Source organism: Natrix helvetica (assembly GCF_964273705.1).
Source record: "Natrix helvetica genome assembly, chromosome: 4".
Lineage (NCBI taxonomy): Eukaryota > Metazoa > Chordata > Lepidosauria > Squamata > Natricidae > Natrix > Natrix helvetica.
Window position 1 is genome coordinate 119,313,191 of NC_138550.1, and position 72,089 is coordinate 119,385,279.

Genomic DNA, 72,089 nt, shown 5'->3' on the forward strand with positions numbered 1-72,089 from the left:
CTGAAGATGCCGACGAGTACGAGTTGCCACCAGAATAACTGCTGCTACCTCCTCCTCCTCCTCCTCCAACAGAATCACCAGATTTGCTCCTGAGCTCAGCGCTGGGTTACCTCTGTCCCCTCCGCCTCCTCCGTGCTTTTGAGGAGCCATGAGGCTATTTTTCCCCTGCTCCCCCCCCGCCTTCCTACTGGTTCCTGCAGCCTCATGGCTCCTCAAAAGCACGGCGGAGGAGGAGGGGGCAGGGGTAACCCAGCGCTGACTGAGCTCAGCTGCTCCGAGAGGAGGGGAGGTGCCGCTGCCACGCGCGGAGATGCCAGCTGGAGCTTTGGTGGCTTCATCTCAGCCGCAGCGCCGGGCGGCAAATCCTGCAGTGCTGCCTGTTAGAGGAGGATGAGGAGGAGGTGGCAGCAGTTCTTCCGGTGGCGGTGGGGGCTTTGGGGCTTCACAACTAACCTCAGTCGCCCCGTGCTCCTCAAAGCAAGTCTGGGGAAGTCCTTTGCAGGCGGCCCGTTCTAGCTGCCTGCAAAGGACCTCCCCAGCTTCCGAAAGGGAGCGCGTGATCCGAGCCACAGTATACTAAATAATGATAAGAGGCAAAGAACCTCATTTATTTTGGCCGGGAGCCGCAAGCGGCTCGCAAACCGCGTGTTCGCCACCCCTGTTCTAGTCCAACCCCCTGCCTAGGCAGGAAACACTATACCTTCTCCTGTGCGCTGCTTGGACAGTCCAAGCATGGGTTAACACAGTCTAACTGCCCTAGGACTGAGTGAGTTTTTTATTGTTGACCACGCCTCCCTTTGCCTCTGCACTTCAGTTTTAAAAACTCAGTCCGCCCGTTTGGATTGTTGCAGGGGAGTTCCTCAGTCTTATGACAGTTATACTGTACTCCCCAAAATTAATTAACGAGTAATCAAATGATAGAATAAATTCCTTACAGGTTGACACGCCAGGAGAATTAGAAGAGAAATTCTACAGCCGGAGTGACCGTCAGGAAACGTTAGTAAGGAGCGCGGGGTTCTGTGAGCTGCCCGGCGGCTGCTGGCGCTCGAGCTGAGGGCGGGAAACCTCCGCATCGATCAGCTTTGCCCCTTTCGCATTTCTAGGCTACCTGGGAGGAGCGCTGAGGCTCTCCAGAGTAGCGAAGGGATTCCCCTCGTCCAGTGGCTGCGGTGGCTACCTTAGGGGGTTTGCGCGCCTTTCGCCGCCTCCCCGAACTAGCGCCGGCCATTTTAAGGCTTTCGCGCGCTTTTTTGCTGCTTGCCTGATTCACCACTTGCATTTGCAAGGTTTCGCGCGCTTTTGGCCGCAAACCTTGCAATTTCAGGGCCGAGAGCTGCGCGCGCAGCGGCGGCCATTTTCTTTGTGAAACGGCACTCCGAGGAGAGCAGACACAACGCAAGATGTGTTTTTCACCTCAGTGACGAATACCAACGACTCGAGGGCCGCGTCTGGGAGTCCAGCTAGGCCCACCTCATCTGGCTACAGATTTCCGCCTAATCTAAAGGCGGCACCGACAGGTTAGAGGGTACTGTCCCTCGGGCTTCCCTCCTAACTCTCAGTAAATTGATAGGCGTTCTCAGGCCGACTGGCCACGCCTTGAGCCCTTCTCCACCTCCATCCCAGCCATCTTACCCTGTTTTGCCACCTCCAACCATGGCAGACAAAGGGTCAGGGGAAATGCAGGCTGGGCCTTCCTCAAAGAGGAGCAAATTAGATCTAGCTCCTAGTGGGGGCAAAGGGGGCAGGAACGGTACTAGAAGGGCCTCTCCAGATCCCCAGGGCTGTGGGGACAAGGGCAAAGAAAGCAGTTGAAAGAATAAGGCCCCACAACCTCCTAGGCCTGATAGGTCTCCAAACCGAATGGAGCCTTCACCAGACCGATCCCCAAAACAAATTAGGGAGGAAAGGCCTGCTTCCCCCCCAGGGGTCAGGTCACCCCCCTCCTCGTGGGAAATATCTAGGGACTCCTCTCCAGATGCCTCCTGGGGGTATCCCGATTCTCCCAGTTCCTCCATCAGAGAGGAATTGGGCCCAAGTCAGGCCTTCAACACTGAAGGGGACTATTACAATACCAGAAGGGGCAGGAAGCGTCCCGCTCCTACCCCAGTCCGTCCCAGGGAGGACAAAGGGTCCCATCTGTCTGCTGAAATGAGAGAAATAATCTCTCAGACCATCTCCCAAGGCATTGCGGATGGCCTACAGCAGAGGGAAGCTCCCACTTCTAGTGGAGCCAAACCAAAAACTCCAGTGACTCAGAATAGGGAGGAAAACCCCCCGTCTCCTGGCACCTCAGTGGCTACTGAGGAGTCAGGATGGGAAGAGGGTGAAATCGATGATTTTGAATTATCTGCAGATGAGGACCTTCCCCCTGATAAGCCAGCCTTCACGGGGTTGTTCAAACCCTCTTTGTTCAAATCCATCCTGCATAAGGCAAAGGCTGCAACTGAATTGGGTGCTGCTCCAAAAGGTACCACCACTTCCTCTTCGTCCTCTAAGGACCATAAAGAGGGACTATTTAACAAGCCAGCTCCCACTGTAGATGAAATCCCTGTGCCAGATTTATTTCTGGACGTGGTCCAGAGGCAATGGATTCAACCAGGCACCCTCACTAATCCCAGCGGAGGTGACAAATCACTTTACGCTGTAGAATCTAAGATGGAAGAGGTATTAAAGTTACCTGAGGTAGATGCCCCGGTCATATCCCTGACCTCATCCCAAAATCTACCAGCTGACCTGCTAGAGGGTCTCAAAGCAGAAGACAAGCGCTCTGAAAAGGCATGTCATAAGACTCACCAGGCGGCTGCCTGGGCCATCAGAGCATCCACCTCTGCTTCCTTTTTTATCAGATCCTCTCTTCTCTGGCTCCGCCAGCTGAGATCCAGACCCCCTTCTGGGGGATCTCACTGGAAACACGACATCAATAAAATCATCACGGCGGTAGAGTATTCTGCGGATGCCTCCCTGAACGCAGCAAAATTTGCGTCCAGGGCGTTGGCGTCCAACGTTACCTCCCGGCGCCTCCTGTGGCTACGCTACTGGCAGGCGGACATGAAGGCGAAGTGGAAGCTCGCTTCCGCCCCCTTCAAAGGGGGACAGCTATTTGGGGAGGCTCTGGATAAGTTTACCATTGAGACCAAAGACAAACGGAAAATACTACCAGCCACCCTTAAGAAGCATGATCGCAAAGGACCTGGTTCCTTCAGGAAACAGACCTTTAGATCTCAGGAGAATAACCAAGCTTCCACTTCAGGCACCTACCAGAGAAACTTCTCTCAGACGGGGGATAGGGGTCAGGATAGGAATTCCTACAGTACCAGGGGCAGGCAACACCAGTCGCAGTCCTTTCGGAAGCCATTTCGTGGCGGCTCCAACTCCCGCCAGTTTCGTAGAGGGAAATGACCACCAAGGGACACCTCCCATAGGGGGTCGGCTCCAGATGTACGCCGACAGGTGGGAGGAGATCACATCAGACTCCTGGGTCCTGAATACAATCAGGAAGGGCCTAGTACTAGAGTTCCTATCATTTCCACAACGGAAGTTCATCCGTTGCCCAATCCCCAAAAATCCCCAGAAAAGGATTCTCATGCAGATGGAAATCGACCATCTGCTCACAATAAAAGCCATAGAACCCGTTCCAAGGGATCAGGAGAGGCGAGGATTCTACTCCATCCTCTTCCTGGTCCCAAAGAACTCGGGGGGATGGAGGGCCATCTTGGACCTAAAGTGTCTAAATCAACACTTAGCATACAGAAGGTTCAAGATGCAGTCCCTCCAATCCATCCTAGAATGCACAAGGCAGGGAGATCTACTCACGTCAATAGATTTGAGGGAGGCTTACCTGCATGTCCCAATTCATTTGGCACACAGAAGGTTCCTGAGGTTCCACTACGACGGGAGGCATTATCAGTACAGGGCCCTGCCCTTCGGCCTCTCGTCTGCCCCCAGGACCTTCACAAAGATACTGGCAGTTCTGGCAGCCCACCTCAGGAACCGACCGATTCGTCTAGAATGCTATCTAGACGACATCATTATCCACTCGTCCAGCCTTGCTCAGGCGCGGAGAGACCTTCAGACAACCATCCAGACACTGGAGAGACACGGCTTCTCGGTGAACAAGGAGAAAAGCCATCTGGTACCGACGACCCGCATCCAGCATCTCGGCGCCGTCATAGACTCCAAGACATGCCAGGTATTCCTGTCGCCAGACAGGATGAAAAACCTCCAAAACAAACTCTTGCTGTGCAAAAGGAAAAGGTCAGTGCCGATCTTGCATCTATCCCAGCTTCTGGGAATCATGATTTCGTGCATACAAGTGGTTCCCTGGGCCAGACTTCATGCCAGGGAACTGCAGTGGTTCCTCCTGCCAATGCAGAGGGCCAAAACCAGCAACTCACTACGAAAGGTAATCCTGCCACCCAAGGTGATCCGCTCCCTTGCCTGGTGGAGAACAGCAGCAGTGCAAAAAGGGTCTCCCTTCAAGGAGCCCGAAAGACTAGTAGTGACAACCGATGCAAGCCTGTTGGGCTGGGGAGCACATTGTCAGGGCCAACTTGCTCAGGGCACGTGGACACTGAGGGAGGCGGGCCACAGCATAAACTGGCTGGAACTGAGAGCGGCCCGCCTCGCACTCCGTCAATTTGCTCCTCACATTGTGGGCCATCATGTACTGTTACTAACAATGTTGCTACAAAGGCTCACATCAACAGGCAGGGCGGCACACACTCCAGAAGCCTCATGCGAGAGGCAGAGGCACTGGGCAGATGGGCGGAGAGGCATCTGTCGTCCATCAGATCGGACCACATAGCGGGAACAAGCAATCGGGAAGCGGATTGGCTGAGTCGGCAGAGGATCGATCACTCCGAATGGAGACTGCATCCAGACATCTTCAGTCAGATCGTGGAGAAATTCGGCGAACCGCAAGTAGACCTCTTTGCCACACACAACAACACACAACTACCCCGATTCTTCTCCCGCTATTACACTCCTCTAGCAGAGGGAACGGACGCCCTGAGGAGCCGTTGGCCCCCGGGCCTTCTGTATGCCTTTCCGCCGTTGCCTCTCATTCCACACGTGGTGTCAAAGCTGTTAATGGAAAAGGCAGAACTCCTGCTTGTGGCGCCTCACTGGCCCAGGAGGCCCTGGTACGCCGACCTTGTCAGTCTCTCCATTCGCAACCCGTGGAGAATACCTCAGGAGCAAATCTCCCTCAGCCAGGGACACATCAGTCATCCGGACCCCCAGTGGCTACAACTAGCCGTCTGGCACTTGAGGGGGATCTCCTGAGGAAACAAGACTTCTCTGACAAGGTCATCCAAACTATCCAGGCGTCCAGGCGACCTTCCACCAATAGAATATATGAGGCCACGTGGAACGCATTTTCGACCTGGTGCGGCAAGAACGGTGTCCAGGACGCTTCAGCTTCAATTCCTAACCTTCTTGACTTTTTGCAGGAAGGGTTGGACAAGGGTTTAGCGCCTAACACGCTCAGAAGGCAGGTGGCGGCGCTGTCCACCATCCTGTCATGTCATTCATGCCGACCCTTGAGCCAACATCCTCAAGTCAAAAGCTTTCTGAAAGGTGCGGTGAACATCTGCCCCCAGGTAGTTCATCGTTACCCCTCCTGGAGTTTGCCCCTAGTATTAAAAGCACTCACCGGGGCTCCATTTGAACCGTTACGTAAGACTAGTCTCCGTCATTTGTCACTCAAGACGGTTTTTCTTATAGCCATCACGTCCGCACGCAGAATATCTGAACTGGCTGCGTTGTCTGTAAGGGAGGACCTTTGTATTGTTCATACAGACAGGGTCATTCTAAGGATTGATCCCACTTTCATTCCAAAGATGAATACGCACTTTCACAGATCACAAGAGGTGATCCTTCCCAATTTCTTCCCTAAAGCAGTTCATCCAACAGAAAAAACTTTGGCATAAATTGGACGTGCGGAGGGCAGTGCGCATTTACATTAAGAGGACCAAGGAATTTCGCCATTCCGAATCCTTCTTTATTTCCTTCCTGCCTGGGTCGCTCGGTCGTAAGGTGTCTTCACACACGATCAGACGCTGGTTGAGGGCCTGCATAAAACTTGCCTATGAACACCAAGGCAAGGCATCCCCTCGCAACGTGACAGCGCACTCAACAAGGAGCGCAGCGACTTCGGTGGCATGGGCGACCCAGGCTTCCATCCTTGATATCTGCAGAGCGGCCACGTGGGCTTCTCCCACAGCATTCATAAAAAACTATAAAATAGACACCTTTGCCTCGGCTGAAGCCTCCTTTGGACGTAGAGTCTTACAGAAGGTGGTTGAGGCTTCAGACTCGTTGGAATCTACCCGCCCTGGGACACAATAGCTTGGGTATGTCCCATGCTTGGACTGTCCAAGCAGCGCACAGGAGAAAGACCGTTGTCTTACCTGAACGGTCGTTCTCTGGGCGCTGCGGGACAGTCCAACCCCACCCAGGGTTTGTGATGAAGACTTGACATTGAGGAGCTACAGGCAACAGGTCTACGTTCCAAGTCGTTTTTAAAACTGAAGTGCAGAGGCAAAGGGAGGCGTGGTCAACAATAAAAAACTCACTCAGTCCTAGGGCAGTTAGACTGTGTTAACCCATGCTTGGACTGTCCCGCAGTGCCCAGAGAACGACCGTTCAGGTAAGACAACGGACTATTTCAGACAAATGGACATCCAACATCTTCTTAAAGACTTCCAGTGTTGGGGCATTCACAACTTCTGGAGGCAAGCTGTTCCACTGATTAATTGTTCTAACTGTCAGGAAGTTTCTCCTCAGTTCTAATTTGCTTCTCTCCTTGATTAGTTTCCACCCATTGCTTCTTGTTCTACCCTCAGGTGCCTTGGATAATAGTTTGACTCCCTCTTCTTTGTGGCAACCCCTGAGATATTAGAACACTGCTATCATGTCTCCCCTAGTCCTTCTCTCTCTTAAGCTAAACATACCCGGTTCCTGCAACCGTTCTTCATGTTTTAGTCTCCAGTCCCCTAATCATCTTTGTTGCTCTTCTCTGCACTCTTTCTAGAGTCTCCACATCTTTTTTACATCGTGGCGACCAGAACTGAATGCAGTATTCCAAGGCTTTACCAAGGCATTATAAAGTGGTATTAACACTTCACGTGATCTTGATTCTATCCCTCTGTTTATGCAGCCTAGAACTGTGTTGGCTTTTTTGGCAGCTGCTGCACACTGCTGGCTCATATTTAAATGGTTGTCCACTAGGACTCCAAGATCCCTTTCAGTTACTACTACTGAGCAAGGTACCACCTATACTGTACCTGTGCATTTCATTTTTGTTGCCTAAATGTAGAACCTTACTCTTTTCACCATTGAATTTCATTTTATTAGATAGTGCCCAATGTTCAAGTTTGTCAAGATCCTTCTATATCTTTAGCCTATCTTCTGGAGTGTTGGCTATTCCTGCCAGCTTGGTGTCATCTGCAAATTTGATGAGTTCTCCATTTATTCCCTCATCCAAATCATTGATGAAGATGTTGAAGAGTACTGGGCCCAAAACAGAGCCTTGGAGTACTCCACTGCATACCTCCCTCCATATAGATGCAGTTCCATTGAGGACTATACGTTGAGTATGGTTGATCAGCCAGATATGAATCCATCTAGTAGTAGGTTATGGTCTACCTTATCAAATGCCTTACTGAAGTCCAAGCAAACTATATCAACGGCATTCCTCTAGTCCAGTGTTTTTCAACCACTGTTCCGCGGCACACTAGTGTGCCGCGAGATGTTGCCTGGTGTGCCATGGGAAAAATTGAAAAATTCGAAAGATTAAAAAAAACAAAAAACCAGGAGGACCGGAGCAGGAGGAGACGGAGTAAATATAAAAGTAATAATAAAAGTAAGGGCTCGCCTCTTGCACACGGGTGTTCCGATCAGATCCGCCTGGCGGGGACAAGAAGCGAGGAGGAAGAAAAAGAAACGGAGGCTAAGGAGCTTCCCCCCCGCCTCATCCCAGCAAAAATCTAACTGGGGAGCCGGGCGGGCAGTAGCAAATTAGCCGATCACGCCGCGTGATCAGCTAATTTGCTACTGCCCGCCGGCTCCCTGATAAGATTTTTGCGGGGGGGGGGGGAGAAGCTCCTTGCCTCCGTCTCTTTTTCTCCCTCCTCGCTTCTTGGGGCTCCACCAATGGGGGAGCAAGGCCCGCCCAGCGCCAGGCTTTGGGCTAACACAGAGGTCTGCAAAGGTGGCTGTTTTAAGACTGGTGGACTTCAATTCTCAGAATTCTGGGAGTTGAAGTCCACCAGTCTTAAGAGCCAATTTTGCAGATCCCTGCCTGGGCTAATATGATTGATGACCTTGGTGGACTTCAACTCTCAGAATTCTGGGAGTTGAAGTCCACCAGTCTTAAGAGCCAATTTTGCAGATCCCTGGGCTAATATGATTGATGCCCTTGGTGGACTATAAAAACTAAATACAGAGAGAGACTGAGAGCTGTTGACGAAGAGCTACGTGTGTGTCTTTCTTCGATTCCAGCCAGAATATCAGCTTTGTGTTCAGCCAAACAGGCCCAGGTTGCGCACTGAATAAAGTATTTTATAATTTTTCATATTTCTGTTTACTTACTATTTCATAATAAAGTAATTATAAAATACTTTCTTTGTGTTTATTTGATTCCTATTCAAGAGAATTACTTTATATATAGTCAATATAGGCACAGAGTTAAATTTTTTAACATTTTCTAATGGTGGTGTGCCTCATGATTTTTTTCATGAAACAAGTGTGCCTTTGCCCAAAAAAGGTTGAAAAACACTGCTCTAGTCCACTAATTTTGTCTAAATTTAAATTTATGTAAAATGATACATAATAATATGGGATATAAAAGACTTTCATATTGTGGCAAATATGGCAAAATTATTGATCAACCCACTGTTGGTTGAAGATCAGCAATATATAATATAGGCTTATAGAACATAAGAGTTGGAAGTTACATTGGGCATCTTCTAGTCCAATCTTCTACCCAATGCAGGACTCTACTAGACTAGAGCATCCCTGACAAAGGTCATGCAGGCTGTTTAAATATCTCCCCTCTAGGAGAGCCCACCACTTGTAAGGCATTTTGTTTCATAGTTGAATAGGTTTTATTGCTAGACGTTTTCCCCTGAAGTCCACTGAAACATTTGCCCTCCTCTATCATTCACTTCAGCCTTTCTCCGGAATTCTTTAGTAATAATACATAAAGGTTTACCAGAACATTAGCTTGTTCCTTCAGTACCCTAGACAACCTGTATAAATTTAATAAATATCTGCTGTTTAAGAACATAGCCAATAAAGGTGGATTGGATGCCTGTCCAGTCTAGCCTAGTCTGTTCTCACAGTGGCCAACCAATTGCACAAGCAGACTCTTCTCTAGCAAATTGTTCAAAGGCAGTTATCCTACCAACCGCCTTTAAAAAAACAACAGCTAAGCTGGTCAATAGAATCATATTTTGTGGTAGCCAGTTGCAAAATTTAATTTACGTTTTGTAATGTTTGACCTTTTGTCTGTATAGTCTTCTAATATTCAGTTTCACCCACGATTCCAGTATTTTGAGAAAGGGAAATTAGTTTCTCATCCACATCATGCATAAGTTTGAACACTTCAATCACATCCCTTCTTGTTCACCTCCTTTCTAGACAAAAAAGCTCAAATATCATAACATTTTTGTAGATAATTGGTCCAGCCCTCCTCTTAGTTGTTCTCCTCTAGTGCTTTTGATGCTCTACTTTTTTGAGGTAGGACAACCAAAACTGCATACAATATTCCAGCTATTCTAGCACCACTTGGATAAGGGCATTATATTGGCACCTCTATTTTCAATGTTTATTATTCCCAATATGTTGTCAGTTTTTCTTTTACAGTAAATGCAGTTCACTGAATGTTTACCATCAATTTTGCTTGAAGAATCCAAATAATGTATTTTAATTGAAAACGTATTTTTCTGCTGGGATATATATATAAAACCCAAGTAGATTTTTCAGTAGGTAAAAGCAGAGTTGTGTTGTACTTTTTTCTATAAGAATTAATTTTGTCAATTTGAAAAAAAATTAGTCTTCATGACCATATTTTCTGCAATTTGCAGAACAGGGCAGCATTCAGCAGACTTCAGTCCCAGCCACTATTGTGGCAATGAGGTGAATTGTCTCACTCCACAATAAAATGTGTTTATCTTACCTCAAATCTTGCCCTGAGATCTTGTGTAATATTGACTATTTAAAACTGCGGTTTCCCCAAATTGATAATTGGTAGACAATTACAGACTTTACAATAGTGACTCAATTTTCAATCATACTGTTTGCATTTTAATTAGTATTTTCAAAAACAAAACAAGTATATATGAAATATTTAAATCCATGAGCATTTATCATTGTCTATGTACTGATACTCATAAAACAGTCAGGTTTTAAGGCCTGGTGTATTTATCCATCCAAAAAGTGAATATTGGTTTTAATAACTAAACTATTACAATAAAAAAAGAGACAGCCTCCAAATGCCATATGTTCACATGAACAGAAGTACGATTCAAAACATTATAAAACACCGCCATAGCAAATATTTTAGACCATTTTTATACTATACAGATATTTTCATTCATGTGTCTGATGTATACAGGGTACTCATCTTCTTTTTGTAATTATCTAGGATTTCTTTCAAGTTCGTCAGCGGATCTTGAGATATAAATTCATTGAATTCTCTGTCAATTTTTATATTCTGTTCAGTCAAGTATTTCTAGAAGAAAATGGTAATAGATTATATTTTAGTGCTTATAGTTTTGATTTTATAAATGCAGAACTGGCATGATAAGATTCTATAAAACCAGTACAAAATTATGAAATGTGATAAAAACAGACGTTGTATGTGAACTATACCTTGAAAACTTCCATAGGCTTGAATAACAGATTTGTAAAAATGGAAGAATTGGCAGAGAACATTACCAACCATCTTCCATCACTACCCCACAATGCAAGCATCAAAGTTTTAGGAACTCCAAATAAAATATAAACAAGGAAATGTATATACTCCATCCACTATAGAGAATGAACTTTATTCTATTTATCTACAGGTGACTCATAGTTGCTAAGGCTTAATGGAATTAATAGCCTAAACAGACCATTCTTCTTGCAGAATAAACTCTGTCTTCAATTACTGATAAAATATCAAAAGGAAAGGTAAGATTTTATCTGCATGGTAACAAGGGTATAGAAATATTTATGAAGTGATCCTGATAAGACTTAATAGATTAACAAGCAGGTATCTTTATTACTTTGACCATATCCAATCTATATCAACCTTTGTCCAAGTGGCTTAGGCTTCAATCAAAGTCATGGCAGAAACATCAAAATACAAACTATGATATAATGCACAGAATGCAAACAAGTGGCTACATAGTTAACTAAAAAGGCAGGTTAGACAGAAACTCTTTATTTGATGAAGATACGCTAGTTGGAAAGCTACATTGTGAAAAGTTATACCATATTTTTCGGAGTATAAGATGCACCTTTTCCCCTCAAAAGTGGCTGAAAATCTGTTACACACTGAATACAGCATTTTTTGTCTCCCGAAACCCCGCCCCCTTCACCAAAATGGCTATGCATAGCTTTTAGGCGGCTTTTAGAGTGCTCCTGGGGGCTGGGGAGGGCAGAAATGAGCAAAAAATTGGGTGTTTTTTGCTCAATTTGCCCTCCCAGGCCCCAGGAGCACTTTATAAGCCACTTAAAAGCTATTCATTCCCTCAAAAAGGGGGGGGGGGCGTTTTTGGGAGGTTTGCAGAGTGCAAAAACTTTTTTAAAAAATTTGCCCCTCGAAACCTTGGTGCGTCTTATACTCCGGTAAAAATGGTAGGTATACAAGAAATTCAGCCAGGCATACTGTATTTTGGTAATCTTGCACTATATAACCCAAACTTCTGCATCTGAACTGTGCACTATTCCCTCTTTTAGAACCTTTGGATATATTTTAGAAAATTGCAGAAACTTTTAAGAAAATCTTAAAATATGAACCAAAGATTAACCTACAGAATCATTAAGAACTATAGTTGAATTTACCATGAATAGTCCTGGTTAATAGCCCCCAAACAATTATCTCTTCAGGTGAAGATATGGTCAACAATATCTTCTGCCCCATAGGAAAAAAAATCCCCTTCAATATCAAGCTTGACACAAAAGATTGCTCCCCATTGCTCCTTTTGGACCCAGTGAAGATGATGAAAACATTAGAGAGCCACTTTTCCAAATACACATGGTCTATGTCACTAACATTTATAAGATATTTAATTATCTGGATCAACTTGCATTTCCTAATTCTTGGAAATTTGGGATGGCATGAATTTGTCTAAATTTTCTGTGTTATTGTACAGCACAACCTATACTGGTTGATGAAGCTGGATTACAGGCTTACTTTTTTTTGCAATTGCTTATGCATTTGGGGGCATGAAGAATCATAGGGAAAATTTCTTCTCCTGACCTTTTTGTCTTTCTAAGTTGTAGGGAAGGAGGAAGGCGTGATTTAAAGTGTTTTCTTCCCTGTTCTACTCATAATAGAAATTAGAGAAACTACAAGAAGATACATTTGAATCCAACCATCTTTAGGATGTACTTAAATATTTATGGGGAAGTGGCAGTAGGTTTGCTGTTTTTCTATGGGAATGGTTGTCTTTCCCAATAGGATTAGCTAGAACTTAGACTTTGAGGAAAGTGATAAATGGTTTTTTCTAGACAGGGCAATAATCGACTGGATTTAAGGGGAACAACTGGGTCCTTTGTGTTATGGTCTATCTATAGGAGAAGGAAAGAGAGACAGAAAGAGGCCTTGGTTAAGGAATCAAGAGAGAGGGGTCACTGTTTTGGTTCTATGTCTGATCCATTTGTTCCTTCAAATTTCTCAAGTTCTTCCATTGTTAAAGGATTGCTCTCCCTGCTCAGCTTTCCTTTTCCTTGTAACACATGAATGTTTATCTTTCCTTCCCCTGTCCATTGAATTGAGAGATGAGGAGGAAGATGTATAAAGAAGCCTAAAAATGAGACTTCCGGTTCCGGCTGCGGATCCCGACGGGCAGGCATTGCTCGCCCCGCGCACTTCTGGTGGGCCCCCCACTGATCCGGGGGGCACAGGACGCCCTGGAGGGGCTCTTGCCAAGGGGGTAGCGTAGCAGGGAATCCCCCGTGTCAGCGGCGGCCGGGGGGGGCTCCCCGCATCGCCCTAGGCACCGGGAGGCAAAAGGGGAGGCGCTGCGGCATCTTCGGGATGAGGCAGCTGGAAGAAAGCAAGATCTGAAGGACGCAGCTGCTGTGTGGTGAGGTGGAAACTTCCCCCCGTTCCTTTACTTCGCTGAAAGGGAAAAAAAAACTGCTGGCTCTTTAAAACTGACTTTCAACTTGCTTTGGAGAAGCGTCACTGGAGGGAGGGGGATTTCCCCCCCCTTGGACAAGCGGCTTTAAACGGTTTTGCTCTCTGCACCCAGAGGAGGAGGGGGGGAGCCATGCAACGAAATCATGCTCATAGCAAAGGCAGATTTTGGACTGCAATTGAGTAAATGAGGTGATGATCTGAAAACTTTGAAAACTTTTGGATTTTGCCTTCTGATCCCGGAGCTGGCAGAGCAAGATGGCATACTTCCGTCGTCTTCATGGACACTGAAACGTGACTCCACCCATAGAAACTTCAGGCATTTTGCCTTTGTCTCCGTGACACTCAGATAAGTCTCGTTACATTGGACTCTGGGCTTGGAACAAAGGACTTTACTACTCTATTGCCAGGAGCTGAATATAGAAAAGGTTCCTATCTGCTTGGACTCTCTGCCTTGCGACCTCCTCGGCGGTTTTCCTCCCTAATTGTTTCCTCTCTGTATTGACATTGTTATCTCTTTGCTCATTATAATGCCACCCAAAAGACCATCCCCGGGGAAGCCGGGTTTTGCAGTCTCCGCCCCGACATCCTCAGCGTCCAGCCCCAGCGGACAACAGACTTTAACCTCCCTGCTTCAACCCAAGCCTTCTGAGGTGGACTTTCAGCAGATGTTCCAACAGATCTTAAAGGGACAGGAGGATTTACAAAATCAATTCAAGGAGATGAATGAACAGCTTAGAGAGAACCAAGACCGGGTGATTAATAACTCACAGAGATTGGATCTTTTGGAGGAGACGGCTGAGATGAGGGGGGAGGTAGGGGGGGTGCAGAAAGGGAACAAAGAGTTAGAGAACCACCAGATTAAAATGGAATTTGAAAGAATGTCCTTTTTCCTCAGGTTTCAAAATGTGATTGAGGCAGATGATGAAGATTTAAGGGACATTATGATAAACCTTTTGGCTGAATACATTAAAAAAGACAAACAACAGATGGGGTGGGACATGGACCTGGTTTATAGAGTAAATTCAGCATATGCTAGAACACATAATGTTCCAAGGGAGGTACACATTAAATTCCTTAGAAAGACTACAAGAGATGAGATTCTGAGTGCACAAAGGGGGCAAGCATTAAAATACCAGGATAGAGAAGTAACCATTCTGAAACAGATCCCTAAGAAAGTGAGAGAGAGAAGAAAAAACTATTCGTTATTAGCGAAGAAATTATACCAGAAAGGGGTGTGGTTCAGATGGTTGATGCCTGAAGGTATGCTAATTTTCTGGGAGGACACAAGAGTTAGAATCAACACAACCATAGAGGCTCAGGCCTTTATGGAAAAAAATAAAGCCCTCCTAGACAAATCTGATGATACTACACCAGACACACAGGACACGGGAGGGGCTGGAGCTCTGCTGGCGGGGGGAGAAGGGGCAACGTCGAGAAAACTCAGATCACAGAAATGAACAATAAAATCTGTTTGATGTAAAATGATTGAAATTATTTGAAGATAAAAGTTTATATGCTGACAGAATACCATTGACTTGTAATAATCTAATGTATTAATAAATGAAATGTATGAGTACGGGGGGAGGGATCACCTCCTGTATATTGTAACTGCCAAAATTTGTAACTTATTCCACTACCCCTTTCCTTGTCTATTTTTCTTAAAAATCAATAAAATTTTGCTTAAAAAAAGAAGAAGCCTAAAATAAGTGAAAGGGATAGAGTGGAAATCAGTGTGGTAGCAGTGCTGAAGGAGCAGCAGCAGCAGTAGCAGCCAGGCAGAAGTGAAATATTCACAACTTTCCTAAATTTCACTCTCATTTTTGGAAGAAGAGGCCCAGCATTTTGTAAATTAGACCATAAGAGGTACTCTGAATTTTTTTTTTGCCCTGATACAACTTTCAGCCAGTTAAAGGGTACACTCTGAGAGTTTTAGTAGTATATAATAGCATGAGTTACCTCAACTGTCTCCAGATGAGTAAATATTAGTTCCAGAAGATACTGCATATTTTTATCCATTTTCCTTTTCTCTTTTGAAGTTGTTTGCATAACCACTTGGTATCTAAGGAGTAAATCCCAGAAGAGGGAAGAAGAGAATATTGCATTATTTATATTGAAAAACTGTCCCTCTATCTATAAATTCAAGGTTTGTATAAACAGCCTATAATAATTAACAGGCGTAGCATTCCAAAATCTAAACATGTTTCATTAAAACTTTTCTCATTTAACTAAGATTAATATTTGCATTGCATTGCTTGTATGATTATTTTAGTTTGTGAGTTTTTAAAAAAAAAATATTTACATTTTAATTGTAAACTGCCCAAAGTCACAAATTGAGATTAGTGGCGCTATAAATTGAATAAATATATGTTCAACTCAGAAAACCCTCTAAGTCAAATCTTTGTTTAAACTAACCGGCATCGGGTTTCATGCAGTTCCTTCGTGGCTTCACTGATACCCTCATTGACACCACTATAAAGCAAACTTTTATGCTTTTCCAACAACTCCAGCTCCTTCTTACTCTTTTCTTCTTCTTCGTCAATTTCCTGCAATACACATGTGGATTAATACTTCAGAACTGAATCATATGTTTATGACACGTATAGACCGTATCTCTTGCAAGAAGATAGCATTGTAAATTTAATATAGTGACATTGCTCCAGTTCTATATTTTGTTAGAAGTGCTGTATGTAATTATCTTTTAGATCATTAATTTTTATTCTAGCTAAAATACTTTTGAAAATACTTTACCCAGCTAGTTTTTTTTAAGTCAGAAAGGATTAGAACTCCAGTTCTCCCATTTCTAGTTAAGCACCTTACCCACCACACCAGCCTGTTTCTTTACATTATGCGTACAATGTTTCTTAACAGGAAAAAAACCTCTTAATAATGAATTCTATAGAGATGAACCTACAAGCATATATCATACTTAGTACAATACCTTTGCTTTTTGCTGACACAAATCTTCCAGTTTTTGCATTTCTTCACTTAACATTTTCACAATGCTTTTCTGTTCAGCTTCCATTGTATTTACCTTAAAGAATATTAGTTAATAAAGGATGTTAGTACTGAAAGTCAACGGTGCCTCCAGTTCACATCCTTTGCTTTCAAGTCTATATTTTTTGGCAATAGATGAAAACTTCCCACAGTACGCTCTTAATAATTAGAAAAATTCTGAATCCGGCCGACACTTTCACATTTGAAAATATTTTAGCTTACATACAGAACAGTTTGGAAATCTATTGTAGTATCTACTAAACATCTAGAAATTTAGATTAAATTGTCCACTGTTTTTTTTTTCATTATCATTTTTCTTTCCTAGCAAACTTATACTTGTTTTGAACACTGAATTATGATTAGAAATAAGAAAAGTATAAACAAGGATTAATATAGGTTGCATTACATTATACTATATAGCTGGTTTTCCGCTAGAACAGAGATAGTTAGAAACTAACCTGTTCTAAGGTGTCTTCCAAGCCAATTTTTCTCTTTGTTGCATTTGCAATCTCCTCTTCCGTCTTGTTTATGAGATTCAGAAGGGGAGCCTGCCATAATTATATAAACACAATAAAGAAAAAAGTACAGTTTTCCAGTAAAGTAATCCAGTTACAGGGTTCAAGAAAGAAATACTTTAAATAAATAGCACATGCATGTAATATATAAAAGATCTTCCTATAAACTGATAAGGCAATATTCTTTCCCAAGTACTCTTACATTAGTTCATATTCCAGGGAGAGGTTTTGTATTATAAAGCCACAGAAATTGCCATGCTGGATCAGACCAATGGTCTATCTGTCAAACATTCTGTTTCCCATAGAAGCCAATCAGATGCCAATAGGAAGTTGATTAGCGAAACAAAATAGCAGGAGTCTTTTCAACCAGTGATGTTCTAAGGAAGCATCCATAATCTAATGTGCAAAAAAAATTTAAGCCTCTTTTAACATATTCCAGTCTATACCTAGTACTTAAACCAATTTTTCTGCATAATAAATAAGATGTCAATCCCTCCCCGCACTCATTGTGATAAGAAAACTGAACTTCACCTTTAAGTATTATTAAAATATTATGTTCATTTATTGTAATAAAGTGATTATCTAGAACAGTGGTTTTCAACCTGTGGGTCGGGACCCCTTTGGGGGTCGAACGACACTTTCATAGGGGTTGCCTAAGACCATAGGAAAACACATATTTTTGATGGTCTTAGGAACCGAGACACCAATTTTATGGTTGGGGGTCACCACGAGGAACTGTATTAAAGGGTCGTGGCATTGGAAAGGTTGAGAACCACTAATCTAGAAGAACTTTACATGAAGTGAACTTATACTTACACGAATCTGAGTTCTGTACTTAAACAGACAATTGGGGCCTGCATCAGGATTGAATTTAATTTCAAAATTAAGACCATCAGAATTCTCTGCACTTGTAGGAATTAGTTTTAATTTTCGAGCCAATTTATGGTATTCGGTCAAATCTGCTTCAATCTATAAAGAACAAACAAAATTAAGAAGCATACTATAAGACAGCTGATAAGGTCTATGAAAACCGAATTGCTTCATAACCATAGCATTGTTTTGCATTTCTTTGCATTTTCAAAGTTTGTTTTTTCTATGCCTATATTTGAATGTTAGTACAAGCTTTTGTATCTTCCCAGCTTCTGAAAAACATTAAAATTACTCAAGACAAATTATCAAAAAAAATTGTCCCTTTTGATTTGATGGCCAATTTAAAGTTGGTTGGAGCAAGAAAATTGCAATTCAAAAGAGTGCCTACGTTTCTGAGTGAAGTAGATACTTTCAAAAATATGATTTAGATTTTTGGATTGTGACATTAAGGTATAAATATTAGCAAAGACCTTTTTGGATCTTGTGAATTTGGTTTATAGCAGGAAATCTGGTTCATTTAGATTGAGATGCAATAAAATCTTGTTACAGAAAGAAACAATGGTGGAGAAATATAAAAAGAAATTAAAATCATGTCTGAAAATAATTTAGATAAAGGTATTGATTTAAAAATGGTTTGAGATACAAGTAAAGCTTTCATTAGGTTATTTTATAAATTATATTAGTGAACTCTAAAACAAGTCACAAAAATACAAGATATTTTAGATGAGATAAAGAGAAAAGATGACCTAAGAAATTTCCAGAGAAGATAAATATTTTTCAGCAAATTAAGTTTTTACAATGAGTTATAGATGCTAATTATTTTCTAATAGCAGAATAAAATATTATTTAATTCAGTTTATGAGAAATAAAGCAGCAGCAGTAGAAATGTGTCTGCCAGATGCAAATGTCAGATGTTCAAAACTTTAGCTTTAGCTATACATACTGCTTCTTTTCCTCTTGCATATTTTAATTCCTCATTCCACAGTTGCCGCTGTTCTACTTCCAATTCCTTGGTTAATTTATTTACTGCCTGTTTCATCTCCTCTATTTCAGAATTCAGTTTCTCGATGTCTGCAGTGGAATACTTTTGGTTATCACAAACGACCTCCAGATGTGCATTTTCCTGTTTCAGTGCTTCAATTTCCATGGCTAAAATTCAAGAAAAATAAAAATCTTGTTAAGAAAACAGATAGGTTTTTTTTTTTTAAAAAAAAATTCAGTTAAGTTGAATCTTAACTACTTGGATAAAATTTCAAAATATTAGGAACTTGATCTCATAAGAATCTACTAAAAGGTATGAGAAACTTACTAATACTAAGAAAGATGTAATTAAATTCTTTACTTCTGTTTAGATCTTTTCTTTGAGCTGAGAAATACTCAATATTTTATTTTAAAATTTTATAGTGAAACACTATACTGTTATTATACATTTACTGATGTTGAGCAGCTTCTCCTTACCAGCAGCTTCTTGCTCCTCTGTAATACTCTTTGTCTTTTGACTGAGGCTGCTTGAGAGAGATTCCAAACTGGCCATATAAGACTCATATTGTTTACAATCTGCCTGTAAAGATGATTTCAGGCTCCGTAGTTGTTCTAAACGGTCCTTTTTTAATATAAAAAGATGGAAATTGTAGTTTGTTAATTAAAACCAGACTTACAAATATATCTTCCCAGAGCGATGTATACAGTTACTCACTGGTTCGCTTTCTCTTTCCTTTTCACGCTTTGCAATCTCTTCCTTCAACCTTTTTTCTTTTTCTTCTAAGACGGTTAAATGCTTTTCATGTACCTGAAACAGATTCCCTGAAAGAAAGATCAAAGTAACCCTCTAATCACTCGGATGCTCTATAACTTTAGTCATGAATCTGAATAGTAATTGAGACAATTACTGGGAAACAAGGTGACATTTTGCTTTACTAAATATCAGATTTAAGCCATTTTTAAAAACAATTGTTATAATTTCAGTGCATTTCCGTCACTAAGTAAAGCAGTCATAAAGTGCCACAACTTGCAACTGCATCACTTAGTGCTGGCAAAATGACAGACCCTGTTGTTGTTGTTAAGTGAGAACCTTACAAGACTATGACATGGGAAGAGGCATGAATCCCAGGCAAGCAGCTGATGGGCAAGAGAGCACTATGGAGTACAAGATTCCCAGGCCATCTGGGGCTTCTCAGTGGAGTGGGAATCACCTCCTGCTGGAGTTAAACACAAAAATACTTTTCTTGGGCACATGAGTTCTACCCATCAATCGACAGTAAGAGTCTTGAGAAATAGTACAGAAACTTACTAAGTCTTGTATTCGTAGATTAAGGGAGATGAGGGGGGGGGGACCTTAGCGTTTAAACAGAAATATCCTACATTAATAGCTTGGTGAGCAATGTTTTAAGAAGTTTGAGAAACTACAGAAAGCAAATGGTGAAAGATTCATAGTAATACCTACTTTTAAAAAAACATTTTACAATGTAAATTACTCACTTAACTTGGAATCTAGTTCAGCATCAAATTCTTCAAAATTGTCTTCACTCTTCATGAAATGGTCATAACATTTTATAGAGTAGTCCAAAAAAAGCTGTGGACATAATTGTAAAATCAGTTTAGTTTTAGGGATTTTTAAAAATATGCTAAACAGCATTGCATTACAGATTCTGTGTGCTTTTTCTCTCTCTGTTAAGAAAGGTTTTTACATCCCTACATCAAAAGTTAGTAAAAATGGTAACCTGTAATATATACATCAAATATATTATTATTGCTGATTTTATAAGCAACATATACTAAATGTTAATCAGGATCGCCATTGATATAAACACATTTTAATACATTAGTTGCACCTGTATTTGCAAATAAGTTAATCAACTTCTTTGCTGCTTTCAAGTTGTTGTCTTGGGTAGTTCCATATGTGAACATGCACTGTTTACAACATCATTTTATGTCAGGAAGTAATATTCATTCCACAAAATACCTTGTTATGCATAATTCCATCTTCACTCTCTACCAAAATCTGTTCTTCATCAAATGACTGTGGTTTTTCTTTCATACAAATAAACAACTGGGTAAGACACAAACAAGGACATAGTCACAATGAATAATGTTTCCTACTGTAATAGTATAGCATACTTGCTATTTCCTTTTTCTGAATTAATCAGAACACAATTTGTGCTTCCCTACCCACTTTTCTGAAGATTGTTGCCAACTAAAAAGGACACGTTATTAAATGTATTAGAATTTATATGAACACAAATATTTATTTTAGTGAAATTTATTTTGTTCTGGGTCTCATCCACATCCACTTTTGGGTGACTTCCTGGCATGTAACTCAAATGTGGCCCTTTGCCTGACTGTAAATTTGTTATCACTATTTCTTTGAAATAATTAATATGGCAACAAAAGTGCAACAACAGCTGTAATAGTACACTATATATTACAAAGAATCTGTCAAAGTCACAAGAACTTCATTAACCCAGTTATGTATTTTCAGTGTATTCTATATTATAAGCAGATCAAAATTAAATGAAAGGTCAGAAAATACCTATAAATGTGGCTAAATAAATAATTGGTTATCTATAATACCTTGTAACAATCTATCAGCCAGACCAGAGCGGCTACAATCTGAGGCCACGTATGAGGAGCACCCACAGTATACATAGAGCTTTTCGACAAAGGAAATGGATAACTGTTAAGAAAAAAAAAATCTGTTAAAAAAATTACTTTTTCAAGAAAATGCCAGATACAATTCAAGCTGCCCTCAGACCCAAAAAGGAAGCATCCTTAGATTTATTTGCTATAAAATCATTAGTTAAAATGAATGTTAAGAATCCCGCCTTTGTTATTTTCCTATGAACAACTGAAGGTTTTTCCTTTCTCTATATAGGATATAACTATATATCTGACACACAGTGGTGGGTTCTGGATCTCGGTGCAACCGGTATGGTGCAACAAGGCCCAGTATCCACCACATGAATGTGTGCAGCGCGCACACACGTGCAGTGTGCGCATGCATACTTACCGCTCCGCTCGGCGGAGCATCGTGCAGATGCCATATGCTCTGTGTATGGAAGCCCTGAAGGGCTCAAATACCGGAAAGGAGTACGGGCGGGCGGGCAGGCCCTCTGGAACACAGTACCAGAACGGTACCCGGTGCTCCTGGCAGGCACCGGCATGCCCGTACGGGGCATACCAGTCATAACCCACCACTGATGACACAGCTAGACAATGATGCCAGTATAAAAAAACAGCTTGCAAACCCAGCTGTCAATATTATACTGAAGTCAGGAATCATTTGTAGAGGACACATATAGTTATACTTGCTGTATAAAGTTGTCCCCTTTCAAACGAAGTTAAATTCCTGAGACATTCCAGGATTCTCTGGTCTATGTAGTTTTCTTGTTAACAATATAAGTAGACCTCATTTAGCCTCAGGCAGTGACCGTTTTTACAACGTGATGAAAAAGTAACTTTGTGAGCAGTGCCCACGTTTACAATCTTTGCAATGTTTGTGGCACATTCAGCTCCCCCACCCCCAATTTAGGGGTTCAGGCAAACAGCTAGGCAAACAGCTGGCACTAGGGCATTTCTTTCAATGTGTAGTCCCCATTGTGCCTGTTTACTTTCATGTAATCCAGAGCTATCAAACTCTCAGCCAGTGGGCCGGATGCGTCATGTGCTGGCCACGTCCATGCCTGTTTTAGCGAAGGGGGGATAGTCCTGAGATGCCGCCAAGATGTGAGTTTGATACCCCCGATGTAATCCCTGTGTCTCCAATGAACGTAAATATAAGTATCAATTTTCCTTTGCTAAATACTTCAGCACCAGGCTGAGCATTCCAAAGAGCAGGAAAGTTAAGAAAAAGGGCTATATTTGCCCTTTTACTCGATGGCCTTGTGAATCAAACCTTCCCTGCCATTTGGGCTCACCCAGCTTCTTTGGGGTTGCAACCTTCTGATGCTATAAAGCAAAAGAAAGCTGAAATCATAAGCATAATTGTGGTCCTATGATTTTTTATTTAGCAACCACATAACAATCAAGTTGCCTGTCCAAATTGCTAAATGAGACTACCTGTAACACATGTAGTTTAACTACTTGTAAGAACATATTGTCTAAATATTACAAAATTAAAATGAAATATAATTACGGACGTTGATAAACTCTGGAAGATAGTAATTTTCTAACATGTAATCCAGAAATGTATCATCCATAAAATATTCTTAGTTGTATTGTTTTTTATTGGTGAAATTAATTAAATGGGGCGATTGTACTTACCCAAGGTCTTTGAAAATTCTTGGGATTTCTTCTTCAAATTTGGAACCCATAAGGTCACATGAAGGGCAAAACTGTTCATAAATAAAGCTGAAAATTTTCACAAATTCCTTAGCAGAAGGAGTTTGGAGTGATTTCACAGAGACTGTAGGACTATATCCATATGTTATAAGAAACTAGGAAAAAAAATTAAAAGCATTACTTGTTTTGGGCTTTATGCCAGTTTACCGAGCAATCCAAATCTCTACATGGTCCAAATTATTGTTCAATTAGAGAATTTTGCAGATTAATCATGTATTTTACTCAACAAAGATTTGCATATATTTTTGCCATAATTAAAATACAATGTTGATGGTTTTAAGATGCATTTTTGTGAAAAGCCCAATAGTTCCTACCATTTGTAATTTTAAAATGTGAACGTAATTCATACCTTTTAAAAAACCTGGGTAGCCTATTATTTCTTGGCCCATTAGGCTATCTTTACCTTGCTTTTCCCAAATTTCATTAGTTATATATATAAGCACAATTTATTCTGATAAAAGAGAGATTTAACTAGTTAAATTAAACAAGTGCTGCATACATCATAAAGTTGACGGATACATTGCTGAATAAATGCTTTGTCATGAAGTGGCCTAGGCTCCTTGATTTTCTCTGTACTTCCAAAAGCACCATATTGGCTGTTCCGTAAGCTTCCAGGGCCACTAGTCCTAGAATTGAAACCACAAATATGCATCGAGGTTAACTATGGCATTATTCAGTTTATCTCTACAAAGCTATTTAAAAATAGAAAATACTATTTATAATAACAAGTGAGACTTATAAGACTAAAAAGAATGGCAATTAAGCTTGTCATTTGAAAATCTTCCAGCCCTTATATTGCGAATACAAGACAGAGTAATACAAATTTCATTTACCTGACTTTACCTGATATGTTAAGGTCCCACTCAAAAATGGTCAGAGCACATTTTTGGAGGAGGATCCTGCCAATTCTAGAAAGCTCCTGGAACTTAAAAAGGAATACTAGCACAAATCCTAATACCCCCCCCCCCCCCCCCCCAGTGCAAGTCTTTCCTGCACTTAAAACTATCCAAGTCCTTGAGGCTCTTTCTTCTACAGGAATAAAAATTTCATCCATACTGGAAGTGAACATTGTAGGGTTCAAGTTAATCCTAACAAGTGAAATACGAATTACCTTTTGCCAAAAAAACTGGTTTTCCTTTCTGATGTCCCTGGTGCGTGCTTTCCCACACTCTGCTTTCCAAAAGTTGTCCTTCTCTCTTGCCTTGAAAATATTTAATTGTACAAATTATTAAAAACCACCAAAAACTGAAATCATCTTTATATGCCATCCAATAAAGTTATCTACTCTTTAATTTTTGCTACATATTTGATTTTAATGTGGTCTATTGTTTAATATTTATGTAATGTACTCTAGTTTACTGCATGTGTAAATTAAAGTCCCTTTCGGGAGAAGGGGCGGTCTATAAATACGAATAATAAATAAATAAATAAATAAATAAATAAATAAATAAATAAATAAATAAATAAATAAATAATAAATAAAGAACAGATCATATTTTAATCCTAGCTTAAACAAAATAGTGAATTTATCTAATTAACCATTTATTTCATACATAACAGTAACAGGTAAACTCAAGTGACATTAATATTTTCAAGCAGGTATGTTTTAGAAATTTAATCCAAGTAAATGAATGCTACCTCAACTAAAGGAATATGAGTGTCTTACGGTTGGGGTGTATGAAGTCCCGTCTTATTATTATCCTGCACCCTCAGTGGCTGGATGGATTGCCGGCAACTGATTCGACTGGTACTTGAACTACGCCTCATTGTTGTAGGGAAAACTGTAACACAGGAGAACAACCACAACATTTCGGTAAACTTGTAGGAGAAGGGAAAGCAGATACGGTTCTGTCCAGGGCAGCAGAAAGGATTGCAATGGACTGGAATGCTGAATGGGATTCAGCAGAGAAAAGCCCTTGGCTACAAAGCAAACTCACTCCCAGTCCTGCACCCACCAAAGTATATATTTTTTAAAAATTGGGAAGTGAAACTGGAAAAAAAATAGTAGAGTACATTTGCTGAATATTTTTTTCTCTGTTTCCATTCCTGGATGGAACAAAACCTGCAGGATCCAATTTGGGTCGGTCACCGAGACTAGAGTCTTGGACTTCTGAGCTTTCAGACTCATGATGGAGCCCATCTCTTTAGGGAACTTCTATATTGGATTCTACAATGTTATCCTGGGACACATACTGCCTTCTTTCAACAAAACAAAGCCTCCCAAAAAGGGGATTTCTGGATTCACTCTTTAGATGACAAGAAGAGGGTTGACATCCTGAACCTATTTATTTGACGGTAAGCAGAGCAAACGCTTGCAAGTAAAAGCGAATTAGAATATGTAATATTTATTTATTGTAATTTGTCAAACAGAAACAAAAACAGGAATAATGTAGAATATAGAATAACAGAGCTGGAAGGGACTTTGAAGGTCTTCTAGTCCAATCTCCTACTTAGGCAGGAAACCCTACACCACTTCAGACAAATGGATATCCAACATTTTCTTAAAAGTGTCCAGTGTTGGAGCATTCCCAACTTCTGGAGGCAAGTTGTTCCACTGATTAATTGTTCTGTCAGGAAATTTCTCCTCAGTTCTAAGTTGCTTCTCTCCTTGATTAGTTTACACCCATTGCTTCTTGGTCTACCCTCAGGTGCTTTGCAGAATAGATTGACTCCCTCTTCTTTGTGGCAACCCCTGAGATATTGGAAGACTGCTATCATGTCTCCCCTAGTCCTTCTTTTCATTAAACTATACCCAGTTCCTGCAACCGTTCTCCAGTCCCCTAATCATCTTTGTTGCTCTTCTCTGCACTCTTTAATATAATATACAAATACAATGACAGGGACATTAGCCAAGTTAGTGCGCTTATGCACGCCCCTTCTAGGGACCTTTTAAGTACGAAGTGAGGTCCACGGAAGTCAATTTGTGACTAAAATTGTAGACATTTGTAGCTGAGACAACCGAATTAGGTAGAGCATTCCAGACTTTGACACTTATTACAAAAATCGTATTTTTACAGTCAAGTTTAGAACGATTTATATTGCGTTTAAAGCAGTTGTTCCCGCGCGTATTAATATAAAATTAATATAAAATTATTTTTCCTGTAGGGGCAAAAAAAGAACCGGGTATTTTTCGGCGGCTTTCATTTTCCTCCGAGAAAAAGCAGACGAGCGCTACCGACCGGCAAAGCTTAAAGTAGCTGCTAACTGCGCCTTGGTTCCGCAAGAAAAGCTTGTATATTACCAACCGTTAAATGTCTTCTCTCAAGCCGCCCAAGTGGCGGCCGATCTCAGGTACTAGTAACCTCTATTCATCGGCAACAGCATTGCTTGCATTCGCTACTTTCTACACTTTGTCGCTCTGGCCCCGCCCGCTTCTCACCCGCTTTCAAATTTACCCGCCTATCGCAACATCCGTTTGCGTCCATGGACTAAAACTAACAGAAAAAACGTCATTTCCGTCAGAAACAGGAAGTTGTCTACAGGATAAACTTGTTGGAACGGGATAGTTCGCGTTTCTTCTCTATGGTTATCTCCGGCGGTCCACCGGTTGTGAATTCCGCAGCCGCTCGCTGGAGATGTGAGTTACAGACCGGAAGGCGGCTTCTGCCTTGGGTACGAAGCTTGTTCTTCTTCCCTGTTGGGAGTAAGGGGAGTAGGTCCAGTTGGCATGGCACAGATTGATGTTTGCCCTTCACGGGCTCTCTGATCGCGACTGTTCGAGTCCTTCACGGAGCAGAAGACTTGGCTCAAGGGCTATGCAGTCCGCTGACCCCCCGATCCAAACTGCTATGGTTTACTCAGAAATAAACTCCATTGAATTCAGCAAGATTTACTTATAACTACAATTTAGGGCAAGACTGCCAAGGAAGAATCCAGCTCAAATTTAATTTCCCCTAGGACATCGCTAGAGAGTTATAGGAAGCCACCGTAGTGCAAGAGCCGGATAATGACTGATAATGACTTGCTATGTCTCTTCCAGAATTGTAACAAAATATATATCTAAAGCAGTGAGCTCTCTCGGCTATATTAATCTAAATATTGTTATAATTGTCCAAATCTTCAAGCAAAACTAGTTTTTTTTTTTTGCACAAATGTTTTGAGTGTTCAGAACTTATGGGCAATTTATGTTTTTAATTTGAACCTTATAGCCTAACATTCAAAGCAAATTTTACTTGGCATTGATAGCTACAGGGACAGTGGATGATCTATGATAGGATCTTGTGTATCAATAATTTTTCACAGTTAAAAGTATCTCCAAGTATCTGTTCTCCCCATATCATTATTGCTATTTTCCCTTTTTGATATGCAAAATATTGAATATAGAATACAGGGAAGTATCTTTTCATTGACTTTAAGAATAGTCTTAATTTTAATGAACTGCTAATTTCTTAAAGCAATGGCATCTTTTTTTTCAGACTCACGTGGATGCTTGAAAATGATCAGTCTCTTGAACAGAGGAGAGATGCTGTTCTCATAGAAAGTCCTAGTTTCACAGAATTGAATATTTGACAGTTGGTTAATGCAACACTTTAAAGATTTACTTCTCTGGTTCCCCCCTCTCAAAGGAATATAGTTTTTAATTCATTCGGAAGAATTATGCCTTGGAAAGCAGACAATGTCTATTGTATGTTATCTGCCAGCTGGCTGGATGCTAGATCACCTCCCTTTCATAAATAAATCTGGATACTATTTTTGCCACTCTCTTGAGCAGTCAGCTAAGGATAGTTTTGATAATACTATTCCTGCTTCATCGGGTACAAGTTTGATTCCCATAAAATCATGTACAAAAAAAAATATTCCTGAATTTAGCAACTCAGGAGAAAAATCTAATCAGATGGTAAAGAGGACATACTTATTTCGAGAAGAATTTTTTAATGTAATTAAGCCCCATATTCCTGCAAGCTTCCAGACGGAAAAGCATAGTGGGATTAATCTAGAAACTAGTATATCTGAACAACAGAAAAATGACAAGGACAAGAAACCTGTTATTACAGTTAAGGCTAAAAAGGTAGAGTATAAAGATACATTTCTTAAATATTTACATACATTTTCATTCTGTAAATAACATAAAGTGAAATCACTGATTTATTTTAAAAATAGTTATAGATTATTATGTTTTCAATACAAAAGTGTGTTGTGTGGATTATTGGTAATAAGCACTGTACAATTTTATCTGCTTTCAGCATTTAATAAACCTCTGGTAAATGAAATCAACTAATTTTAGCATGTGCTAGTAAAGTTGTATTATGAATTTATAAATAAAAAATGGCCCTACAGTAAAATACTAGTAGTACACTGAGTAATAGTAATAATATGTGTCTTACACTCATGCTATCATATGTATTTACCATCCCCAAGTTGTAATCTTAGAAGGAATTGTTTAAAGCTGGTTTAATTATGTGGCATTTTCTCTTTCAGAAAGCCACATGGCTTGACTTTCTTTGTCTCTTGTGGTCTCTATGTCACGTACAATGATGCATCTGATAATAAAAGTGAGGGACATTTTCCCATCAGTCCTCTGAAAATCCTATATTTTTCCTGTAGTCAATAATTTACAATGAAAAGGATACTGCAAAAAACTAGTTTTTTCTTCCCCAAAACCTGAATATGAAGACAATTTCTGTTGTTCATTTATTCTGGGTCACCCATATCTGGTGCTCCCTGAATTTACTGTATTACTGCTATAATTTCCATGAAAACGTAGCACTGGCATTTTTAGAAAAGATCAAGGTATAAAACACTAGCTGGATAATACCACTTCCCCTACTATCCCAATTTCCATTATCTCCAGCCATCACTGGTTTTGGATTACGAGAATTTTGTGTGGGCTGATCTGGATTGTAGTGCACACTAGAGAAGGATATTGTAATAATCAGTGTTACACGTAGTTCATAATGGTAATTGGAATTTAAATTTCCACTGCTAACTGATGCAGTCATAAAATGTGATATCATATGACTGCATTGCTTAGTAATGGCAATCCTGGCAGTCCCCTTTCTTGTTAACTGAATCCTACCAGCTTTTAGGTGAGGATCTGCTCTAATCCAAGCCATTCCTGTTTGGTCACTTTGTAACCACTCCTCTTCAGCTGATGTCATCCATCTGTGACCTTTTGGATAGTCCTCTACCTATTACTACTACCCACATTGCCCTTCACACTGTACGCTACTAATATACCAAGGTCTTCATACATCTTTCGTGTAGCCAGGGTGCAGCTGGACTTCTCTTGCATTCCACCCTTGGAAAAAGATTCTCCACGGCCTTCTTTTGCAAAAGAAGCCTGGTGGGTAAAAGAAAGACCTAAGAAAGAAACACGTAAATGCTTGCAAATCAAAAGCAGGATTTTCTTTCTTTCCCCAAAAACTGGAAGAGTGGGAGATAGATACCACAAAGGAAATCCCCAAATATCTACATTCCATTACAACTTATGGTTGGTGAATTGTGAGATGCTGAGAAGCCACCAATATGTGTCATACCAATTAGGTTGCAAGTTGTGCATCTATGAGATTCTGCTATTTACTAACATACACATTTAGTTGTCTTTGTGGAGTTTAAGGGGTGCAAGTTCATCACAAAATACATCTTTTTCTTATATACAGAATAATGTATTATTAATTATAATAGTTAATATTTGAATTAACATTTGAATGATAGTATTGTTAATCTGCTCATTTTCAACTTTAGAAACGGAAAAGAAGCAGTGAACTTAATCATGGTGAAAGTGATATCTTAGAGTATCATTTAAAGGTAGGTTTGAAGGCTAATGATGGGACAGTATCATTTGTTTTTGTGACACATATGCTTATTTTAAGAAACGTTCAGTGTAAGAGACTTTGTATGTTGAAATAAGAGTTAAATTCACACTTCATGTTTAGATAGAATGTGGTTGTTAATTTATTTATTTATTGACTTTTAAAGTCTTGATAGCCTCATCCAGTCATTGTTGGAGTGTTATAAAGCCTCTTCTGCTTACTACTATTTTAGTTTAATAGTGGTTAAATGACTCTAGAATATTTTATAACCTATTGTTAATAAATGGCCTAAGAGATTATGCATGTATGACCTAAGAGAGTATGCTGTAATTTTAACCACAATTAGACATAATGTGATTTGTGTTAGTTTAGCATTATAAAAAAGCATTTTTTATGACTTAGGACATTATTTAAGCCTGTTCCTAGTTAATATTAAGTCACAAGGTATTTAGCATGATTTTGGGGTTTTTTTCTAATCTTATTTATAAACCACTAATTTATTACATAACTTGATGGGTGAATCTCTTATTTACTCAACACAGTGGCTAAGCCATGGCTAAGCGTGATGTATGCATGCAGTTTGGTTTGTTCCACAAGAAAACATACTCTTGTATGTGTAAGTTAGGCCTTTTTATGGTGGTAGTTGTTAATTGGCTTTATTTCTTGATCTTATGCATTCCTAAATACCTTGAATATTTTAAATAGCTTGGTTTCATTTTCAAATTGTAAATTCGGTAGTAATGAATCTGTAGGCCTCAAGGCGAGTAGAAGATTATTAATCTAATAATATTTATGAGCTGTGATGGCCCAGTGGTTAGAGTGCAGTACTGCAGGCTACTTCTGCTGATCACCAGCTGCCAGCAGTTTGGCAGATCGAATCTCACCAGGCTCAAGGTCGACTCAGCCTTCCATCCTTCCGAGGTTGGTAAAATGAGGAACCAGATTGTTGGGGGCAATAGGCTGACTCTGTAAACAGCATAGAGAGGGCTGTAAAGCAGTGTAAAGCAGTATATAAGTCTAAGTGCTGTTGCTATTTATAATTGTCCTATCTCTGTTGTTATGCTTCTGTTTGCAAAAATGTCCATGTGAAGGATTCATAACATTCTCCATTCAAACACCAAGAAATAATGTTAAGATGAACAAATCTGAAAACATTTCATAACTGTTTCATGCTTAAATTGTGCCGTCATTAATTCATATGAACTTCTTAGTAAATTGTGGTTGACAAATCTGCGTGTTTCAAGCAATTTCCCTTTATCTTTTATTGCTGTACACAGATCAGTGGCATCATTTTGGATGGGACCAGATGTTTAATCCAGGAGGCACGCAGAAGTGGTTTCCTTCAGCCTAATTCTATAGACCAGCTTTATGTCAAGACATCTGACAGAGGACCCAATAATTGCAGTTTGGCTGAGCTTTGTGAGATGGCCAAGTGTTTCATTCCTGTGAATGAAAAAGAGCAAATATGTGTAATGGAGAAGGAAACCTCTGACCCAGAGCAAGTTCGATTAACCTGTGTTACTGAAAATAATACAAACAATGCGAAGATGTTAACACTAATGGGACAGAATTACTTATTTCCCCCTAGAAGTGTATTTCTTTTATCAGATTTTTCATGTATGCAGCCACTTTTGAATTGTAAGTACCGGTACATACCCTAGTAAAATTTCTCACTTGTTCAGCAGTCCCTAAATATTTTGCCATAGCAGTTCTATGTATATTTTAGTAAAGGAGGAATTGAAAGACCTGACTATCCATTTGAACAATTTGAGCAGTAGTATTTTGCCTTGATATAACCAACATATTATGTTTGACTGTGTATAGTGAAAATTGTATAGTTTAACTGTGTATAGTGAAAACAATCAAAATTGTTTATGGTCCATTCCTTAGCTATAATTTATTGTGATTTGGGTCTGAAACAAATCTGCTTGGCTAGGCAAGAAAGATTTTATGGTACATGTAAAGCCGTTATAATTGCTTGTTGTATGAAATTGAACTATATGGTAAATACAGCTTTACATGTAAAGCAATGTGGTCAGTATAAACTTATAAGGGCAGATATTGGTTGTTTTAAAATGCAGGGAAAGATCATACTTTCAATTCCTTTGAAAGATGTAAGTATTAGGGTCTTAAAATATGAGAAATATTTTTATAATTTCAAATAATTGTTCCGGCAATAATTGAAAACATTTCTTTTTTCCAGATAAAAAGAAGTATGACATAATTGTTATAGACCCACCATGGGAGAACAAGTCTGTTAAAAGAAGCAATAGGTATGATTCCCATAAATGTATATTTTTATTTAAATTAAGTAAATAACTTTTAATACCATGCCATCTGGCAGGTTACTGTTGTAGTGGTACAATAAAAGGAATTATTTTGCAAAAGGGTATCTGAATAAAATTTGCTGTGTATGCTTGATATAAAAAAATCGGTTAACGGTGTCCTAACAAGATTTTTGTGATTGAGATTCTCAAATGTAAGGAGATATAATGGTTATCATTTATTAAATGAAATTGTTTTATTAAGTTGTAAAATTAATCAATTAGTAGATTGTTATAATTTGTGATTATTCGTGTTTTCATAAATGTATTAAGAGTATTCTGATATAATTCTGGCTGGTTGACTAGAAATATACAGGTTATAAACAAATAGAAATTTAAAAATTAGTAAATTGTTCTAATCTTGTCTTTTAATATTTTTTAAATGTTCATATTAAAAATAGTGAAAAAAAGAGTAAATTGAAAAATCAGCAAGTTATATAATTAATTAAAATTAGGGCAATACAATATCATTCAAACATCCATTTAAAGAAATACAGATTATCCTTACTTACTACCCCCTTTAGCGATTGATCAATTATGGTATTATAAAAAAATAAGTTTGCAACCAATTCTCATATTTACAACCATCACAATGTCCCCCAGTCACATGATCACCATTTGAGTACTTCATAACTGGCTTGCAACAAGCAAAGTTAATAGAGAAGATGGAAGTAAAATCATAAGTTGCTGTCACAGGATGTTTCACTTAACAACTGAACACTTAACAACTGAAGGGGAAGTAAGATTGTAAATAGAGTAGAGGAGCATAGAGTAGAATAGAGTAGAGTAGAACAGAATAGATAATATAGAAAAGAATAGAAAGGAAAATTGGAATGGAATGGAAAGGAAAGGAACACACACTTTATTGGCCAAGTGTGATTGCACATACAAGGAATTTGTCTCAGTGTACATACAAACAACAAAATAAACATAATAATGATACCAATAAGAGAAGGTAGTAGAAAACATGAGAAGGATAATAATAATACAGCCAGACTGCATGGGTAGCCTGGTAGCCGGTAGCCATTGTTCAGTAGTGAATTTCATACTTGATCAAGATGCTTCCAAAATACCACATAAATGGAATAAATTACAGTTACTGCACCTCAAACTATTAATCTAATATTCAGAAATGATTTAATGAAAAGCTCATTTTGCTTCAGAAGGTTTTTTTCCTCCAACATGTATTTGCTTTGGGAAATGAAAACGGATTGTAATTAGATTGTAGATAGATCTACATTCAGTAGATCCAAATGTAAAGGGAAAGCTTTTCACCACTGGATGTCACTCTTGACTCAAATTTAATCTAGTTAGAAGTTGTTAAACTAGACAAAGTTTGTAAAAAGTGTCAGACAATTTCAAACATCCGCTCTTGTTTTGAATGAGCTCTGAATTCTCTCTATCCACATTTAGGTATGGTTTCTTGTCTCACTGGCAAATCAAAGAAATTCCTGTCCCAGCATTGGCAGCTCCAAATTGTCTTGTGGTCACGTGGGTAACCAACAGACAGAAACATTTACAATTTGTAAAGAATGAACTTTACCCTCACTGGTCTATACATGGTGTTGTTGAATGGTTCTGGGTAAAAGTAAGTTTGCCCCCCTCCCCTCCCCCCCCATTTAATATTTGTTATAGTAATTCTAGTATTAATTTTAGTGGTACATTTTAAATGCATTTTACCTTTTTTAAAATTTATTTTTCTTCATTTATAAGTGACAGGTTGGGATAGTCAAGAATTCACACAACTCAGGTCTGAACAGAAGGCTTAGGTACCATATTTCTATTTTTTTTAAATTACAGCTAAGAATTAAAAAAATAAATGAGAACATTATCAGCCTAGAAATGTGTGATCAATATCAGCGCAAAGCTTAAACTGGTTTTTTTTTTTTTAGTTTTTCTACTAGAAATTTTAGAGTGAGAGAATAGTTTGTTTGTTTGTTTGTTTGTTTGTTTGTTTGTTTATGCTGCTCCTTAATCCATCTTTCTGCTCTGGTGATCACTCAAGAACAAGTATATGAAAAGTAAACAAACAATAATAAACTCACAAAGCAAAGACGCCTTCTGAAGGAGTGTGTTCCATGTAGTTGGAGATCCAAGATGTCCCTTCTCGTGTATCAGAATGATGAGTTTCTGATAGTGGTTGCCTCTTCTACCAGTGTTAAAAGGTGGATAAGGTCTAAAAGGAAGATTATATTTTATAGATAGTGAACTCCCATATACTAGCACATGCCATTAGTAAGCAGTGCAGAATGTATAGATTCATACATTCCCTGTACTTTGCTTTGGCTGGCAGCTTAGCTGCCACATTTTACACCAGCCACAATGTCTGGACACTTTTGCTTCACTCAGCGCACAGTCGATAACCATTGCCAAACATGTCAGGTTGCATATGGTGGGCTAGATCTAAATACACAAAGCAGAAACTTGCAAATCCAATTATAGCTGAGAATCAAGGCGTTCTTAAGGTTTCAGAAGGAATGCACCTCTATCCACAACAAGCTGAATTTCAATTTCCAAATCTTATTTACTAACAGCATTGCTATCTTGCCTGAAGTAATTTCAGTTTGTGACTTTATATCCGGCTCATTATTAAATATACTTGAACATTTTAAATAACATTCAGAGATATCAATTGCTTCCTTGGTGTAGCATGGTAAGAGGCTGATGATACTCATTTAAAAATTCTGAATGATCTTCCGTAGCAGTTTTGTGTAGATACCATATAGCGTAGGGAAAGGATTGAACCTTATGGGACACCATAGACCAATAATCTAGATAAGAGACTATTGTATCTAGCACTACCTTCTGGTTATGGTAAAAGGTCTTCCAGGCTGAGTGGCTTTATAAATGCTTCAGTAGTATGCAAAACACATGGCTTTGATGAGCACCTGAACATTGCAAACAGATTTCTTTTTGCCAGTTATGGGCAATCATGAAAATACCTAGCTTGGTAGCTGACTAAAGAGCTGAGAAGAGACTAGTCCTGCAGTAGTTTTGTAGGCCTTATGCATTTTGAGGCCATTCAAAAATCTTGGTTGAGACTAACTGGCTTACATATTTTGCTTTGGTAAAGTTGCTTCCAAGGTACAAAACAAAATCTAAGCTGTTTCACAAAGGTCTGCTCTCTCTACTGTTCTAGCCACTCCAAAAGCTATGCTCAGAATTAGCAGACAGGGAAAGGAGCATTGGGATAGCGAGATGAAATTTCTGCAGCCCATGTACTTTCTCCTTCCTGCTTTCCAATCCTAGTCTGGTGTACAGTATAGTGTAGCCTAGTGAGCCAAGCAAATTGAAGACATTGCTTCAATTTCTGTCAGCCAGTGTCTGTGATTCACATGTTGTCAATAGATGCTTTTCCAGCAATTGATCTGACATTAAGGAATAGGATTTTTAAACTGGAGGAGCTGTTATCGCCATATTGTTGATTTCCCTAAATGAAAAGCAAAGAAAAAGATGCCATTTTCCCGGATCAGATTGCAGCCCTTCAATCATAAATTGCTCCAATCAGTGATTGTGGCAGTATTCAGTGTTCCAATTTTGCTTCTACGTATGACAGCAATCCCCTATTCCCGGGATGGCGAACCTATGGAATGCGGAGCCATTTGTCAGGACACACGAGGCTCTGCCCTGTCAGCTGGCCAGCTGAATTTGTTATTGTTTGAAGCCGTTTTTTACCCTCCCCAGGCTCCAGAGGCTTTATAGGAGCTTGGGGAGGGTGAAAAGACGCCCCCGGAGGCCCTCCGGAGGCTTCATGAGCTTCCCTAAAGCCTTCGGAGCGCTCAAAATGATGCTCCGACCAAACCGGAAGTGACCTCCGGTTTGCTCGGAGCGTCGTTTTGAGCGCTCTGGAGGCTTCAGCGACTTCAGGAGGCTTCCCTGAATCCTCTGGAGTGCTCAAAATGGTTTGAGTGTCATTTTAAGTGCTCCGGAGGCTTCAGGGAAGCCTCCTGAAGGTCGCTGAAGCCTCCGGAGTGCTCAAAACGACGCTCCAAGGCTTCAGCGACCTTCAGGAGGCTTCCCTGAAGCCTCTGGAGCGTTCAAAATGGTTTGAGTGTCATTTTAAGTGCTCCGGAGGCTTCAGGGAAACCACCTGAAGGTCGCTGAAGCCTCCAGAGTGCTCAAAACAACGCTCCAAGCAAACTGGAAGTCACCTCCGGTTTCCTCGGAACATCGTTTTGAATGCTCTGGAGGCTTCAGGTAAGCCTCCTGAAGGTCGCTGAAGACTCCAGAGGGCCTCTGGGGGGGCGGAAGGGTAGGCTGTTTTCGCCCTTCCCAGGCGCCTATAAAGCCTCTGGAGCCTGGGAAGGCGAAAAGAGCATGCAAAAAATGGGGGGAGCGCCTGTAGTGAGCGCATGCGCACTGGGGAGGTCACGCATTGCATTATGGGTGTGGCACAACCCCCCCTGCGGTCCCCCCACTTATGGCACGCAAGCCAAAAAAGATTCGCCATCGCTGGGCCTATTCAATAGCTTCCCTTATACATGTGAATCTCAATATTCCTCAAATTTGTTATTGTTCTTAATAACACTGACACAATTAGCTCAGGTTTAAACTTAATTTGTAACACAATGTTAAATGGGTAATTTTTAGCATTTAGTTTTCATGAGTGATACATAAAACACTAGAATTGGTTTTCTTTGACCAGATTTGGGCAGCTCTTGAATCCTGATCTGGAGAAATGTATGCATTGATTTGCATTTTTTTAGTAGTTATGTCGGAAGTAATTATATATGGATATAATGCTTAGCTAATCCACTGCTTTCTGCATTAAAAACAAATTTGGGTAAAACACACATAAAATAGCTTGCGCTGTTTGCTACGCTGGCTACATTTGTTCAAATTTCTCTGTTTCAGATTACAAAGTCTGGAGAATTTGTGATCCCATTAGATTCTCTTCATAAAAAGCCATATGAAATTCTTGTATTGGGTAGAGTCCAGGGAAATACAGATGTACCACTAAGGTATGGACATTGATTTTGTTATATTATTTATATGCAATATTATTGTGTAGCATTGAATTAGAAATGCTTCAATGAGTTTTGCAAACAAGTTTAAAGGGACGAGTGCGGTTTCCTAATACAAGACTGAGGAGTGTCTGCTTTAAGCAACTTGCAATCAGATCTCTGATTATTTGCCTCTTTCCCATGATGTTGCACCCCCCCCCCCATGTTTTAAAGTGCTTTCAGTGAATATCCAATTATTACTAAATGGGGGGGATAGGATATAATTCTAGAGGCATTTGCAGCAAAGTTCCACAGGAAGGTTATGGGAGTTCATGGGAGACTAAGGACAAAGAAAAAAAAGTTCCCTCGAACACCCATCAATTTTCTGTTGCAAGAACTTTGCCTTTTGATTCAGGGTTCAGGTTTTGTTTTGTTTTTAACCCACAGATTTCATGACCTGAAAAAGTTTGAAATCCTCTCACTTACAGAGTAGTGTTTATCAAGTGGGTACCTCTTGATGTGTTAGGCTTCTGTTCCCATAATAAGCAACCAATTATAGGGATTGAAATCCATCCAGGTTGTGAACAGAACTAATAGCCTGCGGCTTCTTTCTCTGAAGAGATAATGCCACCTGCTTCTGACGATCCATTCAGTTTTCTTGTTAGCATAGGGTAGGCGGGGAAAGGAAAAGATGCTGATGTCCATAACAACAAATCACACCTTCTTTACTATCAGTCAGTGTTGTCTTTTGAAGAGTTGGGAATTGACAGCTGAGATATAAGTGTGGGTAAGTTAGTGCTAATCCTGTTGCAGCAAAAAAAAAGAACAAGGTGGTTGACATTCTATAGGCTAGGTGTCTTCTATGCCTCCTAAAAAAGCTGCAGTTAAGGGTAAAGCTGCAGTTATGTCTTATATATGCCATCTTGGGTTAGCCCTAGACAGGATATTTTTTGCTGCTGCCAAATGAATCATTTGTGCCTTGGAATTACACATTGATCTGTTTTTATAAAGCCAGGCAATATTTATATTTGAAATATCTATTGGTTGTGTTCGGTTTGTCTTTTTCCTACAGGTTTACTTTTGTTTTATAGAAATCGAAGAAATTTCATAAGCTGCCCTTTAGCTTTCAGAAAAACACTCTAAACAATTCTGTATTAGCTTCATTATGGCTTCCAGTATGAGAGTGGCCTCTCTTTTTTTTAAATCATTCTAATTATTTTGTTTAGGAAGAGAAGTAGCAATGAATATACAAATCTTTTTCAGATACTATGTCTGTATAAATCACTTAAAGGTTTTCTTTTTATATTATCTTGTTTTATATATATATAAAACAGGCTTTCAGAAGATGAAATTTTTCCTGCAATTCCTGATCAGAAATTAATTGTTAGTGTGCCTTGTACACTTCATTCACATAAGCCTCCTCTTTCAGGTAAGTTCCAGAAATATTTTTTATATTTGTAAGCTTTTACATTTTCAATTTGTCTAGCTAGTTAATTGTTAATTGTTTAGTGTTCGTACACATTCGCATTGGTGGTTTTGGTCCATCATTAATATGACATGGAAGTTTGCAGAAAATTACAGAGAGCTTGTGAATGTTCATTATGAGTTTAACTTTGAATGTCAGTTTTCCTATCGGGTTCAGTTTTAACTAGACATGCTAATATTACTAATTATTAATTTTACTATCTTAGGCTTAACTGTCATTGCAACTGTTAATGTAAGCTGAACTTTAAAAGCAAATTTTATTCAGAGTATTTCCTGGAGTATTTGGGGATTTGGGGCTAATTGTTCTGTTTGTAGATATAGCCTTGATACCTTGCTAGCAAAAATATGGGGAAGTAAAACAAAGTAATGGCAGAAAAAAAACATTTTCTTTTTATTCCACCCCCTTCACTCTACTAATTGAGTCATCCTGATGATGTTTCTTAAAATATATGGTAAATGTAGATCAAATATGATTAAGTCACATAATACCACATTTACTGATCAGTCGTCTTCCATGAAACAAGATTTAAAGGTAATGATCAACTTAACGGGAATACTTACTCTTGACCTACACTGTGAAAGCATGAACAATTATGTCCATTCTGGTTATTCAGCAGCCATAGATCTACAGTAAGTACAGTAAGTACAGTAAGACTCGCTCAGTACATCTACAGAGATTCTCAGTCATCCAGGTCATGATTGTCCCACAGGTGCTTCTTACCAAGCTGCCTCTTGAAAAGGCACCTTTCGGACTTGCTCAGTACTGCTTTTTCTTAGGGGAATTGAGATCTTTTCTTACTTGTTTGATACTTGACCTTGATAACTCTATACTACAATCACTTGTTCCACAAGCAAATTCCAGTAGTCAATATCCAAAGACCCTCCCCAATTCAAGCCATTCAGGGTGCAGCCCCTTACCAGCCCCAGGCCTAAGCCTCGATTCTTCCAAGGCATGGGATTACCTCCCCTTCAACTCATACAAATGTTTATTCCTTCCCAGCTCTGTCCTTTTGGCTGTGCTGCATGCTGCCTTGTGGGCTCTGGGCTACTTTCCACACTGCATCTCAAGACCTCCTTGATGTGCACCTCTTAACAACCCCAGCATGGCCCAGCACTGTAGAATGGTGTGAAGCCGCAGCAGCTTGTGATGTCCAAGCCAGGCCCAGCATGTGCACAAAACCCCAGCCACCCAATCCCAACTGCAATTTCCTTGCCACTCTGCGGCTTCTGCCATGTGCTCCACCGCCCCAGCTGATCTTCACTATCTTCTTGCTCCTTCTGCTAATGATGTTTGTCTGCCTTGGCCCTTTGTAAGACTACTGCTGGCGCTATGAGACCATCTTCCTCAGTCTTGTGAGGAAACTGCCATGCAGGACCTGGAAGAATAGACCTTGACTGCCAGCAGTTGCATCATGAAGGGCTGGTCTGGGCGGGCTTGGTAAGCAGTGAAAAAATGGCAAAGATCTGCTAGGGTACAGGGGCCATGGAATGCAGGGAGGCAAAAGGATATAGATGGCGGGGGGGGGGGGAGAGAAAGGTAGATGAGGGAGTTGAAGCATTCCTGTAGTCATAAATACGGAGATGCCCAGCAGGCTGATTTTGATCATGTAACCTTGGAAAAACTGCAATGGCTATAACTTTGGTAAAACCCTTTGTTCAGCACCGGTGTCATTTCAAATGGATACTGAACAAATGATTACTCAGTGAGGACTACCTGTAGTTTCTTTCTTTGTAATATGGTCTGTGTGTTTTTAAATACAACCATATAGGAAAGTTTGTGAGTGTGTTCTTTTCTAGCTAATTGCTTCTTCAGATAAAACAACACTTTTGTTTGCATGCTGGTGGTTCATATTTCATTTTGCACATACATGTGGCTAATTTCTAGATTAATTAAAAATAGTGAATGATTATGCAGAACAACTGCATAAAACTGCAGATGACTGAACTGCAGATTTAAGAGTTTCAGGGTATGAGAAGATATTCAAGTCTTGTCAGTAGAAGATAAAATGTTTTACAGTGGTGAAAAATTATTAACTAGAATTGCCAGTAGAGGGAAATTTTTCCAGAGTTTATAGCATGAACATAAAGAAAACGTTGTAATGAAAGAAAACATATCAATTATCTCCACACACTGTTTTATTTTAAAAAGAAACCAGTGCAATTAAACATGTTAATGTACCATAGTATTTTATTTTAATAAAAACTACCTTGTTCAGACAAAAAGAAGACTTTGCATAAATAATCAAAATTATATTTTATTTTGTGACTTGAATTTAACTATGAAGTTGTGACTCTAGAAGTTTCCAGTAATGTTTCTTTGTTTAATGTTCATATCATTAAATATGGTGAATTTTTTAAAATTCAGATTACCTGTTTATATTTGATTTTCTAATTGTTCCTGGAGAAAGAAAATATAGCAGCATAGATGTCTATTACTAACAGCTGTGTTCAAGTATTTTGATTGTTTATTTTTATTCATAGGTTAGGAGAAAATATGAAATTCATTTTCCTTAATTATTGTTTCAAATATTTTAAAACTTTTGTTTTATGATACTTTCAAAACTAATGAATTAATTATATCAAATGCTTTAATGTGCATACTCTGTGGCATGAATTTCAGGCATAGACTAGCTGTAATTTTCTGCATTTTATTTCTGTCTTATTTTACAGTTTATAAGCCCTCAATTCTCCCATCCATTTACAGTTACAGGATTCAGTTTGGGATTCAGTCTGATGATCATAGACTGAATCAAAAGCTATCTACTTTAATTCAGATCTTGATAACTGACACAAACCACCTTTCATTGAGTAACCTCATAAACTCAAAAAGGTCAAGAGAGAATAAACCAATATAAGTCCTATTTTATTGCTGTGGTTAGAATAGATACTTATTTTACTATTAGACTTTTAAAAACCGGCATCATATATATAAAGCTTTTGTTATAAAAAAATAAAGAATTTACATTGGCAAGTTTTCCACCTAAAAATGAGGATTGAAAAAAATATGTAATGCAGTATAAAAATCAAGGTAAATTTCTATTTCTTGAGAATTCATTTTAATATAAAATGAGAAAAAAGAATATCCATGAAAAATTATAAGACCTCAGAATCCTTACTGGCACAAATTGGCTTTTTTAGTATCAATGCCTGCTACACAGTACAGCTGTGTGAATCATTCATCATTCTGAAAGTTTAAAGCAGTTATTTTGAGGTTTTCCTGGATTATTTGCATATACTTATGCATGTACAAAAGTCATTTCCCACAGGATCACTGCCAAAATATTGCCATGATCAAAGTGTCCTTTAAACCATTATGCAAGCAAACTTGATATGAATTACTCATCAAGTATAAATGGATTCTGAAAGGAACTTGGCTAAAAAATAAAAGTTACTGCTGAGTTATTTTAAACATTGGTTCTTAAATTTGTTTCCCTGTGATTTTATAATAACAATAAAAGCCATGGAAAACCTTCTTACATTTTTATACCATTATTGTATTCTGTGCTACCAATTTATTCCTTCTATGCTATTATTTTAGAAGTTTATTATTTTATATATATCTGCCACAATTACAAGACCATCGGTGGATATGTAAAATGACATTAATGTTTAGATTTACATCTTCTCTTTATTTTGTACAACAGCTATATGCATAATGCCTCATAATTTTTCCATGCTTCAAAATGGGTTGGACTCAGAAAATGAGAGGCCTCAAAGTCACTTGACTGGCTTTCATTTCTAAGGGGCAATTTGAATTCATTATTTGGTGTTTAGTCCAGTATCTTAGTCAATGCACCATACACCATTCTTCCCATATAATAATAATAATCCCTTGATTTTCTCTAGTTTTATGGCTCATGGATTACAACAGAGATGTTAAACTCAAGGCCCGTGGGCCAGATCTGCCCTGCAGGGTGCTTAGATCTGGCCTGTGGGGCCAACCTGGAAACAGCGAAGAACTGGCCCAGGGTGCCTCTGCCAGCGAAAATGGCGCCTGGGAACTCAGTTTTTGCTGGCAGAGGGTTGCAGGAGAGTTGGCAGAGGATTGCAGGAGGCTGTCACAGCTGAAAACAGAGCTTGGGAGCCTGTTTTCACTGGCAGAGTAATCGGGCCTCCATAGGCGCCCCTGACATGAGTGATGCCAAGTTGGCCACGCCCACCCACCACCCCAAGGTCAAACACAACTCTGATTCGTCTCTCAATGAAATCAAGTTTGGCACCCCTGAACTAGAAGGACTATCATCCCAATTCATAGGCCTGTTCTTCTGTATTCAGAGAATAATAGTCTATTTCAGCACTGAAATAATATGATATAAACGTTACATTTTATTAAATAATCTAATTTTCCTGGTTAAAACATGTTCAGCACAGGATAAAATAGCAATAGTGGCATTTTCAATGAGAAGAAAAATATAGTCATTAATCATTTTATAGTTTGTGTCAGAACAGCAACAATACAGAGACGACATAAACGCTATTTCTAATATAAAATAAGCGATTGCCAGAGGCAAGGTATGGAAAAATCAATGTTTAGTAGAAATACTTTGTGACAATAAATACATAGACAGGGTGAGAATAAAGTTAACACCCAGTAAAACATATTTTATGTAAAATATTTGAGTGAAAAGTGCACTTTCGACCACAGGATTGAATATGAGATTTGTTCTCATTTCCTGTTTTTCCTAGATTTTTAAGTAGATAAAGTGATATTAATAACACTGATTATTATGTCTTTTCTGGATGAAGTTTCTGAGAATAATAATACAGAAAATAGGCAAAGACATTCAGAAGAGAATTTCATTTTACTATCAGTTTTAGGATAACTAGATTGAAAGGAAGAAAAAATGGCAGTTAAAGAAAAACCTTCCTAAAGCATGCAGTTTCCTCTTAACCTGCCACAAAACAGCAAAGCAGATAGAAGAATCCAAGTTCATAGAGAGAAAGCCGATCATGATGTTGCATTGTATTTTATGGTCACATTTAATACAGCAAACCTTAACTACCAGATGTGGGATGCAAATGTATAGATGAGTATACTGTATATGATAGCAACCTCTTCTCTACCATTTAGTGGTGGTCTGTATTTTTGCAGCTCATCTTGATAGCCCTCCCTAGGAGGACACTGCCAACTTTTTTTCTGAGTACTTCCACTATATACTGCAATTCAACAGGTTGACATTTATTTACCTGTTGTACAGCCTTCCCAAATGTGTCCAGCACTTATAGTTCTGTAGTCCTTGGCCATTGTGGCTGATGATTATGGAAAGTGTAGTCTAATACCAATTTGGAGACATGTGATGTGTAGATTCAGTGATAAAAAGAAAAATATATACATCAAATGAAAGTCCTAAGTAATAAGGGTAAAAGTAAAGTTTCCCCTCACACTTATGTGCTAGTCGTTCCCGACTCTAGGGGGCGGTGCTCATCTCCATTTCAAAGCAAAGAGCCAGCGCTCTGAAGACATTTCCGTGGTCATGTGGCCAGCATGACTAAATGCCAAAGGCTCCCACCAAAGTGGTCCCTATTTTTCTACTTGTATTTTTGCATGCTTTCGAACTGCTAGGTTTGGCAGAAGCTGGCACAAGTAACAGGAGCTCACTCCGTTACGTGGCGCTAGGGATTCAAACCACCGAACTGTCGACCTTTCTGATCGACAAGCTCAGCGTCTTAGCCACTGAGCCACCATGTCAGTAAGATATGAATATAAGGATATATAATGTTTATCGAGATTTAGCAACAAAGACTTTGTCCCATTAATTTGAAAAAACCAAGGTGACCTTAGATGGCAGCAAAATAATGTAGTGATTCCTAATTTTTTGCAATCTCCTAAAGGCTGTACAGATTTAGAAAACCTGGAATTGGTGTCCCATATTACATGCTGGCCATATAGATGTGATCTGTGAAAATTATTGAAATATTTTGGGTCACAGTTTGTGAAACTGGGGCCCAAATACAGGTTTAAACATAATTGCCATCTGGTTGTGGTGAGAACTTCATTAAGATGTACTTAGAACAGCATTTGATTTTATATATTTGAATTGCTGTATAAAGGATTAATTGGTGGAACGTGACTGATTTATCCAAAACCAACTTTTAAAAAGAAGGTATTGTAAAGAATTAACAATTTGCATATTCAATAAATTACACTCTTAAGAGATCATCAATAGGAAATCACAACAGTTTAATTGGCTTAAGGTTAGATTTGCCTGTTTCTTCAAAATGCCATATTAAGCCAGTGAAAGCTATACTGGAAGTAAGTCATATTGAAATTGACTAATTGTCTCCTAACTGTAAAATGCAGTTACTGAAAGTTTACAATAAATCAAACCAAATTATAACCTACATGGGTTGTTTTTTACTTACGTCTGTTTTTCAATCCTAAATTCAAAATTTGAGTCAAGAGTTGTATTAGCAATCATCATAAGTGAACGTTTAGTTTCCTGTGATGGTACTACAGTCTGTAAATGAGAATAACTGAAAGTTTTGGTAGTACTATTATTTTTCTAATGATGGATATTTCATATTTGTGTCATAAATTTTATAAACAAATAAAGATTTTTTCCTGACAATATACAATAAATTTGGCTAACAGGAAACTCCTTAAAGCTATTTACTCTGTCTTCATTCTCCAACTTCCAACACTTTACCATCTTCACCTTGTTTGTCTTTTTCACTTTCCAGAGATTTTGAAAGAATATACCAAGCCAGATGCAGAATGCTTAGAACTGTTTGCTCGGAATTTGCAACCTGGGTGGATGAGTTGGGGCAATGAAGTCCTTAAATTCCAGCACTTGGACTACTTCACTGTTTTACAGGATAATGATGACTAGCAAATCATAATTATTTTTTAAGGATTTTATGTCTGAGTTCGGAATTTCACCTTTGCTAACCCTAACTCTACATTGTGAGATATATATATATATATAAACAACCTGGAATAGTTTTCAAGAGCAGCTCTACGTATATTGACCAAATGTCAAAAAATAACAAGGATGGAACTTGTTATTCCATGCTTAGGTTGTAGAGGTCTTTGCTAACAGTAATTGGAGGCGAAAGTACCAGCAGTTTGATATCTACAGTAGGATCCCTCCTGGAACAGCCAATCCAACATCTGACATCTATCTGTTACTGTGGTATTTTGCCTCCTATTCCCATAGTCCTCCCAGGAAAATTCTGGATCATATCTGAACATCCAGCCTCTGGCTCTTTGAAAGATTGGCTGCCATCATTGAAAAACTTTATTTCACTTAAATGTTACATATTGCCTATTTATAACTTCTAGTTCTATCATTAGAAGTGTTTTACATTTTTATGTTTTGATGCTGCATCTTCCTATTTTAACCAATAGAGTTAAAATGAATGTTAAAATTTAACTGCATAATTTTTAGCATTTTCTGGGTTGGAAATAATGGCTTTATAAATGTAATTAAAGCTTCTCATAATAATATCCCATTTTTAATTTAATTTTTAAAAATTCAGTTTCAGAAATATTTTTACTTGCTATGGTATTTACTGGCTTCATTTATTCAGTTATATGATTTAAGTTGTGTTTTTTGTTGTCTTGACACCAACAAGGCTAAAACAATAATTGGGTTGTATGGTGTCTTTTTAAAAAACCAGTAGGATGCAAATCCCAACAGAAGGAAATAATATATCAGTATTCCTTTTACAACACAGTCTTCTACTTAATTCCATTGAAATAATAGCTACTCAGTTAAAAGGGCTTAATTTCCTGTCAAGGGATAAAATATTGCATCTCTAATATTCATATATACAGCCATGTTCTTTGATCATACAGTATTCACAGACATACAACTGGTTTTACATTTCTATCTCTCTTAAAGTTTTGGAAAGTTCTTGGATCAATGTCTTGGAAAGTTCTTGGATCAATGTATAGTAGAAAAAGATGTTCTCTTTGCAGGACAGTATGCTAAGAGAAGTCCTGTTGGGGCACATATTGGGTTTTAATATTGAGGGTGATCACCAGTACTTGATGCTTTGGAACATTTTTACTTTAAAAGGAGGGATAAAATACATAATTGGAAGTAACTATAAGAAGTCAGACTAGTTTTTTTTAAAATCCATGAATATGTAATTTTTATTTTTTTATTTATTTGTTACATTTTTTGCAGCCCCATCTCATCATGGAGCTACTGTAAGTGGCTTAAAGAGTAAACATAGAAACATGAAGTGTAGTAGAAAAATAATAAAACTATAAAACTATAAAATAAACAATGACATAATGATAATAGAGTATGAGATTAAAAGATGAGCAGAGAAAGCAGAGAAATGGTGGGGGTGGGGAGGTGGGCTTTGCTATCAATCTATTAGCCACTTCCTATGTGGTATTGCCTCACTGGATTTCAAGGTTTTTTCTTGACTTCATATTGGATTTGGTCTTGTGGTTCACAGCAGTGACAATACCTTCAACTTAAGCATACTTTGATGATTCAATTTGAGCCAGATGCTTGGGGTACTTTTCTAATTTATTGGAATCCATTATGGAATGTAAACCTACAACATATCTTCAACAAAAGTTAAAGAACATTTTAAAAATAGAAACTATCAGAGTTTATGAACTTCGGACTAAAGAACTGGAATAGCTGACATTCTTGCTAAGAACCATGGTGGTGCAATGGTTAGAATGCAGTATTGCAGGCTAATTCTGCCCACAGCCAGGAGTTTAACCCTGACTGGCTCAAGGTTGATTCCACCTTCTATCCTTCTGAGTTTGATAAAATGAGGACCCAGATTGTTGTGGGCAAGTTGCTGACATTGGTAAACTGCTGAGAGAGTACTGTAAAGTACTGTATATAAGGTGAAGTGTTATTATTGTTCTTTGTTAAATATGTTCAAAGACGCAACTTAAGAGTAAAAAAAAAGAGTTCCAATATTTAAAGTGAACAGTTTAAGAAAGCAAGATGGGTTGCAGTTGTCGGATTTTAGAGAAGACAAATTACTTGTTTTAATAAATTCTAAATTCAGATTTAGTTTATCTGAGGGAATGTTATCAGATTTTTTTCCTTTTAATGAAAGTGAAGGATTGAACTTGATCTGAAAATGTCAAATTAGCATTTGACTTTTTCTTATTTTTATAGCCTTATAAGCAAAACATAATTGATAATGTTTTCTGAGATGTCTTTTTTTTAAAAAATAGATAATCTCACGGAGGTGAATGATTCAATTAAATTTATACAGAAATATTCTGGCAAGTTCTAGAGGAACCCAGTTTGAGAAAGTTAAATTGAATGTAGACAAAAATACCTGTGCATGATTAGTTATTTTCATTCATATGCCTCGCCTACAGTAACTTAATGTCAAAAATCAAAATTCAGTTGAAAGAGGAAGATTCTTTTAAAAACTGCTATAATTATAAGGCAATTAAAATATTGATTTTTAAATGTTCATTATGATGTAAAATACAGTTAGAATTTCTATATATGAAATATATTATGGAAGATTTGATGTATATTTATAAAAAAAGATGCATGCTGCAGAGAACACTTTATTCAGATGTACAATATTTTATGTAATTTAAGGGACTATGCAGGTTTTCCCACAATCTGACATTGCCAGCTCATGCCCTTCAATGGAGAAATGAAATGTCTACCAAAGATGTAGATAGAGTAATATTAATGAATCTTGTGTATCATTCCCTTGCTTTCCCGATAAATTCTCCTAGCAAAGTGTGAAATTATTGTTATGGTTCATTGCACGATGGATGTTTAGACTGGATTTGGCATTTTAGTCCACCTATCGAATCTTTCTCAAGGACCTGGGATAGGCAGATCTTGAGATCTGACATCACAGGATGAAAGTTGTACTGAGTAAAGCTGCCTTTTACAATTGATCGATGGTAATTTTGTCAATTCCAATAGTATTCAAATGGTGCTTCAGTTGTTTTGGGCTTGTACCCCATGCGCTTATTACGGTTGGTACTACTTTTTGCTTCCTTTTACCACTGAGATTCTTATGTGGTGGGTGCCTGTCTGTTTGAATTCTGAAGTGCCAGATTAATTTAATTTCTTAATTTTCTTTCACTTTTTCTGTTTTGTGATCCCACCAGTTCTTACTTGCAGGCAAATGATATTTCTTGCAGATATTACAATGCCCCATTGTTGCTACTTCATCATGTTGTTTGTAGTCAATCTGGACAGTTCTCTTGAATAACAAAGTGGTCAACAATTTCTTCGGCTTCTTTCCACAAGTAGCACTTGCTATTGCTGTCTTCTCAGCTTGGCTTTGTGTGCATTTGTTCTTAAAGTTTGGTCTTGTGCAGCCAGAATTAATCCCTCTGTCTCTTTCTTAAACTTTCCTGCTCTTAGCTATTGCCAGGTCTTGTTATCTGCCTGCTTTTTTTAATGTGATATTTCGTTTCCCCATGTATCTTCTGTTCTTCACTGCCCTTTCTCATATGCCAGTTTGGTGTCATGGTACACTACCTTCATGATATATTACCTTCAGTGCATCTTCTTCACTATCATTCAGATAGTCTTTCAATGCCCCTTTTGTCTGCTGTGCTTGCAACAATCCAGGCCCACCCATGCTCCTTGTAAATATTTTCAACATTGCTGTGAAGATGAAGGGGATAATTCATTGTTATTATTTTCTGGTCTTCCTAACGAAGGCTTGTAGTTCAGCTTGAATCCAGTCCACTGTTCCAGTTGTGTATCTAATGACTGGAATTACACAGGTATTAAGTGTCTTGATGGTATTTCCTTCACTGAGTTTGGACTTTAAGATCCTCTTCACTCTTCTAACCATCTTGATTTCATTGTGACTGATGTTTGCCTGAAGGATGCCTAGCAATTTCTAGTGGATGTCTTTATCTAGACTCATGATGTTATTTCCATAGGGCATTTTGATTCCTTCAATTTTCACTATTTTTCCCTTTTGATGGCAAGTGTGCCACATTTGTCCAGACCAAACTCCGTTGCAATATCTTGACTGTTTATACAGAGAACGTTGATCATTGATTTTATTTCAGATACTGCTTCTCCACATAGTTTGAGATCATCCATGTAAAGGAAAAGGGATGGCCTTGCAGATGGCTTTTTAAAAAAATGTTTGATAGCCATTATCTGGCTTATTCAGTATTCTTGACAGAGGAATCAAAGCAATGACAAACAGTAGTAGTTATCGTGAATCTTCTTGAAAGATTTTCTGTCTTGATATTAAATCCTTTTAGTCTTCCATTGTGCCATTGATCTTTGCACAAAGCTTCTGAGCTTTCTACTGACTCCTGTTATTTATAGGTACCTAATTATCCAATGATGTGGCAGGGAGTCAAATATCCTCCTCATTTGGGTGTCGAGGGAGGTAAAAAATTCTGGCTCTTGCTCTTCTAGTGGCCTTAACCAAAGTTAATTGATGTTGCTGTGATGTGTCTTTGATGTTGTCTTTCTATCTTCTTATGGACCTTGTGTAGGGAATCAAATTCTTGTAATCAATTAGCTACATTCAAGTTGCTCTTCCTTCTCTTGCAGTTTTTATAATTGTCAATTAGGAGTTGGTCTTTTTGTTCCTCTACTGTTTGGCAGTTTCCTTTCAGCTCAGATGGAAATAGCTTGTTTTCAACTAGGTGTTGTTGGGCTGCATCATCTACCATACTAGTTAGCACTTTGAGGGAAGCAGGTAACTGGCCTGTAATTCCCTGATTCATCTTCACCTGGTACTCACCAATTCTTGAACTTTCTTGCCCTTTCCCCCCACCATTTCTACTGTTGTGAGTAGTTGGTTCATCTTTTTTTATTAATATCTACCTCCTTTTAGCCAGGCTGCATTCTTGTTGTATTTCTTTGGATTATCCTACAGCTGTTCTCAGAACCAAATTATTTCTTCTTTCTCAGATGTTGACTCCTTCGTTGTAATGGCTTCATTGATGGATTGGTAGACATATTTCTGGTTTGACTGAAAATGGAGATTGTGCCTATAATGTGCAATTAAAGCTTCAAATCTGCTGATCTTTTTCATTGTAGTTGTTATTTGTGCCTTTATTATTTCCATTGCTTCCTTGATTTTCTTTGTTATAGGTAATATTTTTTGCTCAGTTATTCTTTGGCCTTGTTTTTTAGCTTTTTATTTAATCTGTTCTAAATTGCTTGCATATGATTTTAGCTTGCTGATCTTATTTTCCAAACCTTTCTTCCATTTTGGTGGTATGTTGTTTGACCTTTTTCTTGTGTGTTGAATTTTGTCCCTGGCTTCCTCTACTGCTGCCTTTCTGTGGTTTTCCGCTTCTGTCTGAGCTACTTATGGCACAGGTTCAATTTTTTTGCCCTTTGCAGTTTTTCCTGTTCTACTTCCTGTGAATACTTTATTGTGTATTATAAATCAGTGTCGATCTGCTAGCATCTGTTCTGCTAATTGTGATCTGATGTTGTTTTTTATTTTTATTTTTCCAGAACTGGTGCATTCTTTCCAGATATCCTCTTCTCTTTAGACTTGGATATGTAATAGCAAATCATTATTTCTTTGTTTTTAATCTGTGTATATTTGCAACAGGTAAGCAACTTTTTTTTCCAATGGTTTTGCAAATTTGCGAGTTTTAGCCATTCAACCAAGAATCCCAAGCCTTGTAAGCCCAGTTGCTTCCAGATATCCATGAACTCCAGCATCAAATGTGATTGTTATTCACCTGGGTGATAATCAATCCCCCCCCCTCCTCAACCTAATTTTTGTCCATCCAGGTATTGCAGGAGGACTCTAAACTTCCAATAACATCTTGGTTAAGACTGCAGATAAGCAAAAACATTTTTTTCTCCTGAAAAATCTCATTGGCAAAGCAATTTGTAGCAACAAGTACACCATTTAGAAAGGTTATATTAGTAACAGATGTTGAGGATTCTGTTAAAATGGAAAATTTGCCTGTTTCTTATTTCTCAAATGTCATTTTGAGGTCTTTACAAGCAACCTAATTAGGTGTCTGATTCTTAAGGAGCTCTTTGTTGCTAAGAAGCCCCTCTGAATCAAACTGGAAAAGGGAGGATGGTAAATAACTCCAGTTGCAATGCAGATGTTCGGGCTCTCTACATGAGCACAATAAGTTATCTTGTGGTTAGACAATTTTTTACTGTCAAGTCATCTATAAAAAATATTTCCCAATGAAGATAGAATTGTTTCATTTAAAAATAATGGTGCAAGACATTGAGTCTGAGACCAGCTGTGACACTTAAGAATTTGCTACTCGGATGAACCAGACAATCAGATAATCTAATTAGTCTCCCCATGAGAAGCAGTCAGAAGTCTGATGGCTTTCCTATTTAACAATCAATAAAATGGCAACATGGTAAAATATATCCAGGCAAGACATCTGTACTATAAATGCATTAGTATGAAAAAAACAAACAAACCAGAAGCATCATAAAATCCTGATTACTTAAATCTTAATTTGCAATGGTTAGTAATTAGTAAATTGTGTTTTACATTTTTCCTAACATTAATGTCTGAAAAATGAAGGCAAACAGTAGTTGCATTAGCATCTTTGTGGAAAGAATGCGTTACTGGATTTATTCCAGTTATATAATAGTAAGACTATTGGGGGCTTACCGGTACTTGTCAACTGATGTGAAATGTCAGAAGTTATAATGATAGCACTGAAACACTATTGGTTTATTTGAATTGATTTTGGAGCCAAGAACTGGTTATGTTGTAAGAATTTTCTTCTCCATCAGTTGTTTTATATACAAAAATAATGTCCCTCCAGCCCAAACAAGATAACTGTAGTTGGGAATGGATACAATAGAAAACATTCAATATTATTACTTGTTATTACTATATTGTTTCAAAATAGTATTGAAGTTCATTTGGCAGGGGAAAAAGCAAGAATAAAATTAAAGTCGTTACAAGATGCTAGAATAAGAGGAGGCGTGGGCCTCCCCAATTGGGAATTATATCACCAGGCAACTAGCCTGGTTAAAGAGTGGATAACACTAAGGAATTCCAGACTATTGACTTTAGAAACCTATTGTTGGGATGGCATGCTTTTTTATGGTATAAAGGAAGACATTACTTAAGGGAGGCTTTGTTATTGAATTGGGAGAAGATTAAAAACCAATATTACTTAAAAATTCCAGTCTGGCTATCAACTATTGAAGGTTTTTCTTGTCAAATAATATACAAAAAGGAGCAAACAGTTAGATATGGTGAAATTTTGAACGCAGAGGATAAACTCAAATCTATGCAAGAGCTGAAACAGGCAGGAATTGAAATGAATTGGTTTTCATATGTACAAATACAATCTAGATATGATAAAGACTGCAAAATAGAAGTTTTTTAATGATAAAAAAACAGATAAAATCTTGATAGGTACGGATGAAAAAGTAATTAAAAAACTATATGGACATTTACTAGAGGTTAAACTAAAAGAAGAACAAGTTAAAGAACCTATGATAGCTTGGGGGGGGGGGATTTGGACATGGGATTGAATTAGAGAAATGGGAGAAATTGTGGTCCCAAAATTACAAAACGACAATGTCAACAGCTTATAAGGAAAATTTGTATAAGATGTTTTACAGGTGGCATCTACCCACAATGAGAATAGCAAGATTGTTCAAGAACAAATCCGAAAAGTGTTGGAAATGTCATCAGACACCGGGATCATACTACCACATGTGGTGGACTTGCACAGAAGCTAAAAGGTATTGGACTAAAATCCACACATGGTTGGAGAAAATGACACAGAAACACAGAAACTTTAAACCAGAGACTTTTTTTATTGGGTATTATACCAGATACATATAATAAAGACTTGAAATATTTGATTGTAAATATTTTAACGGCAGCCAGAATTGTATTTGCAAAAAATTAGAAAAATGAGAAAATACCAACGCAGGAGGAAGTTATTCAAAAAACAATGGTGCTGAAATGAGTAAACTGACATTTGAAATTAGAGAACAAGAAGATGAACAATTTTATAAAATTTGGGACTTGTTTTATCAATGGATACAATTATCATAATTTTGAATTGTAATAATAAAATGTGATAGGAGATTTTATAAAGACATATCACTCTTATATAGACTGTATAGATTTATAATAAAGTAATGGAATATTGGTATATATATGAATTGAATATATAGATTTTATAGATTTATAACAAAGTAATGGAATATTGGTATATATATATGAATTGAATATTTAGAACATCTTGTTTAAAATGAAGAAATAATAATTGTAGTTGAATATATGAGACACAATGATAAAGATGTATTTATATACATTTGATAGATATTTTATGATTTTACATATAATTGAAAGTAATGATATACAGATATAAAATGTTGGTGATTCTTTTTTTTTCTTATATACTGTAAGAAATATCAGAATAAGATAGATGATTGTTCTGGCCCCCCTCTCCACGCCTGTGAACAAATCCTTTGGCTGAGGGCCCAGACAACTCACTTTCAAGAAAACAACCCAGAGAATCCCAACGAACAGATACGGCTAGAATACATGGATTTTCTTCACTGCTAATTCGAACAGTTGTTTCCTGCAAATGTCCCCTCCCAATGCCTCACCTATAAGCTCTCTTGGGAGGGGCCAATCCACAACCACCTGTGCTAATCATTTTCTGTGAGTCTGCCTACGTAGTTGCTGCTTCCGTTTCTCAGCCCTTCTCAATCTAGCATCAGGGACAAACTGCCTTTGATCCTCCACACTGCTCCATGCCTCAGGCGCCTCCTGGTGGCCAACCAACCCCTCTGGTCCCTGCTCTGAATCTGAACCCTGCACAGGGTCCTCATCATCATCCAGGGCAGACTCAAATGATCCCTCGCTATCCGAGTCCATCAGCAGTTCAACTGGATCCTGCTGGACCACAACAGATGATACTATGAAGATATATTATTATTTAATAGATTTATGATGACGTAACAGATAGTTAGCATACATATGAATTTAATCTTTAGAATACATGTTTAAAGGGAGGAAATTATAACAGAGTATCATATGAATATATGATTTACAATGATAATCAACAAACTAATGTATATTGGGTTCATAACTATTGATTTTACATGCAACCGAAAGCAGTGACGCACAAATGTTTGTGACCAAACGACATGCTAAATAGATATGTAACTGATATTTTTTACGTATATTTTTGTTTATTTTAAAATAAAAAAAAACTTTATAAAAATATTATTACTTGTTATTTTCCTCTCTCCCTTTTTCCATTTCAGTCTCTGATTTTTTCCTAGCGCGTGGGTGCCGATTCTTATGGGATATACAACAATAGAGCTACAGATTCTCCACAGGCGGTAAAAAGAAAATTTAAACTGGGCAATTCCATTGTTCTTTTTGGCAGAATCCCCCTTAACTCCAAAAGCACAGATGATTCCCATGATAAAAATGTTCTTTCTCTTCTCTTTAAAAAAAAGTCTACTCTTCCATCCACAACATATTATCACAGTGTAGTTCTATTATGCTGGCTTCTACAGTTTAATAATTTACAAGATCGTGTTTAAAGAAGCCTCATTCAGTCACCGCTTTGCCTCAGAACCAACAGTAGGCCCCAGGTAATCAACTTGTCTAATCTTCCAAGAGACAATTCACCTCCTTAACATTTTTCTGAGTTAGATCATGTCTATAAAAGGGTTCAGGATCAGTTTGCTTGCAGACTTTCTTCCTCCTCAGTTTTCTCCATGGTTTTATATAGAAGGTAAGGTAAGGTAAGGTCTTTTAAGTTCTGCGAGAAAAAGGGAAAATTCTCTAGGGAAGTTTGGTCTGTTAATAAAGAACACTATATTTTAAGGCGGAAAATGATCCATTTGGAAATGTCAAGCAAATGCAATACCTATGTGAAACTTATGGGCTTTGAGCTAAGTGAAAACATTTAAGCTGAACAAAATTTCCTTGTACAAAAAATAGAATCAGACACATCATTCATTTAGCATAAAAGCAAAGCAGATAATAATGTAATTGTATGTGTTTGCTAGTAAAGTTACAAAATATTGTGGCCAAAACCTGGCTCACCTAAAGCAACCAATCCCCTTGAAGAAACAATATATTTTTATTTGGCATGCCAACAATATAGGGGTATAGTGGCATTGTAGAAGAGCATTGTACTTCAGTGTAGATTTTTCCTTCAAATTTAAGAAGATTCGAGTTCATTCTGTGTCATGATAGTAGCTGTTTTCACTCTTGCTTGATAAATAAAGAGGGGAATCTTTATACAGGTGACTATGGTTTCCAGACTGTCCTCCTATCATAGAGTTTTTGTCAAGTGCCGGAGAAATAAGGAGATTCAGACAGTCCAATGAGTATAAAGATGTATTGCAAGCTTAAGCTTTTTACAAGAATCTGAGCTACTAGCAGTCACGGGAAATGAGTAGGAATTAAGAAGGCAATCAAGATGGGCTGGATTTGGGTGCGAAGGACTCATGACTGATGACACATTTGATCCTTCCCTTGAACAAAATTATAATAGAAAAAAGAAAGCTTAAACAAGAAATAAAACACAAGGCATCTTACAACATGGATTAAGAATATAATTAATTCTTCAAAAACAGACTGAAGGGACAGGGTAGGAAGAAGATTGACACCTTTGAAATGGAGTAGATTCCCGAGAACTCTGTGATTAGCCAAGGAAAGAGAAAACATACTGATGGTTTATCAAACAACTCAATCCAGAGTTTTAACTTGATGCACAAATGACCAGGCTTGAATTATTCTACTTCAGACACATTATGTGAAGGCCCAGCTGTCTTTACTTGTGTTACTTATAACTTTCCATGCTACATATTAATTCAGTTGAATTCTAAGTTAGTTCAATTGAATGTATTTGGAAACCCTCTGCAGAATTCCATTAAAGAAACCACATAGGCACGTTGAAGGCAGAGTATTGTACTTCCATACCTGTAGTTCCAATATATTTACCATACAGTATAAGCCAATATATTCTTCGCTGAGTATGCTACACTTGCAGCCCTACATCATTTTTGTCTTGGTTAAGCTCAATATATTGAATAACATTTTTAATTAAATATTTCGCTCTTGGATCTTTGTGTGACATGAACACAATGCTGAAGCTACCAGAGGTTGCCATAGAAACCAAATTCTGCAAGGGGAATGTCAAATCTGTAGTAATCTAAATACTCCTTATACAATTTACTGTCCAAAGAATTGCCTGAACAAGACAGTATTAACAGAAATGACTTTTTGGTGGATGGGTATGGGACAGGTTGGAAGATTTCTTTCAAAAGGCACTGAGGGGTACTTATACTCCACAAGTTATTTTCTCTTCAGTTTATTCCATAGTCTTTTCCTCAGTGACTTTACATTTTATTTTTACATTTGTACTTAATGAAGGTAGTACTAAGTATGAGTTATACTTGTTAAAGTCACTTTGCTAACTTGACTAGTCCTTGTGTCTCAGAGGAAGATTTATCAGTATGAGTTTTATTATTATTGTAATATTTTGCTGCATCAATACTTTTATATCCGTACAGCAAAACACATTAATCATTTACAATTCCACTCTTCTTATGGCTCTCCATGTTAAATCTTATCACCTTAATCTCTCCTTGTAGTTTTTCAGTGCATTTCAACGGGGACAATTTATCAATCACTTTTATTTGTGCTATTATGAATGTTTGTGAAGTCCTTAATGTTACATCGCTTGAATTTTAAGGTGATGAAAGAGCTACAGTATAGAGTAATACAAATACTCCCTTTTTAAATTCATACCTAATTTCAAATTAATTAATTTCTTTAGAAAATTCATTTTGTGTTTCCAAGACAAAGGAAATATTCTGTTCATATTGGGGAAGTGCAACTTGTTTCGATGGACGTTCTTTTCTATCCCCCCTTAAATCTTGCTTCTAAATTGTAACGATCACAGATTATCTATAAGCAGAGAAAAACTCAGCAATGTATCACTATTAAGGGTAAAATTGTATAAACAACACAAATAAATCAAGAATTAAACCTGCTGGATACTATAAAATATATAACAGCATAATAGTTTATTGTGTTATTTTCCTGGATATGGTTTCTATTTATCTACATTTACTGCCATCCGAAATATTTGCTGATTGCAGGGGGTTAGGAGGGAAGAGAGCCCTGTTGATAGAAAATTTGCTTTCCTCAATAGATCTTCTTCTGTCTCTAATTCTGAGCTTTTTGCTGGGTGATCAGCTTGCCTTTGTACCAGGATAAGAGACTGAAATCTAGGCAAAAGAGAACTCTGTGGACAAAAGTTGCTGAGAAAAAAATTAAAATCACTTTTAAAATGGAACAAGGATACATTGCTGGGTTTCTCTTCTAGAAAATCTGTGATTATTACAGTTTAGAAACAAAATCTGAGGAGGTAAAACATATTAATTCACTTCTCTATTTCTATATTTTGAATTGCATGCTTACAAATTAAACATGATAGCATAAATCAAAGACTTTCTGAATATTTTTTTCCCTCTGCCTTCCAATAGACACGAGTGAGAGGAAAAAGTTGTAAAATTTGCAGCATAACGAGGTGACCTTGGATAAGACACAAACTTCTCTCCTTTTATAATGTAACAAGAATTCAGCAATTTCAATGAGCATGAGGTGATATGTCAGTGTCACTTTTACTTTCCACGTTATGGGAGAAAGTCTGACACACACTTACTATTATGCTGTAATTTTGCATAAGTATGTAATAATAAATGTACAGCTTTTACGTAAACATAATAGAATAGCCTTGAATGTGTCAGCACAGTCATTTACCTATACATGTAAAAATACTGCCTTGCCTATACTCTTGTGTTTTAATTGTGTTTTTCACTTCCTATGTACTTTACATTCAGTTAAATGAGCTTGTAAGTTTGTGCTGTTGCTTAGAATTAGGGTGCTTTAATAGAAGGACATTCATTTCCTGTGCTTCAGTATTAGCAACTGTGCCCATAAATACCTAGATTCTTCAGCTGATAGTGCAGGAGGATCCAGTAACAGATTGTTCAATCCTTATTTGCCCAAGAGACTGAGTCAGAATTGAAGCCACGCCTCCAGCTTCCCCTGCTGATATCCAATTCCAACTCAGTCTTGCCGAAAAGAGATGTAAATTTTTTTGCTGTGAGTGAAAATTGGTTTCTTTCTCAGAATAGTTTTTCATTTATTTATTTATTTCGCTTATCTTTAATGTTATCAGCGGAAGGAAGATGTTCAAACTTGGCTCACAAGTTCTTTCCCACCTGCTTGTGTTAGGATAGTGAATTGTGCAGGTTGGATCCTCCTGGAGGTTCCCAGGTTCCTCGCAAGTAAGCAGCCAGCTGCGCCGGCCATCGGAGTCTATTGCGGCTCCGTTCGGCTTGATTCTGATTACTGGCTCGTAAGAGGCCAGGGAGGCTTCCCTGCGTTGCCGCTGGTTCTCAGGGGCTGCAGCGGGCAGACATTGAAGCTGCTGATGCGGGGAACGCGTGTGGGGCACGCTGGCGTTCCCCCATAGCCGGAGAGATGACAAGCGGGTGCGCGGTGCCGACTGGACTTACAGGAAAGCTGCACGGCTGACCGGAAGTTTTCGGGGCCGTTTGCTCACTGGCACTGCTGGTTTTCCCTGAAGATTTCTCCCTCGTGAGTATGGGGCCCTGGGGTGGCCATTTTTTTGGGATACCTTATTGGGTGGTGGCCATCTTGGGGAGGCCCTCATGGCGGTGGCCATTTTGTTACTGGCCATGAGGCAGTGGCCATTTTGTTTGAGCATTCGGTGGGTCACATGGTCAGTGGCCATTTTGTTTTCCTTTTTTCACTACCATAAGGCTCATTGCGAGTGGCGGCTCCGGTGAGAACAGTCGCAGATTACTGTGCTGGTTCCTGAACTGGGTAGAGTGAGGCTTTGGGGCACGGAGATCGCTACAGTGCCACGGCTGATTCCCTCAGTGAAAGTAGCTCTGGGACGACTTTGGCAGCTCCCTCGAAGAGCTCCAAGAAGGATCCTCCTCCACTGGTGAAGCACGCTCCACCCAGGCAAGGGGGTTCAAGGGATGGGGAGAAGTCCAGGCAGGGAGGCGGAGATAAGGCCCCTCTGTCTTCGGTGAGGTCCCACCCTCCTCAGGGCGGCTCCACTTTCTCCATCCCCTTCTCCTTCAAGGATTTCTGAATCCCCAAGGGCCAGTTCCATCTCACCCCCACTTTCGGAGGTTGAGGACGAGGAAGGTGAGTACCATCCACTTCGACACATTATGCCTGCTCCTGAACCAGGACACAGGCACTCGCTGGCTTCCAGGCCTGGGCCCAATCATGACATTGGTGAATTTGAGGTCTTAGCTGATAACATTCAATCTCGTATTCATCAAACCATTGCACATGACATAGCCCTCCAGGGTCACCCACCTGACCAAGCAGACGCAGAGGTGTTGGAGGCCAAGCGCAGACATATCCAGGATCCGGTTGCTCGCCCAGACAGAACACACAGAGAGGTCTCTCCTTCGCTGAGGAGCGAGGTTTCACTCCAGGAAGAGGAGGAACAAAAGGAGACTGATGATTAAAGTTTGGCATCAGATTCTCTGCCTTTGCCAGTTTGTTTCCTCCTAATTTGTTCCTTTCCTTGCTATTTAATGTCAAGAGCACTGCAGCCACTGAGACAAAGGAGAACAAACAGAAAGAGAAGGAGGCCGGGACCGAAGCTTCGACTTCTAAGGCAGCGCCAAAGAAAAAGTGTTTCTTTGTGGAACCCGCAGCACGGAAAGAGGAGATCCCTGCACCGAAACTGTTTCTGTTATAGGTTGGATGTGTTTGTGTCTGCAGAGGCATCATTTGGGTATAGGGTGCTGCAGGCATCATTTGGGCATAGGGTGCTGTAGGGAGTACATGCTCCCTCGGGTGCCACGAACCAGTGAGTTCCCGCCCTAGGGACTGTCGATTTGGTATGTCCCATTCCTGGACCTTCCTGCGACATCATCTGGAAAAGGAACGTTGGTCCTACCTGAACGTTAGGTCTGTGTCCCCGGGGGTTACTAATGCTGCAGGCAGGGCCTGTTCTTCTTTTGTTTCTCCAGTTGGAGCTGCTCCTCGTCGGAATTGGATATCAGCAGGGGAAGCTGGAGGCGTGGCTTCAATTCTGACTCAGTCTCTTGGGCAAATAAGGATTGAACAAACCATTCCTGGACCGTCCTGCGCCAGGCTGAGAACAACGTTCAGGTAGGACCAAAGTTCCATCCCATTAAACAATGGCAACACTGAAAGACCTTTGTACATATCTGAATAATGAAAATAAGGAGGAAATTTATCAAGCAAGTATTTTGATCCATTGAACCAAAACAGTTATATGGCTAGCAAAATGTCAACATACATTGTCTCATCCAGCATTAACTCAGTCACTTAACCAAATTTTTAAAAAGTTTTTTTTTCAAAAAATGCACATTATATCTGTTTTAATTACGATGCTCACTGAGGATTCCACAAATTGAGGGCTGAATCTGCTTCTCATCACAAATTATTTATCTTATTCTGGCTATTTTAGGTTTAAAAAATGGAAGATGGGGCAAAGAGAAATTTAGTGTTTAAATCCTGGTCATTTTTCTGTAACTCTGCAAAGATTTTCTTACATATAACACTAGTCATAACTCTGAACCACATTCTACTTAAAAAGAGTAAGTGGCATATTATTATATCATCATTTGAATAAATATTTGAAAAACAGGAGAAGCTATCCTCTCCTTTAATCTAAAAGTGATTTGTTGTTGTTGTTAGTTGTGAAGTCATATCCTACCCATCGTGACCCTATGGACAATGTTTCTCCAGGCCTTCCTGTCCTCTACCGTCCTCTGGTGCCCATTTAAGCTCTTGCCTACTGCTTTGGTGACTCCATCCAGCCACCTCATTCTTGGTCATCCCCTTCTTCTTTTGCCCTCAATTTTTCCTAGCATTAGGCTCTTTTCCAGTGAGTCCTTTCTTCTCATTAGGTGACCAAAGTATTTAAGTTTCATCTTCAGGATCTGGCCTTCTAAAGAGCAGTCACGATTGATCTCTTCTAGGACTGATGGTTTGATCATCTTGCAGTCCAAGGGACTCACAGAAATCTTCTCCAGCACCATAGTTCAAAGGCCTCAATTCTTTGGTGCTTCTTTTTCCAATTGCAACTGGAAAAACCATAGCCTTGACTATAGGCACTTTTGTTGACAGGGTGATGTCTTTGCTTTTGTCTAGATTTGCCATAGCTTTCTTCCCCAGGAGCAAGTGTCTCTTAATTTCTTGGCTGCACTCCCTGTCAGGGTGTGAATTCCACCCTGTAAATTAATGAGGTATGGATCTTGGCATATCCTTGAAGCATACTTTTGAAATAAGCAAAAATAAACCCGAGGCATATTCTAAGAAAAACATTTTATTGTAAAGAAAGTAAAAATACAAGCTTACTAGCTAAATAATTACAACTTGGCAGAGAGTTCCTGTCTGCCTTGCAGATGGACAAAGGAAAAAAAGTATATGTGGAATGTATGACATGCACAGTGAATCATTGTTGATAAGAGACAGTTCATTCTGCCACATAACTCAGAATGTGGGCACAGCTGGCGAACCAAATAAACGCAGTGACACTTCCCATCTGTGGTGATCTTGGAGCCCAGGAAAATAAAATCTGTGACTACCTCCATTTCTTCCCCATCTACTTGCCAGGAATTGAGAGGACTGGATGCCATCATCTTAGTTTTCTTAATGTTGAGTTTCAAGCCAACTTTGGCATTCTCTTTCTTCATCCGCATCAAGAGAATCTTTAGTTCCTTTTCACTTTCTGCCATTAGAGTGGTATCATCTGCATATATGAGGTTGTTGATATTCCTCCTGTCAATCTTAATTCCAACTTTTTATTCATCTAGCCCTGCTTTTCTCATGATGTGCTCTGCATATAAGTTAAATAGGCAGGGCGACAGTATACAGCCTTGCTGGACTCCCTTCCCAATTTTTAACCAATCAGTGGTTCCGTATCCAGTTCTCACTGTTGCTTCTTGACCCGCATATAGGTTTTCCAAGAGACAAATAAGATGGTCTGGTACTCCCATCTCTTTAAGAACTTGTCTCAATTGTTTGTGATCCACACAATCAAAGGCTTTAGCATAGTCAATGAAGCAGAAGTAGATGTTTTTTTCCCCCTGGAACTCCCTAGCTTTCTCCATGATCCAGCGTATGTTGGCAATTTGATGTTGTCTGTAGCTAAGAGTATTAAAGAGATTCTGCTGGTAGTATTATCCTGGATGGATTGATTGTTATTAAATTGAGTGTAAATAATATAAAATGGTTCCTTCCTGATAGTGTAATTCATGTGAAAGCATAGCATTAACTTTGCATCATAGATTTTTAATTTTCCCCCTACCACCAATTCGAGTTCTTATTAACAGGAGATGATGGAGCAAGATGTGTCGCAACATCCTAAATGTTTCTTGAATGAATTTAAATCATGAGTGGTGAGGAGAAATAATTTACCTTCCAAGATTTAAATGATCAGGTTGAACATATAAAAAGGCTGCAGAGAAATCTCAGAATTAAGCTTAGTCCATTTTATTTCTGTTGATCATCTGGGCTTGTCAACAGCAGTAAGATTTCATTTCACATACACAAGCTACATTTATCTAATGGCCGTAAATGAAGGTGCTTTCCTATTTCATTATGGTGGGTTTATTGGGGAATGTACATAATTTGTTTCAAAGGATGTGGGTCAGGCGACAAGCTCAATGAAGAATTTTTTATCTGGATGCAAGGCCCTTTAGATAAATACTGATCAAGTTGGTTGCAAACATCTCAAGGAGTAACTATAAGGAGAACCCTGAAGGATTCCTGCCAAAATAACTGGGGGGGTGGGGGGGAAGAAACAGAAAGAAACAAAACAAAAAGGGAAAAGTGAATACAGAGGATCAAAATGTAGGTTCTTGTAAAAAAAAATAAAGATAACCTTTAATGCATTATTTATGTGTTAAATAATATATTAGATTATAAGCAGATTCAAAGGTGTTAAAGTGAGAAAGGAAGAAAAGGTGGTTAGAAAAGGAAACTTTCTTGAGCATGCAACTCCCTGTACGTTACCACACACACACACACACACACACACACACAACCAACATAGTTAGAAGGATCTAAGATTCATAATCAGTTGGAGACAAGTAGGATATCGCTATCTAATTCCTTAAATGCTCATATTTAATTCAGACAAAATTTAATATCAAATTTTCAGATGTGGCTTGTAAAACTCTGGGAGACAACTAGATGGCAGCAAAGACTAGGGATTTTTTGTATCTCATGTAATAAACATTTGGATTTACTTTACTGTAAGTTGCAAATATAGTCCTATCTTGGCATGTAAAGTTAATTCAACAAAAGTTAGAAACATGCCTAAACTAAGGGAAATAACAGAATGCAAATGACATTTCTTGCAACTATTTATATCTCTTAATAGTCTAAATGACCTTATCAAAGTAGAACATCTCAAATCAATTTGCTTCTGCAAATGTTGCAACCAAACTTTATTGTGTTATAGGAATCTTACAAAAATAATCAGATCCTATCTCTAGCTGCCTTTGGCATCCTCCATAGTTTATATAATAGCAGTAAAATTGGGCACAAAATTGACCAAGTTGGACACCTAGAATTTAATGAGAAAAGGAATGGTTCTGCTTCTTAGTTTGGAACATCATGTTGTTAATTGCGAAGTTGTGTCAGACCCATTGCGACCCCATAGACAATGTTCCTCCAGGCCTTCCTGTCCTCTACCATCCACTGGAGTCCATTTAAGCTCATGCCTACTGCTTCAGTGATTTCATCCAGCCACCTCATTCTGTGTCTTCCCCTTCTTCTTTTGCCTTCAGTCTTTCCCAGCATTAGGCTCTTCTCCAGTGAGTCATTCCTTCTCATTTGAGTTTCATTTTGAGGATTTGGCCTTCTAAAGAGCAGTCAGGGTTGATTTCCTCTAGGACTGACCAGTTTGATCTCCTTGCAGTCCAAGGGATTCACAGGAGTCTTCTCCAGCACCATAGTTCAAAGGCCTCAATTCTTTGGCGCTCAGCATTTCTTATGGTCCAATTTTCACAGCCATACATTGCAACTGCAAAAACCATAGCCTTCACTATACACACTTTCATTGGCAGGGTGATGTTTCTGTTTTTAGTATGCTGTCTAGATTTGCCATAGCTTTCCTCCCCAGGAACAAGCGTCTTTTAATTTCTTGGCTGCACTCCCCATCTGTGGTGACCTTCGAGCACAGGAAAATAAAATCTGTCACTACCTCCATTTCTTTTCCATCTATTTTCCAGGAATTGAGAGGGCTGGATGCCATGAGCTTAGTTTTCTTAATGTTGAGTTTCAAGCCAACATTTGCACTCTCCTTCTTCATCCGCACCAAGAGGCTTTACATTATAGCATGTTTTGAACTTTCTCAGAATACTTTATTTTTAAAAAATGTTAATTACATTTTAAAATAAATGGCTGCAACTGTTGATGTGATATGTTTCCATGAAACACGGATACAGAATTTTTTTTTTTTAAATTAACATCCTCTTGGGGGAAACACAAATGGAAAACTTGCATCATCATAGACTTTGGTAGACATGAAGGATATGAAATTTCTTTATACAAGAAATGATACAGTTTTAGAGGACATTAAATTTACTTGCATTAGAATGCAACATGTTATTGACTTTATATATATGACTTTATATATATATATTCCCTTTTATTGAGTTTTTAATTTTTAAAATGTTGAGTTCAACCCTATATATTATAGTATCAGCCCATGAATTTCCAGTTCTGGAACATGGCAAATGCATTAAAGATTGCACTTTTCTAAGAAAACATGACACACATGAGGTTCTTCATTACAAAAAGACAAATGTGCCAGATGTTTTGAAGCTATTTCAAAGTATTATTGAATGCCTTAAGTCTTTAATGATTGAAAATAATTGTAGCACCTCCTACTTACACTATTCGTTCTTGTTTTAACTGGAGTACAGGAAGGCATGTTTAGAGTTAGAAAATGAGCTACAAAGGTTAAAGTAGATCATTTCCCAAAGGTAAGTTCTTAAATCTAAGAATTGTTGGAAAATAATGCTCAAGGTTGACTCAGCCTTCCATTCTTCCGAAGTGGGTAAAATGAGACCCAGTTTGTTGGGGGAAATATGCTGACTCTGTAAAACACTAGAGAGGGCTGTAAAGCACTGTAAAGTGGTATATAAGTCTAAGTGCTATTGTTGTTGCTAAGAGAGAAAACCAGAATCTTCCAACAAATTATACAGGTAGTTCATGTTTAGCAACTACAATTGGGGCTGACAATTTGGTTTGCAAAGCAAAGCAACTACTAAGTGAAGCCATGACTGTGGTTATGATCTTACTCCTGCTTTTCTTTGCTTTACAGACCTACAAAGATTGTAAATACAAAGATCAGTTGTAAAGTTACTTTTTCATCCATCTTAACTGTGAACTGATTGCTAAACAGGGTGGTGGCTAAATGAGGATTACCTATAAACTAATCAGTTTATTAAATATTGTGGCTATCTTGCATACTAAATATATGTTGACAAATTAAAGGATTGAGTTATAGTAAATCACTTTCTGAAGAACCATTTAATCTTCGTAAAGATTATTCAACCTTGAGTGTCAAGAGTGCTAATCAAAACTGTTGGCACTCTTAGTTAAAATGTTAAGCAACAGGAGATAATCTTATTCAGGTTGTATGATTGTTCAGGTTGCATCAATTCAATAGACAGAGTGTGACACAAATTGGCAAATGCAAAACAAATCCAAATATATTGTTTCTGATACAAAATTGTTTTTATCCTCTGCCATAGGGCTGCTATCAGATAAAAGTCCTGCGTCTTATGGAATGAGGCAAGGATGGATTTTCACTCTGCTGCTTTCCAATTTATTTCTTAATGATGAGCAGAGTACTAAGAGACATCCAGTTTTTCCCCATTCAAGATTGCTGAGAGGAGTTAATCTCTTCTAATGTAAGATGATAATTAGATTCTGAAATCACAAAGATTGGGATTCACAGATTGATAATAGCACTAAGCAAATCATTAGTACTGTCATCCATTGTGTTAAAATCCTCTTTGAAATTAATTTTTAAAATGCTAAGATCTTCACATCTGGGCAAAACTCCAAAATGTAAGTGGCAAATAGGCCAATCTTAAACTGAACTACTTTCTGTTTACTGTTTTTTGAGTTAACATTTTCTTCTACTGATAGCTGGACTCCACATAGATGAAAAGCATAATACTAAACAAATGCTTTTCTGACATTTTGTGTTCTACCATTAAAGGGTATTAAAATCAGTTATTTATGTAATGAACTGTCTTTTTCTCTTTTTTCTTAAAGAACTGAGATCTGTTATGTTAGTATGAACACTTCTAGACTAAAGTTTTGAGATTATATTAGTTTCCCCTATTATGAAACATAGTAAAAAGTGACTAATTCATTAACTAATTGTTATTAGAACTTTTAATTATTGGTTACAAATTCTTTCCTTTTCAAATGTTGGATATCCTAAACTATGCTGGAATAAATAAAGGAAAAAATTCTGTTTGATAAACAATTGATTCTAAAGATTGATACTCCATATCCAGCAATATGGTTTCTCTCTGGAATATTTTTCTTCTTCTAGTTTATAATTTTTTTTCTCCTTGCTGATAAACAAATGTTTAAGGTCAGAATTCTCATTATCTCAATAGAACAGAATGTAGTTGCAAGTAACAAGCACACACCTTGGTATGATTGGACTAACAGTGATATTGAATGTGATGGTTATCTCAAGTTTATTTTACATTTCTCCATTTGAACACCGATAAAGCTAAAAATGCAACATGCAAAGCATACTTTTTAACAGAAGTTTTAAGAAAATAACTTACAATTTTAGGCATCGCCTATGTATGTATCAATACAATAGCAGAATTGGAAGGGACCTTGGAGGTCTTCTAGTCCAACCCCCTGCCTAGGCAGGAAACCCTATACCGTTCCAGACAAATGGCTATCCAACATCTTCTTAAAGACTTCCAGTGTTGGGGCATTCACAACTTCTGGAGGCAAGCTGTTCCACTGATTAATTGTTCTGACTGTCAGGAAATTTCTCCTCAGTTCGAAGTTGCAAGTTGTATCAATAAGGTGGGTCTTCTGCATTATATTTTGCTGCCATATATTAAGCTTGTTCAAATTTTTATATTTATCTAGTATCAGGAGAAGGTGGGTTATCTACATGCAGAAAAATAATGCTCATCAGACTAGAACAACACTGGTTGTTCATTGTAGTGAGATTCATTGTTTTTCCCCTTTGTATTGTTATGACCTGTTCTTAAAACAAGCTCTTCCTATCTTCTTTTTTTCCTTCCTTCCTTCCTTCCTTCCTTCCTTCCTTCCTTCCTTCCTTCCTTCCTTCCTTCCTTCCTTCCTAAAATTATCTAAATGTTGCTGTTACTAGTATGTTTTGTAAAAATAAAAGTCAGTATAAACAATTCAGTCTTATATATAAGCTTATAATTTATCTAAGCAACAGACAGACTAAGGATGGAAAGGCAAGGGAAGCAAACCAGGCATAAGAAAATTAAAAAAAGAAGAGATTTGGGTGGAAATAATATTTCAGAGGAACGATTCCCTTATCCCCCCTAGACTTTAGATGTCAAAACAATCTCATGTACTTTGATGAGTTGAAATTAAAACAACACTGATTTTTAAAAGTGATAAGAGGGGAAAAGATAAGCAAAATCAAACCATTTTGGCCTTGGAGAAACTGGAGATAAAATAATGCAACTCTTGACATAGCACAGATGAGTGCTGTGCAGTTTTAATGGATACATTCTTTATTGCCAAGTAAATCACCAAATGTGGTCATTAAGGGCAGCAACAATGACAGCAGATGCTGAGACCTGAGGACTCTTAAATGTTGGCTCTCAGGAAATCACACTAACCCCTACCAGGCATTAGAACAGAAACAATCTATTATTGCTTCTATGACTCAGTGCTCTTCTACTGTAGTTCTCCAAGGCCAATGAGCAAACTTGCCAAGAAAGTAAAGTTCTTTTCACCTTACTGGAATGCAATGTGTATTGTGCACAAGATTTATTAATCTGACAGAATTCTGGTGGTATCAGATCCAAGCCCAAGGGCCACACAATGGAATCCAAATGGTTTTAATCCTTTACTTGCTTATACCTATTGGGCAGAATCTTGCCAAACAAAAGTTATAACCTTCTACCCTATCAGATATATCCTCAGAGATTCTAGAGTGTGGCTATCCCAAAACTCTTCTTTCCTCCCCCATCCAACCTGGCACTGTGCAGTCTCTTAATATGGGCCTCTCTCTGATGGAACATTGCCTTCTCCCTGGGAAAGATCTGTGCTTCCAAAATTCCTCTCCAGTGCTTCTCCAGGTGCTCATTCCATCACAGGTGTTAGTAGCAGGTTTAGATGGAAATGTCAGGAGCCTTCCAGGGTATTATATCCCCATAATAGATGCTTAGCTTTGGCCTCTTTCCACACCTATTTTTTTTCTGCTGGTAGAGAACCAGAACAAGAGGAGGGTCTCAGCAATGGTTTTTCCAAGGGATCCTTGCTTTGAAATATCATTTCCACCCAAATTTCTCTTTTTAAAATTTTCCTATGCCTTATTTGCTTGTCTCATCCTTCTATCCTTTTTCTGTCGGTCTGTTGCTTAGATAAATTATAAGCTTGTATATAAGACTAAGTTATTTTTTACTGAGGGTTTTTTAAAAAAGATGCTAGTAATATCAATATTTAGATACGGTAAGTAAGTATGTAAGCAAAAAAAGGAAGGAAGGAAGGAAGGAGCAATCCTCTGTCTACAATGCTTCAGGATTGTGTTGTTACCTCATTTTTAAAAATATAGTTGTTATTAGGTCATGAATTTCCATTTTGTTAAAAATCCACAGTTATACACCATGTGCACCTAAAGGAAGCATTGCCTATGTTCCTTTGAATGCTGGAAATTGAGATGTTCGGGAACAGGAACACCATGTGTTTGGCAACTGTCTGATGTCACCACTTCAGAGAAGGCCATGCTCATTTTTTCTGATACTGTGGTAAAGATGTTAATGATAAAAACAATGTATTTGCATAGTACATGGCTGAATTGATTACAGCAGTGTGTCTCCTTGAGTCATTGAGTTGAATCCAGACTTTGGAAGTCATGCTTCAATTATATTAATATCAATGGAAATTGAGTTATCCATGACTAGATTCCCACACTGATTGTTGGATAGACCCCTCTCTCAATCACCTTTGTATAAATCTCTTATCTACAATTGTTTAAATTGTGTATATTTACATTATTGGGCATTCTTGTTTTTTTTAAGAATTAAAGGTCTTCTCCCAATTCTCAAATGTATTTAGTAACATTTTGTACATGCACTGCATTGCCCATTAAACAAATTGCACATTAATTACATTTATAATGGATTTCTTAAGTTGTTGTTCAAGGTTTTCTTGCTTTGTGTTCTCTGGTGTCCTTGATGTATAATAAAATATTTGTCAGCCTCTGTTTTGCTATTTGCTTTCGGCTGCCATTGAAACAGGGAGGAGGGGCCTGGTATCTGGGAGGGGAAGTTAAAGTACAGGAGAGATTGTAAATGGGAGTTTTGGTCTCACCGTCTACTGCGCATGCTGGAGATTAGTGCTTGGTGTCAGTCAAGGACAACCGTCCTGCATACCAACTTGATAATGCTCCTGGAAGATGGAACTCACATGATACCTAAGGGATTTTCAGATTGGACACTGGGATGAGGGTTACCAGGGGGAGGGGGTTTGGTCACATATTGATATGTATGATTTCGTGCGCTTTTGCCTCAGATCTTGCTTTGCTTAGCTGCTATCTTTTCATAACCAGTAAAAGTACTCTTAATTCTGCAAAATGGAGTTAAGTGGTTTCTTTCTTGGTTGCTGAGGTAGGCTGGCTTTACATTAAGCAAGATCTTACTTTCACACTCATCCCGGAGCTAACACCTTCCGAGGGGAGTATAAATAAAAGCAAAACCTTCAAAGGAATGTCTTACCCAGGCAGCGACCAGGAGGGCAACATGGGGGTGGCTGCATCCTTGTGTCCCTTGGAGACAGAGTGGATGGTGGATCTGAATTTGGAGGAACGATCCGTCTGCCCCAGGTGGTTGTTGGGAGTGGGACAGAAGTATGACCCTGAGGAAATTCTGGCTGGAGTTACCACAAGGCGACATCGGCAGCTGGCAGCTGCTTGGCAGGACTCCGACGAGGATAACTTTACGATGTCCCAGGCTATGAAACTCTTTCAAGAGGCTTGGGAGAGGCGACGTTTACGCGAGAGCGGTCCCAAAAGAGAAGCTGACCTCCCAGACCTAGAAGAGAGAACTGCAGAAGCCCTGTTCTGCCCAAGGGGGGCCCTGGGGGCAGACAGTGGAGCTCATCAGGATGGGGAAGCCCCAGCAGCCGCCGCCACGAGAGCCCTTCCAAGAGGAGGAGCCCCCCCCAACAGACGCTGGATGGCAAAAGTTCCTCCGCTTTTGAAATTAGGAGGTGACCCAAAGGAACTAGGGTTTTTCCCGGTCCAAGTCTGGACTTTCAGGCAACAGTTCGGAGAGGATCTCCCCACAGAAGAAGCCAAGGTAAGAGTTGTTACCATGGCGCTGGAAAACAAGGCAGTGGCATGGATGTTTGCCCTGCATACTGATGACTGCCCCCTGCTGAGAGACTATAATAGGTTTTTGGCCACCTTGAGGAAACACTTTGATGACCCGCTCACGGAGCGGAAGGCCAGAATCATTACCCAGGGGAAGAACCCAGTGGCTGATTACATACAAGAGTTTTGTGAATTGTCCATTTATATGCGGGGTTGATTGGAAGAAGCTTTAATGGACAGTTTTATGGATGGCTTAAACAAAGATATATATCAAAACTGTGTAAAGGGGGGGAGGAGTAACTTGCAATGCTGGTACGGATTGGCAGCAGATGTGGAGATCGATCTAGCCAGAGACAAGTACTGCAAAGACAGTGAGAAAGAGAAAGCTACCCCTCCCAACCCCCCCCCCCAAAGGAACTCCGAAAGGAGGAAAGAGTTGGTCTACAAGCAAGCCCCAGTCTACCACCTGCTTCTGTTGAGGAAAGGAGGGGCACCGATCAGCAAATTGCCAATCCAAGATTGGCCCAAAGCCCTCTGCCAGAGGGGAGAGTAAGCCAGACAAACAACCTGGGAAGAGAAGGGACATCACCATGAAAGGGGTGGAACTTGTTGTGTAATCCCCTCCCATCCCAAGAGAAGAAGAACCGTCCTCCTCATCGGGGGAAAGTGAAACCGAATCTGATGACGACCATCTGGTAAGTTCCCGATCGGGCCCCATGACCATCCCAGTAGAACCTAAAGTGCCCTACTGGTGCCCAAGCAAAAATGCTGGCCCTTTTAGACTCGAGATGCACATGTTGCATTGTTAGCCCGGAAGTGGTGGAAAAAATGGGCTTGAAACTGAGAACTTTGAAAGTCCCCATTGCTTTTTGTCAGCTAGATGGGTCTATAGCTGGGGGGAGGGGGGCTCCTGACTGAATCTATAGACATGTGGATGGGAGATCACCAGGAAACATTAAGTTTCATT

At 38.8% G+C, this 72,089-nt stretch overlaps 2 protein-coding genes across 4 annotated transcripts; one reads left to right on the top strand and one right to left on the bottom strand.

Annotated features, from left to right (window-relative positions):
• Positions 1 to 10,281: 10,281 nt before the first annotated feature.
• NDC80 (NDC80 kinetochore complex component) lies at positions 10,282 to 26,510 on the bottom strand. Of its 2 annotated transcripts, none has more exons than XM_081951396.1 (17): positions 26,450 to 26,510; positions 24,737 to 24,851; positions 24,182 to 24,271; positions 23,570 to 23,696; positions 22,993 to 23,165; positions 21,304 to 21,406; positions 20,696 to 20,782; positions 20,212 to 20,305; positions 19,430 to 19,536; positions 19,192 to 19,336; positions 18,677 to 18,882; positions 17,680 to 17,832; positions 16,807 to 16,896; positions 16,293 to 16,385; positions 15,767 to 15,897; positions 15,311 to 15,413; positions 10,282 to 10,735 (listed from the first exon to the last, which is right to left on the bottom strand). In XM_081951396.1, the coding sequence occupies exons 1-17, from the start codon at positions 26,493 to 26,495 to the stop codon at positions 10,598 to 10,600; spliced, it is 2,001 nt and encodes a 666-aa protein (XP_081807522.1). In that variant the 5' UTR covers positions 26,496 to 26,510; the 3' UTR covers positions 10,282 to 10,597. The 2 variants fall into 2 exon arrangements, with proteins under 2 accessions (XP_081807522.1, XP_081807523.1); XM_081951397.1 differs by lacking the exon at positions 26,450 to 26,510 and adding an exon at positions 26,316 to 26,439.
• Positions 26,511 to 26,521: 11 nt separating this feature from the next.
• Positions 26,522 to 54,714, top strand: METTL4 (methyltransferase 4, N6-adenosine). Of its 2 annotated transcripts, none has more exons than XM_081951398.1 (9): positions 26,522 to 26,647; positions 27,486 to 28,078; positions 29,755 to 29,817; positions 31,100 to 31,460; positions 32,026 to 32,095; positions 33,560 to 33,734; positions 37,001 to 37,107; positions 38,424 to 38,518; positions 45,256 to 54,714. In XM_081951398.1, exons 2-9 carry the CDS (start codon positions 27,686 to 27,688, stop codon positions 45,402 to 45,404), a joined length of 1,413 nt encoding a protein of 470 aa, XP_081807524.1. In that variant the 5' UTR covers positions 26,522 to 26,647; positions 27,486 to 27,685; the 3' UTR covers positions 45,405 to 54,714. The 2 variants fall into 2 exon arrangements, 1 of the variants encoding a protein (XP_081807524.1); XR_014175244.1 differs by lacking the exon at positions 26,522 to 26,647 and having other exon boundaries at positions 26,654 to 28,078; positions 45,256 to 53,213; positions 53,890 to 54,714.
• Positions 54,715 to 72,089: the final 17,375 nt, after the last annotated feature.

What these genes read in the sequence shown, in the direction of transcription:
- METTL4 (XM_081951398.1), top strand. Translation starts at nt 27,686, where the DNA reads ATGTCTATTGTATGTTATCTGCCAGCTGGCTGGATGCTAGATCACCTC. An exon ending in TCTTAGAGTATCATTTAAAG is followed by an intron (nt 29,818 to 31,099) that starts GTAGGTTTGAAG and finishes TGCTGTACACAG; the next exon opens with ATCAGTGGCATCATTTTGGA. An exon ending in ACATAAGCCTCCTCTTTCAG is followed by an intron (nt 38,519 to 45,255) that starts GTAAGTTCCAGA and finishes TTCACTTTCCAG; the next exon opens with AGATTTTGAAAGAATATACC.
- NDC80 (XM_081951396.1), bottom strand. Translation starts at nt 26,495, where the DNA reads ATGGACGCAAACGGATGTTGCGATAGGCGGGTAAATTTGAAAGCGG. An exon ending in AGTACAGAACTCAGATTCGT is followed by an intron (nt 16,897 to 17,679) that starts GTAAGTATAAGT and finishes TAATTATGGCAG; the next exon opens with GCTCCCCTTCTGAATCTCAT. An exon ending in CTCATCTGGAGACAGTTGAG is followed by an intron (nt 10,736 to 15,310) that starts GTAACTCATGCT and finishes ATTTTCTTCTAG; the next exon opens with AAATACTTGACTGAACAGAA.